This window comes from Artibeus jamaicensis, unplaced genomic scaffold, assembly GCF_021234435.1.
Source record: "Artibeus jamaicensis isolate MK-2021 breed Jamaican fruit bat unplaced genomic scaffold, CSHL_Jam_final contig_585, whole genome shotgun sequence".
Lineage (NCBI taxonomy): Eukaryota > Metazoa > Chordata > Mammalia > Chiroptera > Phyllostomidae > Artibeus > Artibeus jamaicensis.
The window spans coordinates 5,462,567-5,534,655 of record NW_026521894.1 but is presented as its reverse complement, the minus strand read 5'-3'; the positions used below and the strand labels follow the sequence as shown (position 1 = coordinate 5,534,655).

The 72,089-nt window shown below is 38.5% G+C and overlaps 1 pseudogene; it reads left to right on the top strand.

Annotated features, from left to right (window-relative positions):
• The first annotated feature begins 40,269 nt into the window (after positions 1 to 40,269).
• Positions 40,270 to 41,428, top strand: LOC119054634 (obg-like ATPase 1; annotated as a pseudogene).
• Positions 41,429 to 72,089: the final 30,661 nt, after the last annotated feature.

Here is a 72,089-nt window from a genome sequence, read left to right as displayed (position 1 = left end):
TGGGCAAAGAGTTTTGGTCTTGGGGTGGGTGGGACAGCTCTTTCTTAAGGGTACAAAATCTCAAAGGATTTTATTTATGATTGTTAGAATTTAAAGATAGGCCCTGTCCAGTGTGGCTCAACTGACTGGAGCATTGTTCTGTAGACCAAAAGGTCATGAGTTTGATTCCCGGTCAGGGCATGTACTCAGGTTGTGGGTTCAATTCCAGGTCAGGGTGTGTATGAGAAGGTAACTTATTGATGTTTCTCTCTCACACTGATGTTTCTCCCTCTCTTCCTCTCTTTCTAACAGCAATAAAAATGCCCTTGGGTGAGGATAAAAAAATTTAAGGCCGGTATTAAATTTCATTTCTCATCTCAAATCCCAGATCTTACTCTGCTACATACCAGCTGTGAGACCTTAAGAAAGTTATTTCATCTTGTAAGCATAATGCTCTACCTACATGCTTTTGTGAGAATTAAATGAGGTGACAAATGTAAAGTGCTTAACTCAGTTCCTGGCACATAGCAAATATTCAATATATTTTAGCTATTTTTAATTGCTATTGCTTGATTATTTAATTAATTCTTCAAAAATGCTGCTTAATTAATTTATATTGAGAGCTTACTCTATAAGAGATGTTTCTCTAGAGTATTTAAGGCATCTAAAATTATTTAAAATTTCTAAAAATAAAGTGATTTAAAAGTTTTAACAACCATCTGACTTATGTGCTGATTTTTTTTTTTTTTGAGCAAAGTCTTTTCCCACAAATGTAGAGCCGTATAACATCAGTGAGTTTTGGCATTGCTCTAAGCTACAGACTTGAAAAAAATTTTTAAAGCTTGTAATACTGAATCTATGTAATTGAAATTGAACTTTACCTAAAAATGAATTTCTAAATAATGGTAAAAGTTCTTAGTATTTAAATAGGCTGGTAAATTATGTCAAAGGAGACATTGTCAAGCTTCACAAAGCATATACTGGTTAAAGTTTTGAATCTGTATAAATTTTATGTGACATTTCTTCTTAAAACAAACTTTTTTTCTTGAGTGAAAAATTCTGTGCTAACTCATATCCTCTCCAAACACTTCTTGCCCTGTAATAACTTATCAGTGTGTGCACAGAATAGAAAAGGGGTAAAAAAAGGCTAAGGAAGTACTTTTCAGTTTCAAGTTTCCAAAGGATTGTTACAAATAACAACCAGTATGCTTAAATAAAGGTGTTTTCTAGTTACTTTAATTTTTTGTGTACTGGGAATTAACATGGATACCCTTTTCATTTTGATCCATGTTAAAATTAAGTGTGGCATGATGAACATTAAATGAATTTTTCTTGGATCATTTGGGGTGCTGGGTCATTAGCAAAAATGTCAATTCTCATATAGGCATTCAAAAAAGATCTGTTGACTGTACTAAACTATAAATGTAAAGGGTACAGAGGAAAGAGCAAAAGATATGTTAACTCCAGGGTAGACTTTTGGGGCTTTGAAACACTTTTACAGTAACCTACAGTAAAAAATACACTTTACATTACAACATACTTATTACCAATAAATACACATACATCTACATAAATAATTGAAAGAAAAATTTTGTAAAACTACTATACCTACCAGCTGCAACAAATTTTTATTTTCATCTTATTCTTTTTATAGAAACAATGCTATTTGTGACCTACTCAATTGACTTTATGACCTGTCAGTGGACTATAATGTATAGCTTGAAATCTGTTGTAAAAAACAAATCTCTTATATCAGCAGTTTTGTTTTCATTTTCATAATGACTGTAAGTATAGAACTCAAGGGGGAAAGTTTTTCTAGTTACATTCTTTTTTAATGAATTTTTCAAGTACAGTTGACATACAATATTACATTAGTTTCAGGTATACAACCCAGTGATTAGACATTATATAACTCACTAAGTGACTATCCTGATAAATCTAGTACTCATCTGACATCATGCACAGCTGTTATAATATTATTGATTATATTCCCTGTGCTGTACTCTACACCCGCATAACTGTTCTGTAACTATCGATTTGTATTTCTTATTCCCTTTACCTTTTTCACCCATACGTCTAACCGCCTCTCCCATCTGGCAACCATCAAAATATTATCTGTATTTATGAAGCTGTTTCTGTTCTGCTTGTTCATTTTGTTTTTCATACTCAATTGTTGATAGATGTGTTTATTGTCATTTTATTGTTCATATTTTTTATTATTTTTTCATTTTCTTCTTAAAGAAGATCCTATAACATTTTATGTAGTACTGGTTTGGTGGTGATGAACACCTTTAGCTTTTTCTTATCCGGAAAGCCCTTTGTATGTCCTTCAATTCTAATGATAGTTACGGTGTATAAACTTGGTTGTATGTCTTTTTTTCCATCACTCTGAATATTTCATGGAAAGCCTTTCTGGCCTGCAATGTTTCTGTTGAGAAACCAGCTGATACACTTATGAGAATTCCCTTGTGGGTAACTAACTGCTTTTAAGATTTTCTCTTTGTCTTTAAGCTTTGGCATTTAAAAAATGATGTGTCGTGGTGTGGGTGTCTTTGGTTACATCTCGTTTAGGACTCTGTGCTTCCTGAACTTGTATGTATATTTCTTTCACCAGGTTAAGGAAGTTTTCTGTCATTATATTTTCAGATACATTTTCAATTTCTTGCTCTCTTCTGTTTGACACCCCCATGATGCAAATGTTGATATGCCTGAAGTTGTCCTAGAAGCATATTTTTGGATTCTTTTTTCTTCGTGCTGTCTGATTTGGTAATTTCTGCTTCCTTATCTTCCATATCTATGTTTTGCTCCTCTGCTTCATCTACTCCACTGTTAATTCCTAACGTATTCTTCATTTCTTTTTTTATTAGTAAGATGGTTGTTTTTATTAATTTTTTAAAGTATGTTTTATTGTTTATGCTATTAAAGTTGTCCCAATTTATTTTTCCCTTTTATCCCCCCTTCTCTGTGCACCCCCTGGCCTCCAGCATTCCCCCTCTACCTCCTTAGTTCATGTCCATGGGGTGTACATATAACTTCTTTGGCTTCTCAATTTTTGAACTATTCTTAACCTCCCCCTGTCTATTTTGTGCCTACCTATTATGTTTCTTATTCCCTCTACCTTTTCCTCCAATCTTACTGACCCCATGGATAACCCTCCATGTGATCTCCATTTCTATAAATCTGTTCCTGTTCTAGTTGCTTGCTTAGTTTTTTTTAGATTCAGTTTTTAATAGTTGTGAGTTTGTTGTCATTTACTGTTCATAGTTTTTGATCTTCTATTTCTTAGAAAATTCCCTTTAACATTTCATATAATAAGGAGGTGGTGATGATAAACTCCTTTAATTTGACCTTATCTGGGAAGCACTTTATCTGCCCTCCCATTCTAAATAATAGCTTTGCTGGATAGAGTAATGTTGGATGTAGGTTTTTGCCTTTCATGACTTTAAATACTTCTTTCCAGCTCCTTCTTGCCTTTAAGGCATTTTTTCAGAAATTAACTGATAGTCTGATGGGAACTCCTTTGTAGGTGACTGTCTCCTTTAATCTTTCTGCTTTTAAGATTCTGTCTTGATCTTTTTTTTTTTTTTTTTTTTTTTTTTTTTGAGGGGGGGAGGGAATGTTCGACCAACGTCCGTGCCCTGAACACTTTGTGCCTTGTCTTATCTTTAATCTTGGGTAATATAGTTATGATATACCTTGGTGTGTGCTTCCTTGAGTCCAACTTTTTGGGGACTCTCTGAGCTTCTTGAACTTCTTAGAAGTCTATTTCCTTTGCCAGATTAGGAAGTTCTCCTTCATTACTTTTCCAAATAAGCTTTCAATTTCTTGCTCTTCCTCTTCTCCTTCTGGCACTCCTGTAATTTGGATGTCGTAATGTTTAAAGTTGTCCTGGAGGTTCCTAAGCCTCTCCTCATTTTTTTTGAATTCTTGTTTCTTCATTCCTTTCCAGTTATATGTTTATTTCTTCAATTTGTTCCAAATTATTGATTTGAGTCCTGGTTTCCTTCCCTTCACTTTTGGTTCCCTGTATATATTTTTTACTTTGTTTTGTATAGCCTTCACTTCTTCCTTCATTTTGTGACTGAACTCAATCATTTCTAGGAGCGTTCTGATTACCAGTGTTTTGAACTCTGCATCTCATAGGTTGGCTAGTTCCTCGTTGCTTACTTCTTTTTCTGGAGTTTTGATCTCTTCTTTCATTTGGGCCATATTTCTTTGTCTGGAGGTACCTGTTGTGTAGTAAGGGGTGGAGCTTTAGGTATTCATCAGGGTGGGGCAACCCACGTGGCTGTGTTGTGGTGCTGTCTCTGGGGGAGGGGTCAGAGAAGGAACAATGCTGCTTGCTTGGCCTTCATCCCAATTTCTGTCAGTTCCCTTGCTTCCTATAAGTGGATTGTGCCCTTTCAGGTGCTGATTCAGGTGCTGGGTGGGTTTGTGTACATTTTAGCACTGTGTGGGCCTCTCCAATAGATTCTCATGTGAGACTGGCAGTTTCCTTCATCACTGCAACATTCATAGATTTTTTTACAGCCAGGGGTTTTGATTCTTCAGTTTACTGTGCTGAAACCCTGTGTTTCAAGATCTGCCTCACTCCCCTACTGTTCCTCCCAGCTTATTTGCACATGATTATGGACTCACCCACTTGGTCTGCTGCCTTGCCTTGTCCCATGCCCTCTCCACCCCTGCTGCCTGTGTCCATCCCTCCTACTGGTCTGGATGAATGTTTCTTTAACTCCTTGGTTGTTGGACTTCCATGCAATAATTTTCTGGCAGTTCCAACTGTTCTTTGTTTTTAAATTGGTTGTTGTCCTTCTTTTGGCTGTGCGAAGAAGTAAAGCATTTCTGACTACAGGTCCATCTTGGCCAGAACCCTGTATTCTTTATTTCTGACTGGTTCCCTTTTATGTTTTATAGTTTCATTTTTATGTTTCATATCTCTTTGTTGAGGTTCCCACTAAGGTCATTTATTCCACCCCAAGGTTCATTGAGTATCCTTTCAATCAGTGTTTTGAACTCTGCATCTAGTAGATTGCTTCTCTTCATTTTGTTTAGTTCTTTTTGTGGAGTCTTGTTTTGTTCTTTCATTTGGGGTATGTTCCTTTGTTTCTTCATCTTGGAAGCCTCTCTGTGCTTGTTTTTATGTATTAGGAATAACTTCTACATCTCCTGGGCTTGGCAGAGTGGTTTTATGCAGTAGGCGTGCTGTAGGGTTCACTGACACAGCCTCCCTTACTACCCAGCATGGCCGAAAGCTGTCCACCAGGTGAACTTGTTCTGGGACCTCACGGGAGGTGCAGGCCAAGGCAGCCATTACCTGTGTTCTTCCCAGGGCAGCCCAGCATGAGCTACAAAGTAATCTGTTGATAGCTTCTACTTGCGTTGGGCTTGGACATTACCAGGCTAGGCCAAGCTGCAAATCAAGGCTGGATTGTGCTAGTGCTTGGCCTGGGGCCCCTTAGCAAAAGGTATGGGGCATGCAGAGGACAGATGCTGCTTGTTTGAGAGATTTTAGGGAAGTCTGAAGCATGAGCCAAGATGGGCCATTTGTATGAAAAAGCCCCTGAAAACAGCTTGTGTGGGTCCAAAAGCTGGGTGGGGAGAGGTCTCAGGGAATCACCAGTGTGGGGCAAAAAGTATCAGCCAGGTTGACAAAGACTCTTACTATGGCACCTGCCTGCTGGCTCTGTGAGGGGAGGGCTAAGAAAAGTAACAACTGTCTCTGCTAGCACTTCTGTCTGGGAGAAAGCTGCCTCTCCACCTCTTGCCATATATCCCTGCAGCCGCCCCAGTGCTGCAGCTCAGAGTGAGTGAGTCCAAGTAAGTTTGTGCATGGGCTCTATAAGAGGACTGTCTGGAACTCCAGCTCTCCATCTCACTCAGACACAATCCCCACTGATTTTCAAAGCCAGAAGTTATGGAGACTTCTCCTCCCAGTACACGAATTCTGGGCTGGGGCAGGGGCTAAGTGTGGGGCTAGACCCTTAGCTCCTCTGAGGGGACCTGCACAGCCAAGATATCCCTCCTGATTTTTATCTGCTATGTATGGGTGTGGAACCAGCCTGTCTCCATCTCTGCTCCTTCTACCAGTCTTGATTTGGCTTCTTCTTTATATCCTTAGTTGTAGGGCTTCTGTTTAGATAGATTTCAGGTGGTTCTGAATGATGATCATTCTGTAGTTTATCTGCAATTTTGCTGTGGTTTTGGGAGGAGCCAAGTACCTATGCTGCCATCTTGACTGGGAAACCTAGTTATTTTCTTTAACTTTAGAAAATAGAACCAAATTTCTTGGTTAACATTACTTTTTCAATTTTAATTGAATTAAATTTTTGTAGTTTTTTGTTCCTGTTGCCTAAACCACAGCCTATTCCTGAAGATTTGAGCTAATAGAAATTGCTAAATTTGATTCACTGAAGTATCCATACATGATGGAATTACATGATTAATGAAAACATTTGAAAAATAAGAAATTGTAGCCAGCTTCATACTTCTAAAGATATTAAACATTAAGCTGTTTTGGTATCAGTTGCAAAACCTCAAATTTGGTTTCCTGTGTCTGACACATGACTCTCTGTATAGTCCTACTGGTGGTGGTGTGCAACCAATCCAGACACTCCAGACACAGCGTGTTTCTGCTGCCAGAGGAAGTTGTAGGGCAGATCTGAGGACTCATAGAAAGCAAATACTCAGTTGATATCTATTCCAAGGCCTTACTCAATGGGCTGTGTGATTTGAGGAATTACCCCAGTTGTGCTTCCCCATTCCCAGGGAATAAAACCACAGAGCAGTTTAGGCTGATGGGTTTGTTCCTGTGTAGTGTCTCAGCATTGTTACTGTCATCCTGATGAATGACTACTATGTGGCCTGTAGTAGTGTATGGAGGGGTGAGTTGCTCTGGAGCTAGTGTGGGTTTATCAAGGTTTAGATTTCAGAGTTAGCTCCAAGGTTTAGATTTCGGGCTAGCTCCATGATATTCGGCATGCTCCTTGAGTCCTTCAAGCACTAGTCTCCATATCAATTAAATGAGGACAATAAAACATACCGAGTAAGGAAAATAAAAATAAGAGCTAACATGTATCAAATTCTTATTATGGACGAGGCACCATTCTGAGTACTTTTTATGTCACTCATGTGAACTCAATTGTCATGACAATCCTATTGGGTAGAATGTTACCATCATTTCCATTTTCTAGGAGTGACTGAGACTGATTTGTACAAGATGACACAAGTAGGAAGTGGCAGAGCTGAGATTTGAACCCAAACAATCTGACTGCAGGACCTATACTCTTAACATAATGTATTCATGAATTAATTTAAGAACACAGAACTGTTTAAAATAGTTCTGTTGCATCCAAAGTTCACTCAATAAATAACCAACAAATTTCCTCTGGGTCCATTGGCTGTGAAGCCCTATGCGAGGTGCTAGGGGAAGGCAAATAAATATAAGACATTGTTGTCATATAATAGGGAAAATATTCACTGGCTTCCCTATAATGGGGATACATATGGTGATTGTGACAGGAATTTGAGGAATGGGCAGGGACTGGGGGGTTTTGGTATTGGCTGTTGATTGGCTGAGGGTGAGATAGAATGAGGGATGAGGTCAAAATATTGCTGAAGTGTCAAGGTCAGGGAGACCAAGAGAATGGTTACCCTATCAATAACATGGGGGATCCAGAAGAGCTGGTGTTGGGAGGAAGGTGGTGCTTGTCACAGTGAACTTCCCTTTAGATACCCCAAATTGTATCCTATGGGCAGTGTTAGTTGTCAAAGAGAACATGCAGTAAACATGTTTGCTCCTCATTAATTCATTCTACAGACATTTAATGAGTGTCTATTTTATGCCATGGGCTCTTAGGCAGGCTCTGAGGTCCTTTCTTTCTGAGCTCTGTGAACTCAGGAAGAAAAGGCTTTCAATATGGTAGTATTTTGGGTGTTTTCTTCTTCTATCCCAATTTTATTTATTGACTTCCGTCTTTACTAACTCCTAACATTAGTAGTACCTGGGGTGAGTATAAATGGAGGTCTAGTTACTAGATATCTTAATTATTAAGTTATAAGTCAGGATAACAAACTATTAAATAAAAGATGTTTTATCTGTCTACTTCGACAGAAATATCCCACAAGCATCCCACTTAGAAGGTGATGTTAGAGTTTACAATTATTAGTTGCCTTGGAGTTCTTCATTGGAAATCCAGAAGTTTAAAGAGATGGCACTGGTCTGTGGGACATCTTTCTCTGCCTCAGGCCACTGAGTAAGGGGCCATGGGTACATATTTGGGGACATCCTGCCTCCATGTTTAAGCTTTGTTCACCTCCTGTACCCCACTAGTAGCCACTTGGCCATTTTTGGGCCTAGTCCAGTTTGCACTCAGAAGGACTGGCCCAAGAAAGAGGCTGCATTTGGTTCCAGAAATAGGATTGAGGCCATTTATGTAGAAAATTATAGAATTCCAAAAACCTCAGGCACAGTCTGGAAGTGGGGACCAGGCTCTAGGTAGGCATCCTCTTGCTCAGTGGACTTTCTGTCCATAGGGGAGGAACATATTGTGGAGGCCAGAATGTAGCCTCTAAAGTGTGGAGCCAAAGGCAGGACCTTGCCTTGTGTCAAGGAGTACTGCTGGCTGCCTGAAATTTTGCTACTGATGCTTTTTGTATTTCTAAGTTGTATAGCACATATATGTTACTACAAGATCAGCATGGTCCCTTACCTACCTTTCAATTCTTGTCATATATTGAAGTTTTTTAATATTTACTTTTGTATACCTTGCCAAAAAGGGAAAGAGGAAGAGAAAGGAAGGGAAGGGAAGGGAAGGGAAGGGAGGAGGGGAGGGGAGGGGAGGGGAGGGGAGGGAGGGGAGGGGGGGGAGGGGAGGGGAGGGGAGGGAGGGAGGGGAGGGGAGGGGAGGGAAGAAGTCATTCATGACTCTGGTCTTATTAAAGGCAGCTGTTAAGAAGAGTTCTCAGATATAATCAAACTAAGGCAAGGCAGATGCTGCTGGCTTTGCTGTAGATTCTTCAAACATTATCTTTCTACATAAATCCAGGGAAACCCCTAGTTGTATTGCCATTTTAAGTGTACTGAATTCATTTTTCTCATGATTCCTCCTAATAATTAATTTCTTGTATTTGTAATTTATTTTCAGTTCTTAGAGCTGCTTCACAGGACCCCAACATTTGCTGTGGATCTCAGTCTGAAAACCAGAAAATACCAGGATTTTGTTTTCTGTAAAATGTTTCTAAGACTTTGCTAATTCAATTGAAAACCCATGCACTGTACCTATTGTGCCAGGCATTGTGTTTGTCTCTGGAAAGATCCAAATGAATAAGACCTGGTTACTACCCTTTAAGAGCTCATAGACTGGTGGGTGAGACACACATCCAAGCATATCAATTATAATAAAACAATAAATGTTACTGTTTATTGGCCATGTGAGGAGAGAGGACTGCAAAGTTGGTACTCAGACATGAAGGGGTCTGAGAAGATTTCACTGAGAAGATAGCATTTTGGTTGGGTTTGAAAGATGAGTAGAAGTTTACCACACAAGTGAGATAATCACTGTTGTCCATTTTCCTTTTGAATTATTTATTTTTTCCTGCTTATATACAATTAATGAGATGCCTGGATTGTTATTGTTCATAAAAATCTAGTTTTCTCTGTTTCCTTATTGTTCAGTCCGGTGTCTCACATATAGGACATGGTTTTGTATATAAGCTTCAATGTCGTTATCTATAAAATGGGAACTAATACTACATACTCAATAGAGTTGTTTTGAGGATTCAAAGTAATAATGTGTCTAAATGCTTAACACTGTTCCTGTGTGTGAGTTAGAATTGTGTTTGGCTGCACATCGTAGAACTCTGACTGATGGCCTAATCAAGTTGGGGGGTGTTTTCCTAGCATATCAGAAAGCAGTACAGGGTTGGTATAGAGATTCTGGGATGGTGCGGTGTCCCGGTTCCTGTGGACTTTCTCCTTTGCCTTTCTTAGCATATGGTTTTTGTTTCTTGTGTTCATTGAGTCATGATCACAAGATGTCCTCTTTACCTCCAGCCTCATATTCAATTCAGGAAGAAGGAACAAGAAAAAGGATAATGCCTTTATCAGGAAAGCAAACATTTACCTTGAAATCTCTATCAGACATCTGTTTATGTGTCAGAGGGCAGAGCTTTTCATGTGGCCTCCCCTGACTAAGGGAATCTGAGAGGGCAAATTTTAGTTGGGCATTTTGGCATCATAAACTAGGCTGGAGTTCTCATAGGAAAGAGAAGGAGTATGGATATTATGTAAACAACCAGTAGCCTCTGCTACAGCTGGCAGACAGTAAACATTCAACAGTTGGTGTTACTATGGAGAAGGCACTCAATAAATGTTTTCAGTTGGATAGAACCATCTCCACACTGCTATCCTGACCCAAGTGACCATCATCTTTTGCTATAGTAAGAGCCTCCTAACTAATCTCCCTACCTCTATTTTTGCCTCTCTACAATACGTTTCTCACCTGGAGTCAACCTGATCTTTTAATAATGTCAGTTGACCTAAATGTAAGAGCTAAAACTATAAAACTCCTAGAATAGGGTAAAAGCTTCATGACATTGGATTCAACACTGATTTCTTGGATATGACAGCAAAAGCATAGGAAACAAAAGAAAAACAAACAAATCAGACTATATAAAAATGAAAAACTTCTATGCATAAAACATCAATATCAATGAAATGAAATGGAAATTACAGAATAGGAGAAAATATTTGCAAGCCATATATGTCTGATAAAGGGTGTGTGTGCAGAATATATAAACAATTCCTGCAATTCAACAACAAAAACCCAAATAACCCAATTAAAAGTAGGCAAAAAATTTGAATAGACATTTCTTCAAAGATTATATGCAAATGGCCAAAAAGCATATTAAATATGATCAATATTAATAATCATTAAGGAAATACAAATGAAAAGCACAGTGACATACTACTTTACATTCATTACGATAGGTGTGAGAAAAAAACAGAATATAGCAAGTGTTGGTGAGGATGTAGAGAAATGAAAACCCTTATTCACTTTTGGAAGGAATGTAAAATGGTAAAGGCATTGCAGTTCTCTACATGCAAAACATTAAGAATAGAACCACCTGTGATCAAGCAATTCCACATCTGAATAGGTCTCCAAACAATTGAAAGCAGGGTCTTTTATTTTTTATTATTTTTTAAATTTTTGTACCAAATTTTTTCTACTTTATTTTTTTATTGTTTTTCAAGTACAGTTTTCTGCCTTTCCCCCACCCCTCCTCACCACCCCATCTGTTCCTGCCTCCCTTCCCCATTTCCAACCCCCCTTGTTGTCCATATGTCCTTTATCATTGTTCCTGTAAATCCTTCACCCTTTTCCCCCTTTATCCTTTCCCCTGTCCCTTCTGACCACTGTCAGCCTGCTCTGAATTTCAGTGTCTTTGGCTATACTTTGCTTGCTTGTTCATTTTGTTGATTAGGTTCCAGTTAATGGTGAGATCATATGGTATTTATCTTTCTTTGCCTGGCTTATTTCACTTAGCATAATGCTCTCCAGTTCCATCCATGCTGTTCCAAAGGGTAGGAGCTCCTTCTTTCTTTCTGCTGCATAGAATTCAATTGTGTAAATGTACCATAGTTTTTGATCCACTCATTTACTGATGGGCACTTGGGTTGGAAAGCAGGGTCTTGAAGAGATAGATATTGGTACATTATTCACAATCGCTAAAACATGGAAGCAACTTTGTCATCCAAATGACCTCTCATGACTGATAGGCCTCAGTGATTTAGCACCTGCTGACCTCCCTGACCTCATGTTAGAGCACTCTTCTTGTTCACTATGTTCTAATGTCATCAGTCTTCTCATATATTAAACCTGCTAATCTCATTCCTGCCACAGGGCTTTTGCTCTGCTTTTCCCTTTGTGTAGAACATTTTTTTCTATTTTCACAAAGTTGGCTCTTTCCTATTATTTTTTATTAATTAATTTTATTTAGTTATTTTTCAAGTACAGTTTTTTGTCTATTTCTCCCATCCCAGCCTCCCCTGCCCCTTGCTCCCCACCTCCCTCCCATTCCCACCCCCTTAGTTCTCGTCCCTGTGTCCTTCCTATTTGTTCCTCCAAATCCCTCCCCTTTTTTCCCCTCAACTTCCCTTCCTTCTCCCCTCTGGTCACTGTCCCCTTGTTCTCTATTTCAGTGTCTTTGTTTTTTTTTTCTGCTTGCTTGTTTGTTTTGTTGTTTAGCTTCCTGTTAAAGGTGAGATCATATGGTATTTGTCTTTCAGCACCTGGCCTATTTCACTCAGCATAATGCTTTCCAGTTCCATCCATGTTGTTGCAGAGGGTAGTAGCTCCTTCTTTCTCTCTGCAGCATAGAATTCCATTGTGTATATGTACCACAATTTTTTGATCCATTTATTTACTGATGGGCACCTAGGTTGCTTCCAGCTCTTGGCTATTGTAAATTGTGCTGCTATGAACATTGTGGTGCATAGGTTCTTTGATATTGATGTTTTAGGATTCTTAGGATATAATCCTAGCAGTGGAATTGCTGGGTCAAAAGGCAGGTCGATTTTTATTTTTCTGAGAAAATTCCATACTGTTTTCCATAGTGGTTGTGCCAGTCTGCAGTCCCACCAACAGTGGACTAAGGTCCCCTTTTCCCCACAACCTCTCCAACATTTGTTGTTTGTTGCTTTGTTTATGATAGCCATCCTGACTGGTGTAAAGTAGTGTCTCATTGTGGTTTTAATTTGCATCTGTCTGATAGCTAATGATATTGTGGCTCTTTCCTATTATTCAGATCTACACTAAAATATTTTCTCTTCAAAGAGATCTTTCTCTAACTCTGTCTAAGGGTACCTTCTGCTACACCTTAGTCACCACCTGTTCTGTTGCCTTATTTAATTTATTCACAGTGCTTTTCACTATGTGAAATTATCTAATATGTTTATTATCTATCTTTATTCAGCAGGATCTATGCTGAATGAGAGCAGATTTTGTGCAGTTTACTACTGTAATCACATGGCTGACATATAAATATCAAGGCACTCAATAAATATCAGCTAAACAAACTATTGAATTTGGCAAATATTTATTGGATCTCCATTATGTGCCAGGCAATGTACAAGGCACCAAGCATAAACAAACATTATGTGATCAACTTCCAAGACTGGAATCTTAAGGTCTATTGCAGACCTTCCTTAGAAAGGGAGCAGAGACAAGTAATGTAGAGAGGCCCTGATGATTCTATCAAGCCCCTGTATCAAACTTTACCTGAGATTAGTATACTCTTAGACTTTAAAATTTCATGAGCCCATAGGTTCCCTTGTTCACTTAAGCCACTTTGAGTGGGTTTCTGCCCCTTCCTAACCAGATCCCTAACCCATATACAGAGTCACCGTGTGCTGTAGACTCCCCATGCATTGTTAATGGACCATATGCACACATGTAAGAGGATGGAGACCATGTTTCCCACAGTGCTCCTCTTAGGAAGGAGACAGCATTTATTTGAGAGGGAGAGAACTGAGACTGCCAGGTGTAAGTGGAATTTCTCTTCATGTGAAAGGGAAAAATGTCCACATTAATGTAGTGGTAGAGAAAGAAGAAAAAAAGGAGGAAAGAGGTGATTTTGGACACATGAGTTGCCAAATTAATTCAACCTTATTATCCACAAATCATTAGTAAATAAACTTAACTTTTTAAAGTTAATAAACTTTCAAAAATGCTTGAGTTTAAGTGTTTGTGTGTGTGTGTGTGTGTGTGTATCAGTTGTGGTGCAGGGCAGGATACGGTACAGGGGCTGGGCTTTGTGCCTGGATTGACATGGTATGGAGATGAGGCAGTATGAATAGAGAAGAAGAGAAAGGCCTGATGGAAAATGTCCCAGAGGGCATAGAAAGTGTGTGTGTGTGTGTGTGTGTGTGTGTGTGTGTGTAGTGTGCTGGACTTTCCCCAGGCTGTGGATTTGCGCCCAAGTCATGTTGATTCAGATCTCCCAGGGACAACAGGCCCAAGGTGCTATCTTGTCTATATACATATATTTCTTGCAATCAAAATAAATATATTTTCAGTATACTATATTTCATTTGTGTGTTACTATGAATAAATAATTATGTATATACATGTTATAGCCTCTTGGCTTTATATGTGATTTTTTATTATACACAAAACTGTTCTTCCAAAGCTTTTTGGTTACTTTACAAGTTTCAGTGTACTTGATAAACTTCACCCATTTTAGAAGTGCCATTCCTATGTACCATAATTATCATGGGGTTGCTATGATCATACCCACATCAAATGCTTCACAGGAAATTGTTTTCCTTCCAAAAACATGGCCCAATGCCGAACCCGATATAGCTATCCGAGTCAATGGTCAGTGTCAACTCCACACAGAAATGTTATGGATTTCCAACATGTTGTATAATCCAACCTTTCTGAAATGACTGATGCTATTTTAAAAGTAAGAAGTAATCACAGTGCATGGTGTGCTCCTCGGCTTGTCACCACGGAGGACCAGATGAGAGACACTGGCCAGATCTCAGACATTGGACCAAGTCAAACAAGACCCGAGTGCAGATTTGCTGTCCTCCGCAAGGAGGGGCTCATGGACCTCAGGCCAGAGTACAACACTTTTGGGTGCTGGTTGTATCCATCTCACATCCTCATTATTCAGTTAATTGGACTTACTGTGCACTATAGAGCATAAAAAATGGAGAAAATATGATATGGCGGAGGTGATAGCAAGCAGCTGAAGACACAGGTTTTAGTTCAGTCTGTTTCCTCCACCTAAAACCTCTTTCCTCTTTGAGCCTCAGTTTCTTCTTCTGTAAAATGGTGATAATTAATATCTACTCTGTACAGCTGATGTAAGGATTAAATATAGATAATGTATACAAAGCATTTTGCACGGTCTCAGTGCTTAGAAGTCTCTTAACAAGGGAATCTTTTATGTGTTATTACTATTCCCATCAGCATACCAGTGAACTTATTCACTGGTGTGAAAAGGCAAGTGTATAGAATAATAATGAGAGGTTACAGTGAAAACAAGCAAGAAGTAGCAGAAACATCTACAGAAAAACTACATGTATCATATAGATGATTCTATTGCAAATATGTTGATTTTGATCTTACTGCAATATCTATAGTGCAACTGTCTAGCAGGTACAATGAAAACTATTTGAAAAATCAAATCTCTACAATTAATTAAGCTCTAAGAAAGTATACTATAGATATATTAAAGATAACAAATTATGATTTTATATACCATCTCCTCCACTTCTTTTCTGCTCTCTCCCCTGAATCTATCTTCTCCACCTCATGGAGGCAGTATGAATGTTGTGATTGATAGTGTGGACTTTCCAGTTTGAATAACCTAAGTTGGAACACAGGCAATTGCTAATTCTGGATGTTTTTCCCCATTAAAAATGAAATACTCTAATTTACAGTGTTGTAAGAATTTAGTCAGAAAATGCCTCCTTAGTGAAGTGTCTACTGTGTACAAAGTAATTAACAAATGTATTTTACTATTGAAAATTTCTGCTGCAATGCTAATGAATGACAGTATTTTAGCCTTTCAGTTGGCCTATTAATGTACTCAAGCATTTTAAAAGTGACGCAATTATCAAGATGCAGTTTATAAACAATTTAGGTATTCCCAAATTGGGCATTGGTCAGATCAACATTTCATAAAATGTACTTCAGGGATCCCTGGGGGATGCTAGACTCTTTAAGGAGGGTCCCCAAGACACTTTCATGGAATCTGAAAAGTAAAATTCTCTTCTTGAGAATACTATGACAATATTTGTCCTTCTCCCTCTTCTAGAGGCCACTTGATGTGTTACATTACAAGAGACTGAATGAAGAAGCAGAGATGGGAAATCAGCTGTCTTCTTTTAAGCCAGACTTCAGAGACATTTGCAAGAACATAAACAATGTTACTTTTCTCAGTACCTTCTTTTGTTTTGGAAATATAGTTATTTTTCATAATGTTATATTAACATGTACTTGGTTTATTATTGACATTTTAAAATCATAAAATATTTTTAAATTTCTGTTTTAATTTATGATATGGTAAATGCTGACAGGTACAATTCATAAAATCAAAAGATCTTTGGAGTCTTCAGTAATTTTTAAGAATGTAAGGAGTCCTAAGTCCAAAAATGTGAAAAAAAAATCACTGAATTTGATACATTATGGTCTATGAATATGAAATATTATACAGTCATTAAAATGTCACAAAAATTTATTTGTTGATAAAGAAAAATACTCATGGTATATTTCAATAACAGGTTACAAAATGGTATGCTCTTTTACCTTGTTTTTGTTTAAAAATGTATATACAGATGAGTAAAAGATGCTTTTACATGTTTATGCTTTGTTGCTTGTCTACTTTTTTGGTCTTTTCTGCATAATCAGCATGGATTGCTTTAGTAATAAGAAAAAACTTTGATTTAAAAAAAGTTTATTTTTCTCAAGTATACATGTTGCCTTACGACAAACAGACTCATGACTCTAAAGATGTATATTTTTCCTATATCTGATTACAGGAGAAAAAATGATTTTAAAATAATACATGTAAAATTCTAGTAAACTCTGCTACATATTTTTGGAATGGAAATATTTTGAGATAGATAAGCATGTTCACCTGAAATAACCTTGAAACTTCACACAGCATTTAAAAATGGACTGTATCAAATTTTAATGTTCTGGAAATACATGGTGCTATGAAGGTAGAACAAGCCTCATGTCCTGTTCTGGGGAGTTATTTATTTATCTTATAGTTAATACTACAAAACGACAACATGTATTAATCTCTAACAGTATCATTCCTTATCAGCAGGATGAGACTGTGCGGTCCTTCAGAGCAGAAACAAAGTCTTAAATTTTTTTTGCAACAATTAGAGTATCTGACAGAGAATTCAATATGCAGAAGGCACTAAACACTTGAAAGATTTAAATGTTGCATCTTTCTTTCAGAAGTATTATATCATTCATTCGCTTTCATTCCATGTTAAAAGGTCTTGAGATAAGTCTAGAAGGAGCTGGAAAATTCTTAATATAAAAATGTTTGGTTATTTTTGAAGTTAAAAAAACAAAAATAAGCTTCTATTCTGCAATCACATATAGATGTTTATTAAAAACAAAGCAAAACTTCCTCACTGATTGAGTAGTTGACAGATTTTATACTCTATGGTGCTAATTGCTGTATTTAAGATGGTTAGTCAGTTAGCAAGCTTCTGGAATACCTCCTACCTGCCCTGCTCCAGTAGGGCAGTGTAGAGAGATGGAAAGTGAGGCCATTTTCCAAATGTGGATTTACTTTTTTGTACCAACAGAATTTTGGAGATAACTGCGTATGAGGAAAAAGGAGAAGATGGGAGAAGCAAAGATTTCTAGCTCTGAGGACAGGAGATTGAAAGGCCATCAACAGAGTCAATGGCAGAAGGAACAGATTAAAGTGTGGCGAGGAAGTAGACATAATGTACTCAAGTAAGAGCCTACTGAGAATGAGTTCAGTGTAAGACTTTTGTGGTTTGTGAGTACCTAACTTCTCAGAGTTTTCTCTCCATTAGTGGATATTGTTCTCCTTCAGTCTTTCTTTCCTGTTTCTCCCTGAGGGTCAAAGCTATTTCTGACCTCAACTTCCCTTGATTTTACTTGCATATGTCTAGAGGGTCTACTTTCTCCATATTCCAAGGCCTATTAGAAAGGTTCCAAATTATCTCCAGCTTCATCCTATGACAATTGTCTGGAAATCATATTAGATCATCTGTTGCCCAATTTAGTATGTGGTCTGGGTGACCTATATTTCCCTCTATATTCAAAAGTTTTACCTTGTGGTTAGATTATGAGCACCCCAAAGGCAGGAAAACTGTGTCTTTTTAAGATTGGTATGAAAGTCTTGAAAGCAAACATTACCATTTCCAAATCAGTGGAGCACTACATTGATAGTCAGAACCTGGAGTTTTGGGAAATAAACTTTGTATTGTAATGGGCAGAATCCCAAAGTGAGACCTGGACTAATCTCATTCATTGCAGTTTTCCTGCTTTTAATTAGCTGTATAAATCACTAATCTTTTTAGGCTTCAATTCACTCAATTATAAAATTAAAGGGCTAGATAATCATCTAAAGCATGATGATCCTAGTAATTATTACAGGTAATATGCACCGATTACTTATTACATGACAGGCACATAAGCATGCACATTATTTCACTTAGAGATCCTTTGAGTTCGGTATGAGGCTTAGAGTGTTTAAGCAACTTGCCCAGGTTGAAAAGCTAATAAGTATTGTATATGAGTTCAATCTGGTTCTATTAAATTCCCAAGTCTTTGCCTTTATCTACTAAATCACTGCTCTTCAAAGTCTCTACTACTTCTTTTTGGAATTTTTGTGTCTAAAACAACCAAAAATTACATTGAACAGAATCATGGTGATTTCTTCCTCTTTTGCCAAAATCAAGCAAGACTGCTGGAAAGCCAAAAATCTTTAAAAACTTGAATGGGCCCAATACTTGATTTTATTGATCTTCCAACATGAAGAGAATGTAGCCCTGTACCTGGATAATGGGCACTGCCTGTGTTCCCAGGGGCACTGAAGGGAAGCCAGGAATGGCAGGAATATTTATCAGGCTTCATATTGTGGTGAGCTGCCATCGTCACTGATTCCAGCTAGAGCTCATGACCCGTACAAAGAAAGTGATACAGACATTCCAAATAGTGCTCTGAAGCTTAGGTGAATGCATCAGTGACTGAGAGCTGTTGCTTTGGGAACATTCCTAAAGTAAGTCTAAGATATTAGCTGTAGTTGGATGTTGGTTAATGATAACTAAATACTACTACAGAAGAGTTTAACCTCTGTGCCAAAGTAGTAAGTTAAAAAAATGAGAGCCCCCAACCCCCAAATTCATTCAAGCCCCTGAGCAACCCCCTAAGGGCTAGTCGCAATGCTAGGTACTGGGAACAGGAAGCTGAACAAGAGTCAGATGTGCCCTCAGGAGCTGCAGGAGAGGAGACAGAGAAAAGTACAGTGTGATGAACTGTCTGCTGAAGGAAGCACAGTATACTGAGAATAGGCTGGATCTAAAAATAATTTCTAAAAGAAGTTAAGTTTATGGATGAAGTTCTCTTACTAGAGAAACTTTTGGTTGCTCATCACTGAACTGGATAGTGATCAAGCACAGCAAATTTTATGCTGCTGTGTCAAAGAGAGTTTGGTAGACAGATGCAGCGAAGTCCATCAAACCAGACTTTCCTGCAGAGGGATCCCCTGGAGTCTTGTGAGTATCTGTGGGAAGTTTTCTTTTAAGGACCATGTATTTTCAGAAATTAGATAACAAACATTTGTGAGATTTCTGACATTAGGAGATGTTAGAAATCAACCACTGCATTAGAGTTGGCTAACTATTATAGCCAATAGAATTAAGTCCAAGGTATTTCCAGGAAGGCCTGAGGGCTGCAAATAAGGTAGGGACCCCAATTAATGGCAGTTTCACCATCTTTTTTACATAAGTTTCAACACTGTCCTGGACATGGACTTCTGGCCAGGATTAGGGAAAACAAGCAGGGAGGATCTTTGGTACCACTTCTTTTTTTTAAATTTTTTTTATTGATTATGCTGTTACAGTTGTTCTATTCCCTCCCTTCATTCCCCTCCACCCTATCCCCCAGTCCCCACCATTACCCCCCCTTTAGTTTATGACCATGTGTCTCAAGTCCTCTAGATTCTATATTTCCCATGCTATTCTTGCCCCCATCTATTTTCTATCTACTGTCTATGCTACTTATTTTCTGTACCTTCTCCCCCCTTCTCCTTCTCCCACTCCCCTGTTGCTAACCCTCCTTGAGATCTTCATTTCTATGTTTCCACTCCTGATCTAGCTGTCCTTTTAGTTTGCTTTTGTTTTAGGTGTGGTTATTAACAACTGTGAGTTTGTTGTCCTTTCACTGTTCATGTTTCTTTAACTTCGAATTATAGGGGTACTAGAAGGGGGAAAGGCACAGCCACCAGTGGAAAACTTATTTCAACAAATAATAAAGGAGAATTTCCCCAATCTGGCAAAGGAAATAGACTTCCAGGAAATCCAGGAAGCTCAGAGAGTACCAAAGAAGTTGGACCCAAGAAGGAACACACCAAGGCACATCATAATTACATTAGCCAAAATTAAAATGAAGGAGAGAATCCTAGAAGCAGCAAGAGCTAAGGGGACAGTCTCCTATAAAGGAGTCCCCATCAGACTGTCAGCAAATTTCTCAAAAAAGACCTTACAGGCAAGAAGGGGTTGGAAAGTGGTATTCCAAGTCATGAAATCCAAAGACCTACAACCAAGATTGCTCTATCCAGCAAAACTTTCATTTAGAATGAAAGGACAGATAAAGTGCTTCTCAGATAAGATCAAATTCAAGGAGTTCATCATCACCAAGCTCTTATTATATGAAATGGTACCACTTCTGAACAAGCCTGACCAGAAGTGGTACAATTCACCTCTGGTCACATTTAGTCACATTTACTTTCTGGGCTGCCACCAAGTGGCTTAAGGCAGCTGGGAAAGGCAATCCAGCTGTGAGCCCAGGAGGAAGAGGAAATGGTTTGGTGAACAGCTAACAGTTTCTGCCACAACCATGGAAGGGAATTAGAGGACTAAGCTAGAGAGGCTTTTTGGACACCCAACTGCAAAGAGGAAAAAGGAAAAAATTGGAGGGAAGGGAACATAACATCTACTGAAGAAGTTTAAGTTTTCTTCTACCTCTTCTATGGAATAAGAATGAGTCACAAAACAGGAAATACCTCCAGATTTTGCAAGTGGATTTTGCAGACTGAAGTCTGCAGGAAATCTGTGTCAATATGCAGTCTATACCTTCAGTGTAAGCTATGAGTGTTATATAGTATACCTGATTGTTATATTTCTTATCATGATGTCATATTCAAATATAATTTTAGATATTTCTATGTGTGTTGAGCACCTGGGTTAAGTCACCAAAATTTACATAGTTGAAAATGCTGCATTGCATTTAATTTTTTTTTATTTTAGAAAATTTTAGATTCACAGAAAAATTGAGAAGATAGCACAGAATTCTCATATACCCAAACCCAGTTAACCCCTATTATTCAAATCTTATATTAGTATAGTGAATTTGTTAAGATTAGTGAATCAATACTGATGCATTATTATTAATTGAGGCCTATATTTTATTTGGATTTCCTTAGTTTTAACTATCGTCTCTCTTTTTTTCATCTCCCAGCCAGGATGCTACAGCACATTTAGTCATCATATCTCCTTAGGGTTTCTCTGGGCTATGACAGTTCCTCAGACTTTCTTGGTTTTTGATGACCTTCATGATTTTGAGGAGTACTAGACAGGCATTTTATAGAATGTGCCTCAATTTGGGTTCATCTTATATTTTTCTCATGATTAGACTGAGGTATTAATTTGGGGGGAGGAAGACCACACTTCCTCCCCCAGGTAAAGGGCTATTGTCAACATATCATAGCAAGGGTACATGCTGTCAACATGATTCATCACTATTGATGTTAATCTTGATCACCTCCCTAAGGTGGTGTTTGAAAGTTTTTTGCATTCTAAAGTTATTCTTTCCCCCTTATTTTCATACTTTTCTCTTTGGAAGGAAGTTATTATGTATAGCTCACATTGAAGATATGAAGACCTATGCTCCACCTCCTGGGAGGAAGGGTATCTATCTAAATTACTTGAAATTCTCCTGCCTGGGAGATTTACATTGCATTTTTAAAAGGAACCAAGTGAAAAAAAGACTAAGTAAATTCTGTGCAATAGTAAAATTTTTAAATGCATGGGGATGTCTTACATTTCTTTATATCTTTTGCTACACCTAATATTTAAAAAATAATAATAGTAATAATAGCTGATTTATATTGAGTTGTTGTCAGCCAAACTGAATCTTCTTAACAAAACTATCAAGTAGCTACTATTATTACAAGAATTTTGTAGATGAAGAAATTGAAGCTTACAGAGAGGTTGGATTATGAGCAGTTGTTATAAATCAAATTTTACAAATAAAAAATTTTGTAGGCTCCTATTGTGATTAGAATAATTCAACCTCCTAAATTTTGTCTTAAGACCCTCTATAATATGACCCTGCTTATTTCTCTTATTTCTTACCCTCCTTCACTATGGTCTAGTATCAAGGGCCTTTTTCGTCATGAACCCCTAGTTAATCTTGCTTGAGAGCCTCTGGACTTTCTGTTCCCTTGGTCGCAGATCCTTGAATGTCCAGATTGTTTTGTGTCAGTCAGCTTGTTGATCAAATCTCATCTGTTAAGTGTTCCCTGACCATCTTACTTAAACTAGTTCTCTCCTTCCCAGAATCATTCTCTATCACTTTTCCCTGTATCATTTTTTCCCCATTGCAGTTGTCAGTCTTTGGAATTATTCTGATAATGTTTCTCATTTGCTGTCTCCCTCTTTAGGTTGTAAACTCCATGAGAATGGTACCCATGTCTGTTTTGTTCAGTGCTCTGTTCCCAGAACCTAGATCACTACAAGAGGACACTTAGTAAGTATTGGTGAATGAATACAAGAGTAACTTGACCCGTTACAAGATTAGCAACTGGTAAAGCTGCTATTCAAACTCAGTTCTTTCTCATATAAAAACTGAAAACCATTTGCTCTAAAGTCTAATAGCCATTTAGTAAACACTGTTGATTGGTCCCAAGCAGCAATGTTCTCAGAGACCAAAGATAAGGGACTCAATAGTTCTCAATTCCCATTACTGACTTCTGATCAGGATGCCCCACTTATGGGCTCTGTCATTTGTGATAAGATACAAAATTCCCCAAATCTGAGTTTTTCTGTTGATAAAAAGGGATAGAAATGCCTCTTGCTTCATTTAACTTTTGTGAGGATTGAATGTGAAAACTGCACTGAAGTCTCTAAAACATGATATGAATGTTTGTTTTTGTCAGAAAGAAAAAGAAAACCATATATTTTTTTCTCAGTGTGTTCTCCGGAGTCTTTTCATGTGGTAGGCAAGGTGGGATGGTGAGATAGAGAGTAGTGGGTAGAAAGAAGACACTGAGTTCTGTTTGGATGGTCTTAGAAGACACCACATCAAGCCCGTGTGCTGAGAATGGAGCCTGACGCAGTCTTGTCACAGTGTTCACTTCAGCAGACATTGGGAGCAAAGTAAACCATGTGCTTACATTTTTATTTTTCTCCCCCAGTTCCTGTGAATATATCTGCCCAAGTGAAAATTAGTTTCCCTAAGAATTGACACTGTTAGTGATTCACTTAGTAGTTGGAAGAAGCCCCATGTCTCATAGTGCAGACAAAATCTCCCCAGTAGGGGTACAAAATGGGGCGTGAAGATAACTGGGTTTTGTGACTGCCAGTTTCCAGCTTATCATCACGCAGCTTAAAATGAATTTGTAATAGCAGCAATAAAGATAAGGATGGGTGTGTTTCTGTCGTACTTCACTTGTGATTTTTTGAGGACTTGTATATACTGAATTGTCTTTGCTACTCTGGTAGAAGTTCAAGAATATACAAGTCAGATGATTACTCGCTGCTTTGTTTTCTTTGTATTTTAAAATTACTTCATTGTTGTTCAATTACTGTTGTCTGCATTTTTCCGCCACCACCGTCCCCCAACCCCAGCCAAACCCACCTCCCTCCTTTGCTTCTACCCTCCCCGTTGGTTTTGTCCATGTGTTCTTTACAGTAGTTCCTGAAAACCCTTCTCTCCACTGTCCCCTCCCTGCTCCCCTCTGGCTATTGTTAGATTGTTCTTAATTTCAATGTATCTGGTTATATTTTGTTTGCTTTTTTCTTTTGTTGATTATGTTCCACTTAAAGGTGAGATCATATGGTATTTGTCTTTCACTGTGTGGCTTATTTCACTTAGCATAATGCTCTCCAGTTCCATTCATGCTGTTGAAAAGGGTAGGAGCTTTTTCTTTCTTTCTGCTGCATAGAATTCCATTCTGTAAATGTATCATAGTTTTTTGATGTACTAATTTACTGATGGGCACTTAGGTTGCTTTCAGCACTTGGCTATTGTAAATTGTGCTGCTATGAACATTGGGGTGCATAGATTCTTCTGGATTGGTGTTTCAGGGTTCTTACAGTGTAATCCCAGCATGGAATTGCTGGATAAAAATGTGGAGAAAAGGGAACCCTATTGCACTGTTGGTTGCAATGCAGACTGGTGCAGCCTGGAAAACAGTATGGTATTTTTACATGTGGAAAACAGTATAGAATTTCCTTAGAAAACTAATCTCTGCTTTGAATAGATACTTACCATGTTTTTTTGTGTGTTGAAGAGGAGTGGCCTAGGTTCTTGGTGATTTCATCCACTTGCTCACTGCACAAAGGATACAGTGGGGTGTTTATCTGAGCTCAAGCATCTTATTTGTGGCAGACAGGGACTAAAATTCAGGTTCTCTGACTCTCAGAGCACTTGAATCCTTGGTTACAACATACATACAAAAAGTCACGTTTTTATTTTTATTTCTTGAGGTTTTGCACTTGGTTCCCTTACTTTTCTCATGTCATGTGTTACTCTCCAGTTCAATACTAACTTTGACTGAAAAGTATCTAGATCTCTCTCTTACAAGCCAATGTATATTCCTCTTGACCAATATTACTGTGAATCTAGAACTTCGCTTGCAGAACTATCCAGGACTCTTGTGTAGCTGCTGAAGTTCTGGTGAACTTGGAATGTTAGTGCATAATATTCTAAATCTATTCCTAAAAGTGTTTCTCAGCTGAAAGAGGTCAGGACATTTTAAAGAATGCCTTCATATCTCACATAGACTTGATTTAATAGACTTGTTAAATTATTTGCTATGTAGACTATTTTCTCCCTCATGAATTAAGAGGCTAGTATATTCTTTTAATTAATTTTTTTAAATTGTGGTAAAATGTACATAATTTAGAATTTACCATCTTAACCATTTTTAAGAAGACAGATCATTTAGGATAAGTATATTCACACTGCTGTGAAGCCAGTCCCTGGAACTTCATCTTGCAACACTGAAAAGTCTATACACCTTTATTCCCCCTCCTCCCAGACCCTGGCAAACACCATGCTCCCTTCCAGGCCCATGAATTTGACTACTCTAGGTACCTTGTGTAAGTGGAGTCACATGGTACATTTTTGTGACTGGCTTATTTCACTCAGTGTAATGTCCTCAAGTACTGCAGTCTTCACAGAATCACAAGTGAAACCTGACAAAAACCTACATACCCTTAGATAACATTGCTGCTATTAGAAATTCATTTTCAGGGGTTTGATGGTAAACTAGAACCTTGGGAGGGGTCACAAAACCCAATTATTTACATACTCTTTTTGTCCATGTTGTACTATATGTCAGAATTTTCCTCCTTTTTAAGGCTGATACTACATTGTATGGCCCTGGCTGATGTAGCTCAGTGGATTGAGCATGGGCCTGTGAAGCAGAAGATCGCCAGTTTGGTTTCCTGTCAGGGCACATGCCTGGGTTGTGGGCCGGGTCCCTGGTAGGGAACACATGACAGGCAACCACACATTGATGTTTCTCTCCCACTCTTTCTCCTTCCCATCCCCTCTCTCTAAAAATAAATAAGATATTTAATAATAATAATAATAATAATAACAACAATAATAAAATATTACATTGTATGTATATACCACATTTTGTTTATTCATTTATCTGTCAATGGACATTCAGGTGTTTAAACCTCTTGGCTATTAGGAATAATGTGGCTATGAATGTGTGTGCAAATATCTTTTAAAACCTTGTTTTCAACTTTTTTAGTATATACCCCAAAGTCGAATTGCTGGATTATGAAGTAATTCTATTTTTAATATTTTGAGGGATCACCATACTGTTTTTCATAGTAGCCGCACCATTTTGCATTTCTACCAACAGTGAACAAGGGTTCCAATTTTCCTATTCTCACCAACTTGAAGTGGGGATGGCTGGGGTGGCAGGGGGTGGTGGGGAAATGGAGATAACTATACTTTAACAACAATAAAAAATGTAAAAAAATGTTAAAAAAGAAAAGAATAAACATTTTGGGTTAAAAATAAAAATCAGTCACATTTTCTCACCCCTTTAAAATTATATTGTCAACTATATTTGTCATATGCAACTGTGTATTGATATTTTATATTGCTGAGCAGGGATTAGACTGTGAGTGTTGTAAACTTTAACTATCAGGAGTATAACATTTGTTGTGATGACACAAAAATTAAAAGTCTAGTAATATGTTTCTAAAACAGGAAGTCAAGAAACCTTCTTAAGTTATTGGTTGTAACTTGTGCTTACTATGCACAGGGAACTTGCCTACCTTTCTCACTACTGGGTCCTTAATGCTTGGCCAAATACTGAGCATATAGAGTGCTCTAAAATATTTATGGATAAAATATGGCTGTATTGAACACCAAGAGTTATTATAAACAGCTAAGTTACACAGTTGAAAGAAAATAATAATTATTAAAAGCATATATCTGTAATATGCAATAACAACAACAACAACAAAAAGTAATCATTGCCCTGGCTGGTGTGGCTTAGTGGATTGAGTGCTGGCCTATGATCAAAAGGGTAGCCTGTTCAATTCCCAGTCAGGGTACCTGTCTGGGTTTCAGGCTAGGTTCCCAGCAGGGGGCATGTTACAGGAAACCACACATTAGTTCTCTCCTCTTTCTCCCTCCGTTCCCCTCTCTAAAAATAAATAAGTAAACACTTTAAAAAAGTAATACTGTTAATGAATATGAGATGATTATCTAATGGTATTGATGGTATTTCCCTAATAATTAGCAATGTTTGACATTTTTCATATGCCCATTGGCCATTTGTATATCATATTTAGAGAAACATATACTCAAGTCCTCTGCACAAGTTTTAATCCAGTCATTTTTTTATCTTGAGCTATAGGAGCTTTTTTGTATTCTGGATATTAATCCATATCAGATACATAAGTTACAAATATTTTATTCCATTCTGAGGATGCTTTTTTACTCTGTTGATTATGTCTTTGATGCACGGAAGTTTTTAATTTTGGTGTAGTCCAGTTTATCTACTTTTTTCTTTTTTCACATGTGCTTTTGGTGTCATATTCAAGAAATCATTGTCAAATCCAATGCCATGAAGATTTCCCCCTATATTTTCTAGTTTCTTTATAGTTTTAGCTCTTAGGTTTTGGTCTTATATCAGCTTTTTATTCATTTTTATATATGGTATAAGGTAAAAGTCCAATTTCACTTTTTTGCATGTAGATGCAAAAAAAAAAGCAAAAAAAAAAGATGGTTTTTAGTTTTCCTAAAACCATTTATTGAAAAGTCTGATCATTTCCCACTGAATGGTCTTGCTATCCTTGAAGAAAATTATTTGGCCATGAATGTTTATTCCTGACTTCCTATTTTATTTCATTGGTTTATATGTCTGCCTGAAGCTAGTTTTGAAATCAGTAAGTGTGAGACCTTTGGCTTTGGTCATCTTTTTTCAAGAGTGCTTTGATTATTCAGAGTTCCTTGAGATTTGGCATGAATTTTAGAGTGGATTTTTCTATTTCTGCAAAAAGTGCTGTTTGGAGTTTGATAGAGACTGAATTAAACCCATAGCTTGCTTTGGGTAACTTTAACATCTTAGTAGTATTAGATCTTCCAATCCATGAACACAGGTTGTCTTTCCATTTACTGGTATCTTTAATTCCTTCCGCATTGTTTTATAATTTTCAGAGTGCAAGTCTTGCTTGTATAATTAAATTTATTCCTGGTTATTTTATTCTTTTTCAGTGCTATTATAAATGGAATTGTTTCCTTTTTGCATTGTTCATTGTTAGTGTATAGAACTAACAAAAATCAATACAACTGATTTTTATATACTGATTTTGTGTCCTGAAAGTTTGCTGGATTTGTTTATTAGTTGTGACAGTTTTCATTTTTTTGAAATCTTTTGAGTTTTCTACATATGAGATCATATAAGATCATGTTGTCTGAAGACAGAGATTATTTTTCTTCTTCCTTTTCAATGTGGATGACATCTTTTATTTTTTCTTTTTTTTTAATCTTTATTTTTTTTAATTTTATTTACTTTTAGAAGGGAAGGGAAGGAGAGAAATACCAATGTATGGTTGCTTCCGGTGCATCCCCTGCTGGGAATTGGCTCCTGCTGGGAATTGACCTGCAACCCAGGCATTTGCCCTGATTGGGAATCTAACAGCGATGTTTTGGTTCGCAGGCTCGCACTGAGCTACACCAGCTAGGGTTTTTTTTTTCTTGCTTAATTTTTCTGGTTAGAAAAAATTTCCTGTACAGCATTGAATAGAAGTTGTGAAAGTGGTCATCCTTGTTACTGGTGAAAAAAATTATTATGTGCCCTGGCTGGTGTGGCTCAGTTGGTAGGAGTGTTATTACGTAAACTGAAAGGTCATGAGTTTAATTCCCTGTCAGGGCACATGCCTAGGTTGTGGAGTTGGTTCCTTGTGGGGGCACAGATAAGAAGCAATTGATTGATATTTCTCCCTCACACTGATATTTTTCACCCTCTCTCCTTTCCTTCCTTTTTCTCTAAAATCAATAATCATGTCTTTGGGTGCAGATAAAAAAAATTACCCTGTGTAAAAGGGAATAGGAATGTATAGCAAACTGACTTTAAAGGAAAACTTTGAGAGTGGTAAAAAGCAGAATTTTTGTAGGGAATTCTCAGGCTCTTGGGTGACTTTTCACTCTCAGTGTGCTCCAGCTACACGTCACATTCTAGGCCACAATCACATGTGATCTATGCCACTATCGCGTTCAACACATATTCATGGATGAATAAATATTAATATGGGCATTGAAGATTTAATGAATAAGATGCAGGGCCCTTGCTTTCATGGAGCCTGAAGTGTAGTTTGGATGTATGTGTATTTGTGTGTGGGAAGGATCCACAACAATATAATTTAATAAACAAGAAGGAAAAATGTGAAAGTGTTAAGTTCTATAGAGAACATACAACATGAAAGTTGGATAGACAGTGACTAGGGATGGCTAGGGACATCATATTTAAAGAGGTAACACTTAAAATGTGATGTAGGGGATACTGGGAAGATGGTGACAGAGTAGGATGGAGTAGATTCTAGCTCCCATACTAGTGGGTGAAAATCCTGGCAGATCTACAGAGAAACAGTGCAATAAACCATTGGTTATCCAGAATTTATGAAATTAAAAGACCAGAGATTGCGACGGATGCTGAAACACCAGACAGTGGCAGGTCAGTGAGGTCTTGGGGACCAGAGTAAAGACAAATCAGCCCCGGTGCTGCCTCTGCAGTCAGGGTCCAGAGGCATCAGTCTGAGACCAGCACTAGAGGTGTCTGCCACAGGAGCCTGGGCACCCAGAGGCCCCAGTGGGCGACCAGAGTGGGCCAGCAGCTTCCCCCGCTCCCCATCTAAGCAAGGCTGGACAACACCGGGCAGAGACCTGTCTGCTTGCCTGCTTGTGTTAATAGGGAGGATTACAAAGACAGAAGGCCGTGTTCAACTGTAGACTCTGTGGTCGCCAGCCCAGGAGAATTGAGAGGCGCATTGTCATCACTGGTCTGGCTGGGGATTGGGCTGGGCTGAGGGGCAGGGTGTCTAGAGAGGTTTTTTCTTTTCTTTTTTGAAAGTGGACTGAGGTGTTCTCCTGCCACTGCAGCTTGGCTTGCTTCCCACCCAGCCTTGCAGCGATCCGGGGGGAAAGGTGGGGCATTTGAGTCCCCGCCACAGGACTGGGAAGAACCTTGCCGGTTTCTTGAGACCCAGGCAGCCTGGTGGGTGCGCACAGGCACAGAAGCGGTTGAGTCCCACCACAGGACTGGGAAGGACCCTGCCAGAACCCTGGGGACCCAAGCAGACTGGCAAGTGTGCGGGTGCCCACACCCCAGTCTAGTGGCCTGGCTGATGCACACGCTTGCGCTGGCATCCCAGCCCACAGAAAGATCCTGCTGCAACCAGAAAAACCAGTCTAGACAGTTTGAAACCAACAAGGGAAGGGGTTTTTTTGTTATTGTTTTTTTCCCCCTTTTTTTAGTAATCTTATATATTTTTAAATTTTATTATTGCTTTGTCTTTCTATATTTGTTCCTCTCCTTTCTTTTTCCCTGTTTTAGTCCTTCTTCCTTTCCTCTTAAACTCATCACTTTCACCTCCCTTCTCCTGCCTTTTTGTTTGATTGTTTGTTCGTTGCTTTGTTTTCTTTTACCCACAAGAGATTTAAACAACTAGGAACTGCGAAAAGACCAGAGTGGGACCCAGAGAGGGGGCATCTCAACAGTAGAGACAGAGAGACAAATTGCATTTTGCTATAGCAGAGAAGCCACGAGTTGCTGCATATTTTTTTATTATTCTCACTTCTTTTATATTTTAATAGTATCTCTGTATTCCTCCTCTTTCTGTATAGGCTTCTTAGTCTTGAGTGGTTATATTGTATTATTAGACACGTCCCCCCTGTTCTTTCCTCCACAGTGTTTTGCTAATCCTCTATACTCCACGCCACTTGTTTTCCTTTAGCACACTACCCAAAGCTCTATACCCCCTCCTCAGAAAGATCACACAGAGTTTGTTATATGATTGCTGCTCTAATATTAGTGTAAATAATAGCTGATCTATACAACTGTAAATACTTCACAACCCATCTCCCAGATTTTAGCCCATTATACAGGTCCCTGAATTCTATTACTGTAGTGATTAACTCTATTTGCTCACACACTACACCTATTTACTGTTCCTTACTCTCACCTTACATCAAAATCTGACCATCTGTAACCTCACTGCTTTCTAGTTCCAACTAACAAGCCTTCCCTCCCCAACAAGAGGCTTATCTTTCGTTCATCCTTTCGTAAAAGTGGCAAGTTGGGTTGAAGAATACGATTAACACTATATATAGCCTAAAGATCACCTATCTCCTCTCTACCAGCTGTGACTGTAAATATCATAAAATATTCTTCTGCTGTCATAAACCATTTTGTCTCCCCCTCCAACTGACTACACACACACGAAAAAAGGAGTAGGTGGAAACAGAGAACATCAACATACCTGAAGGAGTCTGCACCACTGAAATTCACAGGTATTATACCACAGAAGTTCACACCATAAACCCAGGGAGTCAGAACAGATCAATTTTAGAAGCTGAGGCTAACAAGAAGAGTCTCACAAACAATGGGAAGACAAAAAAAACAATCCCGAAATGAAAGAAAAAGGAGAAGCTTCAGAAAGAATGGTAGATGAAATAGAGGCTAATTGCTATCAGATACTGAATTCAAAGCACTGGTTATCAGGAAGTTCAAAGAGCTCACAATGAGCTACCAGAAACTACAGGGGAGCTACAACCATCTCACTGCAAACTATATCAACATGAAAAAGGAAATGGAAACTATCAGCAAGGGACAAGAGGAAATGAAGAATATAATTTCCGAATTGAAGAACACAGTAGAAAGTCTCAAAAGTAGAACTGATGAGGGAGAGGATTGGATTAGCAAGTTGGAGGACAAAGTAGGAAGCATCTCACAGAAAGAGCAGGAAAAGGAAAAGAGGCTCAGAAAAAATGAAGAGGGATTAAGAGAAATGCAAGACAATATGAAACGTAATAATATCTGAATAATAGGAATACCAGAAGGAGAAGAAGAAGAACAAGGAATAGAAGACATATTTGAAAGAGTAATGAAAGAAAATTTCCCTAATTTGATGAGAGAAAAAGTCACACAAATCCAGGGATCAGAGTCCCAATCAAGAGGAACCCAAGGAGGCCCACTTCAAGACACATCATCATCAAAATGGCAAAATTCCAAGACAAAGAGAGAATCTTAAAGGCAGCAAGGGAGAAAAAGGAAGTAACATACAAGGGAGCCCCAATAAGGTTAGCTACTGACTTCTCAATGGAAACACTCCAAGCAAGAAGAGAATAGCAAGAAATATTCCAAGTAATGAGAACCAGAGGTCTACAACCAAGGCTACTGTATCCAGCAAGGCTCTCGATCAAGATAGAAGGCCAAAAAAGAAGCTTCCCAGACAAAAGAAGTCTAAAAGAATATGCTTCCACCAAACCACCCCTACAAGAAATACTAAAAGGACTGCTTTAAGGAAAGAAAGGAAGAGAGAGACAGAGAGGAACACAGGTACAAAAATGGCAATGAATAAGTACCTATCAATAATAACCTTAAACGTAAATGGATTAAATGCTCCAAGCAAAAGACACAGAATAGTTCAATGGATAAGAAAGCATGACCCTTATACATGCTGCCTATAAGAGACCCACTTCAGGACAAAAGACCATCATAAACTAAAAGTGAAAGGCTAGAAACAAATGTTCCAGGCAAACAGACAAGAAAAAAAGCTGGGGTAACAATTCTCATATCAGACAAAATAGACTTCAAAAAAAGGGCCATAAAGAGAGACCCAGAAGGTCACTTCATATTACTCAAGGGAAGAATCCACCAAGAAGACATTAACATCTTAACTATATATGCATTCAACATAGGAGCACCCAAATATATCAAGAAAATCTTAGAGGACTTCAAGAAAGATATTGACAGCAACACAATTATAGTAGGGGATTTTAACACTCCACTATCAAAAATGGACAGATCTTCCAACAAATTTCGACAAGATATTGCAGCATTAAACAATACCCTAGAGGAAATGGACTTAACTGATATATATAGAGCCCTTCATCCCAAAGAAGCTAAATACACATTCTTTTCAAATGCACATGGAATATTTTCAAAGATAGACCACATGATAGGACACAAAACAAGCCTCAACAAATTCAAGAAAATTGAAATCATACCAAGCATCTTTTTTGACCACACGGGACTGAAATTGGAAACCAACCCCAAAGGAAAAAACTCGAAATCATGGAGACTGAATGGTATGCTATTAAACAATGAATGGGTCAAGAATGAAATTAGGGAAGAAATCAAAACATTTCTGGAAGGAAATGAAAACCAGCTCACAACAACCCAAAACTTATGGGACACAGCGAGGGCAGTTCTGAGAGGGAATTTTGTAGCAATACAGGCCTACCTAGAGAAGATAGAAACATTTCAAACAAACAACCTAACCCTACACCTACAAGAACTCAGGAACAACAACAAAGACAGCCCAGAGTAAGTAGAAGGAAGGAATAACCAAGATCAGAGCAGAACTAAATGACAAAGAGACTAAAAGCACAATCCTAAGGATCAACAAATCCAGGAGTTGGTTCTTTGAAAAGATAAATGAAATAGACAAGCCTTTAAGTAGGGTCATCAAGAAAAGAAGAGAGAGGACTCAAGTAAACACAATCAGAAATGAAGGAGGAGAGATTACAACTGATACCAGAGAAATAGAAGGGATTGTAAGAAATTACTATGAAGAACTGTATCCCAAGAAATTTGAAAACCTAGGTGAAATGGACAAATTTCCAGAAAAATATAATCTACCAAAATTAAATGGAAAAGAAGCAGAAAATCTGAACACACCAATAATAGCAAAAGAAATTGAAGCAGTAATCCAAAAACTCCCATCACACAAAAGCCCTGGACCAGATGGTTTCACAGAAGAATTCTACAAAGCATTTAAGGAAGAGCTAACCCCTATTCTTCACAGACTATTCCAAAAAATCCAGAAGGATGGAAAACTCCCAAATTCCTTTGATGAAGCCAGCATCATCCTAATTCCAAAACCAGATAGAGACACAACAAAGAAAGAAAACTTCAGGCCAATATTGCTGCTGAACATAGATGCTACAATCCTCAACTAAATATTGGCAAATTGCATCCAACAATATATCAAAAAGATCATACACCATGACCAAGTGGGATTCATCCCAGGGATGCAAGGATGGTTCAACATTCACAAATCAGTAAATGTAATACATCACATAAACAAAAGCAAAGACAAAAACCACATGATCATATCAATAGATGCGGAAAAAGCTTTCGATAAGATACAACACCCATTTATGATAAAAACACTCAGCAAAGTGGGAATAGAGGGAGCATTCCTCAATATAATAAAGGCCATTTATGAGAGACCTACAGCCAACATCATACTCAATGGGCAAAAACTAAAATCTTTTCCACTAATATCAGGAAGAAGACAAGGATGTCCACTTTCACCACTTCTATTCAATATAGTATTGGAAATTTTAGCCACAGCAATCAGGCAAGAAAAGGAAATAAAAGGCATCCAAATAGGAGAGGAGGAAGCAAAACTGTCAACTGTTTGCAGATGACATGATAGTGTACATGGAAAATCCTATAGACTCTACCAAAAAACTGCTCAAACTAATTAATGAATTTGGAAAAACAGCAGGTTACAAAGTCAATATCCAGAAATCAAAGGCATTTTTGTATACTAACAATGAAACAGCAGAAGCAGAAATCAAGGAAAAAATCCCATTCGATACAGTAAAAAGAAAAGTAAAATATCTGGGAATAAACCTAACCAAGGAGGTAAAAGACCTGTATGCAGAAAACTACACAGCCATGAAGAATGAAATCAAGGAAGATACAAACAAATGGTAACATATACTTTGTTCATGGATTGGAAGAATTAACATCATCAAAATGTCCAAGCATTATGCTGAGTGAAATAGGCCAGGCATTGAAGGACAAATACCATATGATCTCACCTTTGACAGGAAGCTAAAGAATAAAACAAACAAGCAAACAGAATAAAAACAAAGACGCTGAAATAGAGAACAAGTGGGCAGCGACCAGAGGGGAGAGGGAAGGGAACTTAAGGGGAAAAATGGGGAGGGATTTTGAGGAACAAGTATGAAAGACACAGAGATGAGGACTGGGGGGCGGGGGGGGAAATGGGAGGGAGGGGGGAAACCGGGCGGGGGGGGGGGGAAGAGAAAAAAAAATGTACTTGAAAAGTAACTAAATAAAATTTAAAAAAAAAAAAAAGGTCCATACTACCCAAAGCAATTTACAGATTCAATGCAATACCTATTAAAGTACCAATGACATATTTCACAGACATAGAACAAACACTTCAAAAATTTATATGGAACCATAAACGAGCCCAAATAGCAGCTGCTCTTTTGAGAAAGAAGAACAAAGGAGGGATCACAATACCTGATATCAAACTGTATTACAAGGCCACTGTAATCAAAACAGCCTGGTACTGGCATAAAAACAGGCACATAGACCAATGAAACAGAACAGAGAGCCCAGAAATAAACCCAACTCTCTACATTCAATTAATATTTGACAAAGGAGACAGTAACATAAAATGGACTAAAAATAGCCTCTTCAACAAATGGTGTTGGGAGAACTGGACAGCTACGTGCAAAAGAATGAAACTTGAGCACAGACTTACACCATACACTAAAATAAATTCAAGGTGGATAAAAGACTTAAATATAAGCCTTGAAACCATTAAAATCCTAGAGGAGAACATTGGCAGGAAAATAGATCTTTCATGCAGCAACATTTTTACTGATATGTCCTCTAGAGCAAGGAATATAAAGGAAAGAATAAACAAATGGAATCTCATTAAAATAAAAAGCTTCTGCCAAAGAAAGCAGAAGCTAAAGAAAACAGTATTAAATTAAAAAGACAATCAACTGTATGGGAAAACATATTTGCCAATGATACCTCAGACAAAGGTTTAATCTCCAAAATATACAAAGAATTTACAGGACTCCAGTCTAAGAAGACAACTAACCCAATTAAAAAATGGGAAAAGGACTTGAACAGACACTTCTTCAAGGACATACAGAAGATCCAGAGACACAGGAAGAGATGCTCAATATCACTAGCTATCAGAGAGATGCAAATTAAAACCACAATGAGATACCACTTTACACCAGTCAGGATGGCTATCATAAATAAAGCAACCAACAACAAATGTTGGAGAGGTTGTGGGGAAAAGGGGACCTTAGTCCACTGTTGGTGGGATTGCAGACTGGTACAACCATTATGGAAAACAGTATGGGATTTTCTCAGAAAAATAAAAATTGACCTGCCTTTTGACCTAGCAATTCCACTGCTAGGATTATATCCTAAGAATCCTAAAACATCAATATCAAAGAACCTATGCACCACAATGTTCATAGCAGCACAATTTACAATAGCCAAGAGCTGGAAGCAACCTAGGTGCCCGTCGGTAAATGAATGGTCAAAAAATCGTGGTACATATACACAGTGGAATTCTATGCAGCAGAGAGAAAAAAGGAGCTACTTCCTTTTGCAACAACATGGATGGAACTGGAAAGCATTATGCTGAGTGAAATAGGCCAGGTGCTGAAAGACAAATACCATATGATCTCACCTTTAACAGGAAGCTAAATAACAAAACAAACAAGCAAGCAGAATAAAAATAAGGATACTGAAACAGAGAACAAGGGGACAGTGACCAGAGGGGAGTGGGGAGGGAATTTAAGGGGAAAAACAGGGGATGGATTTAGAGGAACAAATATAAAGGACATAGGGACAATAAGTAAGGGGGGTGGAAATGGGAGGGAGGTGGGGAGCACGGGGCGGGGTGGGCTGGGATGGGAGAAATAGAAAACTGTACTTGAAAAATAACTAAATAAAATTTTAAAAAACTTATGAATAAAAAAATGTGATGTAAATGAGGGGAAGGACCCAGCCATGTGCAGACCTGGGAGCAGTGTTCTTGAGAGACAAACCATTAGTGTACAAGAATATGGCAAAAACAAATTAGTCTTGCTCCCTATTTTTTCACTGTTTGTATCTCCAGCATTTAATTTGGTGTCTTACTCTTATAGGCACTCAAGAAATGTTTATTTAATAAGGGGGGATGGGTATATAAAAGCATCCTGAAATGAGATGAAGTGTGCATACTTCGTTACTTCATAGACTCTTAAAAACCTGAGGTAACAGATAAACTTTCTAAATTCTCCTTAATTTTATTTTTCTGAATCCAAACTACAACACTGTGCTGCATATTGGAAATGAGGTGTGTGATGGGGCTATGACATTCACTTAATATTTTTTCTCTATTTATCTGAATTCAGCTTTTATTTAACTAATTAAACAAAAAAGAATTCAGCACCTGATGTCAAGAACTCTGAGATACAATCTTTTTTCTTTTGGAACATGAAGATTATTGGGGATAGAGATATTGTGCTAATTATTATATATTTTATTTTTAATTATAATCATATTAAGTATTATTAAGTGAAAGAACAGTGTGTTGTGGATCATGTAACAAGAGACTTGATGTAGTCCAGAAATATAGAAAACATTCATTTGAAGAAGTGACATTTAAATTGAGACCTATAAATTATAATGATTGAATTAAATATTTTGCAACTACCTTCATGGCTTTGAAATCCTGTGACCACATTCCCACTTTAAACACTGTTTAAATTATTATGGTGATATTGAGGCACAAGGATGGGCTGTAGTTTTATGGATTGAAAACAACTTCTACCACAGATGACTGTTGTTACACAAGAGACACACAAGGTCCCAGCCCAGATCACCCAATACTGTTTCCTATGAGAATGTGGACGAGGTGGCAGTGTTACTATACGTGTTCCACCCTTTTTGTAACTGCCTGTGTACTCATTCATGTCAGCCTGCTTTGCCTCTTTGGTTAACCTGCTAACACAACATCTCCAGTCTGAATACTAAAGGGATGAGTGAGGACAAGTGCACAGTATTGGCGATGGAGACAAACTTGATTTTGAGTTTAAAGGAATAGATTAAGAGAATTCTAATATATAGGCTCTTTCTAGGTATCTGGTGAAGATTCAAACAGCTATAGAATATGCCATTTTTTCTGGGTTATCCTCTTTCCTTGTGGCCTAGTCACACTTAAACTTCTCACCTTCACACTAAAAAGAGACCATTAAATTTTTCATCCACAGAGATGGCTCTTCAACTTCTGTTCTCCTCTAAATCCCAGACAATGCAATTTTGAGGGCCTGTCTAGCAATTGTAGTGGAGTACATATTCATTGGAATTTTATTATAAAATCTTGGAAGAATAAGCTATCTTAATCCAATTATTCACTATTTTTTTTACCTTTCTTTCAATTTACTGACTAACCAGTGATTGAAAAAGCCCAGAGACCTCATTGCCTCCTTAGTGCAGGTGACTCATTTCATTCTTTGAATGTCTCCATTTATGTGGATAGCCAACATCTATCTCTCTATAATGACTCCTCAATTGCTCTTATTTATTTTATGTACTTTGCTCAAACAGATATAGAGCTGGAATTTCAGCCTATTTCATGTATGGCCTTTAAACACTGAAAGCTTTCCTTCCTTGACATAGTGATGCATAAAACAAACATCCCAACTATACAAGCTGTACAAACAGTAACTGACTGGTAAGTTAAAAAAAATGAACGAGAAGAAACAAAACAAAAACACAAAAATACCACAAAACCAAAATACCGAGATAAAGGTATATGGCAGAACAGCTGCAATTGATAAAAGTGACAGAAATGTCAAGAAGAAAGACAACCACCCCCATGGGGTTTATGACTAAAACTCGCAGAGAGCAGCTGATCCAACATGGTGCCCTATTTCACCTAACAGTAACCCTTGGTCTCAATACACACTCGTTGCATACATCAGCATGGTAAACCACACACCTTGAGTCACCATGATCGGAAATGGAAGGCCCATATATGGACACAATGCGGCCCCTGGAGCTCCTCTGAGAGCTCTCCATCCCTTTCCCAGGGAAAATCCTGAACATTCCTCCTCTTAATGAAATCCCTATCCCCTGATTAAATGAACCTCCGTAAAGGAAGGGATGCTCTGTCTAAGGAGTAGCCCATTCTCTGTCTCACGACTTCACTAATAAACTCCCTTTCACTTTAAAGCTGGCTCTTGTTTGAATTCTTTCCTGTGTGAAGCCAAGAACCCACAGAATACCCAGACCCCAGGACCCTCAGAATGCCTACATCAATAACACCTTGAAATCACCACAAAAATATGCTTCTTTCACTGCAAATATTTCACCAAGGACTCTTTTCTACACAAGGAAAATATTGGGGAACCCTGTATTTAATCTCCAGAGCAGACCAAAACCATGCATGGTGAGTGCCAAACACAGTGATTAATGGAGAGAAAGAAAAGTCATATGAGGGTAGTGATTATGCTGAATTTGTTGCTTTTCTTGGACCATTGGTACAAGAAGAAGGTGAGATACACTTCATAGGAGAGACAGCTGGGGCAAGTGTCTTTTTGAAAGCAAAAAGATTCTCTCTCACATCAGTAGGAGTAAAAGCATATGCTTGGAGAGAAATAATGAGCTATGCTAAATATAGAACTTACTATGCAAATGCTTGTAGTTAAAACTGGCTGTTTAACTAGTGAATGTACATGAATTATAACCATTAAAACAAAAAACTATAGAAATACAGACAATGGATGCCTTTATAGTAAAGATATTTCAAAAAGGTTATTTTTTTCTTTCATTTTCTTTAAGCATTGTAGCTTCTTAGAACTAGAGGGGAAATGTTTGCATTAAGTCATCAGTTCTTAAAAGTAAACTTTAACCCATACAGTTGGTCTCAGGATGATGTAATAACTGGGTTTTACTAAATCAGCTTTAGGCTAATAGCTTTGCATCATTCCATTTAACCCTCAGCTCCATGTGGTAATAGAATATTTTCCTCATTTTGTAGATGTAGAAACTAAAGCTTTATGACACAAGTAGCAAACACAGGCCCACAGGCTGAATCCGGCCCTCCACCTTATTTTATCTGGCCCAGCACCTTGTTTCTACCCAGCGGCAGCGCCCAGCTCTCACTTAACTGTTAAGGAGTAGTTAAATTTATACAGTCCTAAAATTACATTAGGCCCTTTGAAGGCAACCTCAAGGCTGATGTGGCCCCCAGTGAAAATGAGTTTGACACCCCTGCTTTACAAGCTTAAACAAATTGCTCAAGTTTGCACAATCAGCATGCTGTGGAACCAGACTTTGAACTAGGTCAAGTGACTCAGAATTCAGGCATGGGATGTTCCTCCCCACACATACAGTTGTTGGATGAATAAGGGGAACCAAGAGGGAGGAAAGCAAGATGAGGTGATGGTTATTGTATTTCCCCTAAAAGTTATATTGGGTCTGAATAAATGGGCATTTAAGATGAGGCTTGAAAGACAGATAGAAGTTAGATTTAAAAATCAGTTAGTGGCAGGGCAGGGCACCTGTGTGCTTGTGCTGCCAGATGCTCCACCCTCCTGTTCTACCACCACTGCTATTGGGTGTTTTGTTCTGTGGAGGTGACTGGCCTGCACTCTCTTTCCTCCTTTCTCCCCGTCTCCTGCTATCAGTAGGACCCATCTGCCACTGCCTCTGGGACCCCATGCCCACATGGCTTTGAGCACAATGTCTCCCAAAAAGGGAGGTGGTGGAATTAAACCACCCCAACCATTGGAAGATTTGGAAACTTCTTTTATGTTGGATTGCCAAATGTTGGGAAATCTACCTTCTTCAATGTGTGAACCCACAGTCAGTCCTCAGCAGAAAACTTCCCATTCTGCACTATTGATCACTGCACTTCTTTCACTGCAGAGTACCTGTGCTAAGTGAAAGGTTTGATTTTCTTTGCCAGTACCACAAACCAGCAGGCAAAACTCCTGCCTTTCTCAATGGAGTGGATATTATTGCTGGTTTTGTAAAAGGGGCTTGTAAAATGGCCAGGGCCTGGGAAATGCCTTTTTACTCACATTAGTGCCTGCGATGGCATCTTTCATCTAATACATGCTTTTGAAGATGTCATACATGTTGAAGGATGCGTAACTCCTATCTGAGACATAGAAATAATATACAAAGAGCTTCAGCTTAAAGATGAGGAAATGATTGGCCTGTTATAGATAAATTAGAAAAAGTGTCTATGAGAGAAAGAGATAAAAAACCTAAAACCTGAATTTGATATAATGTGCAAAGTCAAATCCTGGGTTATAGATCAAAAGAACCTGTTTGCTTCTATCATGATTGGAATGACAAAGAGATTAAAGTGCTGAATAAACACTTCTGACTTTAAAAACAATTGTTTACTTGGTTAATCCTTCTGAAAAAAACTACATTAGAAGGAAAAATAAATGGTTGATAAAATTAATGCATGCGTGGACAGGTATGACCCAAGTGCCTTGGTTATTCCTTTCAGTGTGCTGTTGGAATGCTAGTTGCAAGAATTGAGTGCTGAGGAGAGATAAAAGTATCTGAAAAAGAACACTACACAAAGAACTTTGCCAAAGATCATTAAGGCTGGATGTGCAACACTCCAACCAGAACGCTTTTTCACTGCAGACCCAGATGGAGTGTGTTCAGTACTTAGGACAAGCATGGAGGCTCCTCCAGCTGCAGAAAAGATTCACACAGATCTTGAAAAATGATTCATTATGGCTGAAGCAATGAAATATGAAGATTTTCAAGAGGAAGTTTCTGAAAATGTGGTCAAGGCTGCTTGAAAGTACAGATAAGGCAGAAATAGATATTGCTGAAAATGGAGATATTCTTCAAATTTAATACATCCCAGCAATAGAACAAAAAATAAATTTTAGTTATTACTCAGATAAATGTACAATTTCCAAAAGGCATATGATTTTTTAAAATTAAAACTTCTGAAAACCAAAGGGACAAACTTGGGAGGATAGGAATCTTCTACAAACAAAATTTTTTAAATTTGTTTTCAAATTAAAATACTGTATAACTTCAGTGGAATTCAAAGTCTCTAATGTGAACAGCTTTGCTTTTTTCATGACTAAGACCCTCCTCCAAATTGTAGAAGCATTCAGGAACCATATTACTCTCATGATACTTCCGTAATCTCTGTCACATTTGACAGTGAGGGCAGTGTGGCTTACACCTTTTTGAATCTACGGATAACCCATGTTTTACTGTATTTCAGATGTCTACACTCAATAAAACATTGGAAAGTCAATCAATCAGGTAGTGGTGGGGGCAAGCAGACAGGAAAAGACAGTCTAGTCAGAGAGAATGGTATGTGCACAAGCATGGAGGGAAGGAGTGTATGAAGCACTGTGATACATGATATAGATGGAGCACTGTGAGGATGGGGGTGGAGAGGAGTGATGTGACAAACTGTACTTTCCAAAGACAACTGCAACAATAGCTCTACATGATCTTTTAGAGGCTGGCCACCATCCCCTATCACCAGATAGAATCGAATCCTCTGTCTTTGAATATCGGGGGGCTTGTGCACAAATATAAAGTGATGGAAGTGACACTGAGTGCTTTCTGTGGCTAGGTCATAAAAGGCAACATGGCTTCTGTATTGTTAGCTGGGACGTGCACCTTTGGAGCCCTGAGCTGCCATTTGAGAAGTGTAACGATCCTGAGGTTGCCATTCTATGGGGAATTCTAGGCCCCGTAGAGAAGCCATTGCAGGTGTTCTGGCTGATAGTCCCAGATGAGGTCCCAGCCAACATGCATATAACATATCACAGACATTAACCATTCGACATGTGAATGGAGAAATTTACAGATGATTTTAGTTTCCATTTATTAAATCATTCCAGCTTTTAAGTCGTTTCAGCTGAGGACCCAGACATCATACAGCAGAAACAACTGTCTTTGTTGTGTACTGAGTTTGTGACCCAACCAATGGTTCTTTCATGGCACTAATGTTTGGGATGACTTGCTATGCAGCTGTAGTAATTGGAACAGATGGTTGTATTGTGCAAGCAGTTGACTAAATATGTCTGGAGTTCAGGAGAGAAATGTGGGCTGGAAATTTAGCTCTCAAAGTAAATTTAGCTGAAGTGTTAAGAAGATATGGGGTTATCCAGAGGGGTGTGTAGACTTGAAAGAAGGTTAATAATGTAGCCCTGAAGCATATGAACACTGAAGAGGCAGAAAAAGAACAAGAAACAAGAAAGAGACCAAAAAAGGCACCCGAAAAAGGAGCAAAATGGGGAGAGAGGGTTATTAAGGAAGGCAAAGGATGAGAATGCTTTATGAAATGCAAAGAGATCAACACTTTCAGATGCTGCAGAGAGAGCACTGGAAATGCAACTGTGAATTTAACAATAAACAGGCGGCCTAGTCCAGACCAGTTTCAGGAAGAAGTAAGGATGAAGGCCAGAACGAAGTGTGGTGAAGAGTGCGTGCCTTGAATAGCAGGTGCTTAATAAATATTTGTTGAATAAATGAATCTGAGGTGGTGAAATAGAGATAAATTGGTTAGAAATGGACAAACAGAGGAATAGTTGGCAGAAATAGCCAAGAAGTCTTGGTGAGAATAGAGGGGAGAGGGAGAGAAGATATTTTAGCATTTGCAGGTGAAGCTGCGGTATACTTCTTTCTCCACAGCTGTCCCTTGCTGCCATTGGCCCACACCAGCATCTGGCACGGGACTTCTGCAGAGCCCACTGCACGTACCCCACAGTTGCTTAGCTGCTCTGATGTTCCAGCCCTGGGATTTTTTTCACCACATCACAGCACTGCCTAGATGACAGTGACATGGGTGAGTTGCCAACACTTCCCAGAACATGCAAGTGTTTTGTTTAATAAGAGGGCAGGGATTGGGGGAAGGAGAGAGCAGTCAGCCAACTATAAAACATGGTCACAAACTGTGGACTAATATACAAGTGTCATGGAAAAAGTTAAGAACAACATCTTGTATTCTGACAGCACTTTCCTTCTTCCAAAACCCATAACACCCTATAACTCAAATTTGTTTCCTAAATTTACCCAATCCAGTGCAAACATGCCACTTCCTTTGTGAGTATACTACAGGACCAGGAGGAACGTGGCAAGATACTTTCAGACGATTTAATGTCCTGACTTTTTTTTACTTAAAACTAAATTTAGAGCCAAACACATTGCTATTTTTAATTTTTATAGTTTCTGTTTTACATTATTAACTTAAGCTGGTTTTGAAGTACATTTGCCTGCCACAGAGTCTTGACAGGTGACTTAGGGATGAATTATGCCAAAAACTTGCTGTCTAGTAAGTGGAGATAATCCTTGTCTGAATATACATTATACTACAGTATTAAAAGAATAATATTTTAATTCAGCTCCCATTCAGACTCACTAATTTTCTGTTGGATTGGTGTTTGTCCTAGGCTGGAGAAATTCTAAGTCAATGGAAAACTATGATTGCTTGAAGCAAGTTAGGAAAGTGAGTGAATTATGAATATTTTTCAAATCACATGCCTAAAAGGCTAACTTAGACTAACCAGGACAGCAAAAGTTCTTTTAAGATGATCATTAAAAATCCTGCCTTATATTTTCTTGCCAAATATTTCAAAGGGATAGACTCCTCCAGGCTTTTTATATTCTATAGCAGTTTCATATGAGAAACAGAATCTTTATTAATAGCATAGAATCAATTTATTTTAAAGAAAAATTAGCCTTTGAGTCTTTTCCATGCCCTGGGACCTTATTTCCAGACAAAAGCCTGAAACTGGTGTCCCCTTATTATGCCATCGAAGCTAAGTAAAGAAACTGCCAAGAGCATGCCGTTTCTCCTGCCAAATCATCATGAGACAAAAATGTTTCCACATTTTCTCTCTCCGTCTCCCTGAATTTACTATTAACCAAAAGAACATAAAATTGCTTCAGAACACTTTTTTATCCTTAATGAGTATTAGTGTTCAAAACCCATATTTCTTCCTATATCGATAATGGGTTTTTCGAGAGGAATGCTAAAGTCAAGTCTAGGAGTCATCAGAGTGGCCTCATCCAGAGACGTTTTGGATCCAAGAATGATCTCTGTATGATGGACTTCCAGTGAGATAGATTCCAGTCTGTGTTTGTAGCAATAAACTTTCAGGGTACCTCTGGTGAGGACCTTCTTCTGTCCTCAAGTTGTGTAATGGTTACATGTGTTGTCAACTTGATTGGACCATTGGGTGCCAAAACATCATTTTGGGATGTCTCTGTAACAGTGTTTGTGGATCAGATTAGCATTTGAATCAATGTAAATAAAGTACATTGTCCCCATCATTGTAGATGGGCCTCATCCAATTCATTCGAGGCCCACATGGAACAAAAAGCTGAGCAAGACAGGATTCACTCTCTCTGCCTGATGGTCAAGTTGGGACATTGTTCTTCTTCTGCCTTTGGACTCAGACTAAGACTGGAACTTGAACCATCTGGTTCTCAGGCCTTCGGACTGCAGATCTTGTGAACTGTCGATCTCTGTAATCATTCAATCAATTCCTTTGAATGAATGAATAAAATAAATCAGTAAATATGTATCTCCTATGTGTTTTGTTTTTCTGGAGAACCCTGACTGATACAGGCCTTTTGTCATGCTTTTCCAAGTCCCAGTGTTCAGGCCACAACAAAAGATGGGAATCATGGCAAAGCCAGCATGACCCCATGTCTCACACACAGCACAGAGTGGGGACTTCACTCTAGTCACTCAGATGGTTAAAATGGGGGAGGCTGTTATGTGGTAGCATTACTATTTTTACTCACCACTCCGATCTTCCTTGGGTTTTTGATTTGAAGCTCATTTATAAAGAGTTCCTTGGTTAGAAAAAATAAAAAATATAGAAGAGATGACCAAAAAATTGTTCTTCAGAGCATCATTTAGTTGACCATCTAGGTTCAGTTGCTTAGTTTGCCAATTATTTAGTCTCTTTCTTACTAATATGTACAGCTGCTCCCCTGCTTGCAGGTTATTTTAGTGCTAATTAGCAACTCAACTTGAAGAGGGCCATGGGACATGGAAAGGAATGACATTTGAAGCAGTCGATGCTGCTGTTTTCCTTCTGTCTGGTTTCATGGAAGTGAGCCTGAGGTTTAGAAATTACACTTGGGTTTTCAATGACTTTTACTGAGGGGAAAAAGAACGGGACACGCTACACCTCAAAAGATCAGCTCCAGTTTCTGTGCTCTCACAACTTAGGAGGCATTCATGTCAGCCAGTTTGTTAAATTGGCAATTAGTAATTTTGCATATCCAAGAAGAGCTTGGGAAGGATACATTTTAAACATAGGACTCAGGCATTTAAATGTTTGCTTAAAATTTACTTGGGACAGATGAGATACTTACACAAGAACATTTAAATGAACTTAATAATAATGATTATTATCATTATTACTGACACAGAATGATACAGTAGAAGTAGACAAAGATACACATTTACTGTATGATCTTGGATACATCATTTCACTGCTCTGGGCTGCAATTGCCCCAGTGTCACATGAATAAAATGAGGAAATGCCTGTTTTTAAAACTATGTCATGGTGCCCTGCTATCTGTGGAGATGAGGATAATCTGAGTGGGGGGAGCTTCTAGTCCCTGCTTCAACTGGAGAAGCTCTATTGTAATCTAGTCATATACACATGGAACTTTCATGCAATATTTTATTTAAACAGATATTTTTCAGACAGATTGAAAATGGTGGGAGTTACATTCATCATGTCCCAGGACCAAACTGGAATTGCAGCTAAAATATAGAACAATCAACCTGAATAACCAATAGAAGACCACCTGAACAAAAGCTTTATAACCAAGGATTTACAGAAGCCACACTGAGACTGCTAAGAAAAATGGAGAAAGGAAAGGGTTGGCCCCACACCCACAGGAGGTGGCTGAGATTCCAGAGGGCTATCTCAGCTGCACAGGTCTCCCGTGAGGAGCGTGGAGTCTCAATCTTATACCAGGCTCCCCACCCTACTGCATCAGAACTAGGGAGAGGGGCCCACATGACATTTGGCTCTGAAAGTCAGTGGGGTTTCTGTCCATCAGGGAGAAACAGGAGTCCACTAGAAACCCAGGTGCGCTCTCAAAGAGCCAGTGAACAAAATCTTGTTTGCAGCCACTCATCCTGTGCTTAGAGCAGATTAGAGTCATGTGAGAAGAGACTTGGTTGTGTGAGTCCTGGGAGAAAGCTGAAGGGACAGCTGCCAAGGTCCCTGTGCTGATATCCTCTCTCATACTACTCTCAGATGCCATCTTTCCTGAGTTGGGCATTCCCCTACAAACAGCACCAGCCTGGGGGAACGCAATATCCCAACTATTTCAGGTGTCACCAACTACTGAAGGTGACAGATGACTGCCTGTCACCTTCCCTGCCAACTCATGCCCTGCAGATGAGTCAGCTGCTCAGGCTCATGGTGTAGAGGTCTAGACAGACTCAGGGGGTGTCAGAGACTAAGTTGTGTGGCTCAGGGCCAGTCCCTCTCCCTCCTTCCAGCCTGCCTAGCTCCATCACCCAATAAGAGATTCACTAGCCCCGCCCTCCCAACTCCTGGTGACCACACCCTTTGAAGCCCAGGCACTTGAGGGGTTCCAGGCAAACTATGAGAGAGAGAGTTATGTGGCTCTAGGACAGGAACCATTTTTCCTTCACATGCACACCTGATCTCCACCCCCATTCCTACACTAGCTATCCCTTCACATGGCCAAGTCTTAGTTTGATCCTGATGAACTCTGAAGGCCTCACACTAACAACACCGTGACATCCTACACAAAGGTCTGTGGGTACCCAGGGGGTATACCCTGGGACTATTTCTGAGTGGCCTCAGACCCAGCACTGGCATCAAGTTTAAATCTGTGTCAGTCTAGTGAGTACCACTTAGCCCTACCTGGTAACTCATTGAGAACCTAGCTCATGCAACTTGAGTACCCCTAGAGACTCTTTCAGTGACTAAGACTAATGGGAAGCCAGCAGCCAGAGGCAAGGAGAGCAGAAGCAGATTTAGGAGTGCTTTGGACCTTTTGCTGACCTGCCCCCAGGCTCAGTGCTGGTGGAAGCCAGTATTGATGCACAGGTTGGTCCTTCTCATGCATACCAAAACTCAGAAGAGGCAGCCACAAGCTGAGGATCACTTTGTAGCTCAAAACAGGTAGGATGGAACTAGTCACAGGCCACATCTGACATTGACCTGCACAAGAGTCTGTCTTAAGAGGCTCTAGAACTAACACACCCAGTGGTGGACTTCAGACAATATCAGAGCAGGATCCAATTAGCTCTACAAGCAGAACATCAAAAAAGAGATCTCAGTAGGTATCAGATCCTGCTGAAGCAAATTCTTCTTCATGGGATCAGCACTTGCCCAGCAGCCTATATACTGTGGTTGGGGCTGATCCTCACAATCAGCTGGCCTCAGGGTTGGCCTCATGTAGAGGCAGGCCAAAAGTAATCAAGGCTCAACTACAATAGGAGGGCTCACATAACTTACACAAAATAAAAGACAGAAAAGGACACTACATAATGATAAAGGGATCAGTCCAACAAAGGGATATAACTATTAAACATTTATACATACAACATAGGAGCACTTAAATACAGGTACAATTTTGATGGATTTTAACACTGTCTTGGCATCAATGGATAGATCTTCTAGAAAACCAATAAGGAAATAGTAGTTATAAATGACACACTAGAGAAAATGAATTTAATTGATGTTTTCAGAGCATTTACACTAAAGTAGTGAATATACATTCTTTTCAAGTGCACACTGAACGTTTTCTAGGATAGAACACATGTTAGGACACAAAACAGGTATCAATAAATTTAAGAAGATTGAAATCATATCAAGCATCTTCTCTAACCATAATGGTATGAAACTAGAAATCAATCTCAAGAAATAAACTAAAAATCATACAAACATATGGAGGCTAATAAACACATTACAAAACAATGAATAAGTTAACAAAGAGATCAAGGAAGAAAACAAAAGATACCTTGAAACAATTGAAGATGAGAACACACCAACCTCAAATCTGTGAAACATTGCAAAAGCAGTTTTAAGAGGGAATTCATAGCACTATAGGCCTACCTCAAGAGATAAGGAAAACCTGAAATAAAAAATTTAATCTTACATTTGAAATAACTAGAGAAAAAGAAAAACAAATAAAGCCAAAACTGAGTAGAAGAAAGGAAATTATAAAGATTATGGCAAAGATTAATGAAATAGACTATGAAAAAAGCAGAAAAAATCAAGGAAACCAATAGCTGGTTCTTCAAAAAGATAAACAAGATTGATAACTTTTAACAAACATCAAGAAAAAAGAGAGGACTCAAATAAATAAAATCAGAGATTAAAGAAGAGAAGTAACAACTGACAGCACAGAAATACAAAGGACTATATGAAAATATTATGAAAAAATATATGCCAACAAATTGGGCATTCTCAAAGAAATGGATAAATTCTTAGAAATATACAATCTCTCAATACCAAATCAAGAAGAAACAGAAAATCTGGACTGACTAATTACAGCTAATGAAATCAAAACATTAATAAAAAACTTCCAGCACACAAACAATGTATACTGGCTAGCTTCACAGGTGAATTTTGCTGAACATTAAAGAAGAGTACCTATCCTTCTCAAACTATTTCAAAAGATTTAAGAGGAGGAAAGATGCCCAAGCTCATTTTACGAGGCCAGCATTATCCTAGCTCAAAAACCAGATAAAGACACTGCAGAGAAGGAAAATTATAGACCAGTATTTCTGATGAACATAATGCAAAAATCCTGAACAAAATATTAGACAACTGAATTCAGCAGTATGTTAAAGAAATCACATATCATGATCAAGTGGGATTTATTCCTGGGAAGCAGGATCACAAATCCAATAAATATGATACATCACATAAACAAAATGAAGGATAAAATCATATGATCATATCAACAAATTCAGAAAAAGCAATTGACAAAATCCAGCACCCACTTTTGCTAAAAACTCTTAGCAAAGTGAGAATAGAGGGTACATATCTCCACATAATAAAGGTTATATATGATAAATCCACAGATAACATATACTCAGTGGGAAATATCAGGAACACACAGGGATGTCTACTTTTATCACTCATATTCAATGTAGTACTAGAAGTCTTAGTCACAGCAATCAGATATGAAGAAATTTAAAAATCCAAACTGAAGAGGAAGAAGTAAAACTGTCATTATTTGCAGATGACATGATGCTGTATATAGAGAACCCTAAAGATTTCACCAAAAATTATTAGAACTGATGAATAAGTTTAGTAAAATAGAAAGAAACTAAATAATTATCCAGAAATTGGTTACATTTCTATACACCAATAATGAACTATTAGAAAGGGAAACTAAGAAAACAATCCTATTTACAACTGCATCAGAAAAAAAAATACTTAGGAATAAACCTCAACAAGGATATAAAAGCCCTGTAATAAAAAAAAATTGTAACACTATTCAAATGAATTAAAGCAGACACAAATAAATAAAAACATATACCATGTTGTACTTTATTAAAATATTCATAATACGCAAAGAAATCTATAGGTTTAACACAATTCTTATCAAAGAATTTCACAGTGGCGTATTTCACAGAACTAGAACAAATAATTCAAAAATAGGTATGGAACCACAAAGACCCTGAATAGATACTGGGATAAAAACAGATGTATAGGGAGCAAGATGGCAGCAAGGTAGGTGGGAGCAGAGTCCAGTTCTCCCTGTGCCCAGGTGGAACACCTAGCTGATCTTCTGAGGAACAGAGTGAATAACCAACAAAATCTCAGCTTATATGAAGTTTGGAGGCCAAAAAGGGTAAAGGACATCAAAAAACAGACAGTGAGGAGATTATGCTGGGGCAGTTAGGTCCATGGAATCTGCACAGGTACCTAGGCCACTGTGGCCCCCAGCCTGGTGCCTGCTGCAGGATATGGGGAGGAGAATTATATCACCAGCTTCCTCCCCTACCAGAGCAGGGAGGGCAGCCCAGCACCAGGAGGGATATGGATGCTGGAAGTTGCTGGGGGGAATAGAGACAAAGTGGGAGACACACAGAGATGGTATACATCCCCTGGGATTGTGGATGCCAGCTACGTCATTACCAGAGAAATTGGGGTGCCAGGCAACACCTAGAGAAGAAAGAAGAGTTGGGCCATGTTGGACCCTGACCCAGATACTCTTCAGGCTGGTTAGAAAGTTGGGCTGTGTGAAAAGCTGTGCGATTGTTAAGAACAGCAGGCAGCTGCTTTATAAGGAATCAGAAGAAGCGGCTGGCTCACCCAAAACGTGATTTGAGCTATGCAGCTGTGCTTCACCTGAGCTGTGTGCCCCAGAGACAGTGGCTGATTTGAGCCAGGCAGCTCATAGAGGACCTGGGCTGGAGGCTGGGCAACTGTGAATATTGCTGCCCAGACCTGGTCCCAATCCTTGCAAAATCATATGAAGGGAGAAAAGCAAAGCCCATCCCCCCTCTTCCTGCAATATCCAGGAAGACCAGCAGAACTCACTCAACACATTTAAAGTCAGCAAGAGGCTTATTATTATTTTTTCTTTCCTCTCTCTTTTTTTCTTCCTCCAAGTGAGACAATAAGACATGGAGTTATGAAAGGTCCAGAGACAGATCCAAAAAGGAAGCACAAAGCTAATGCCCAAAATTGAGAAACTGAGACAAATGTCACTTTGCTATCCCACAGAGCTGGCATTTTAGTATTTACATGTATTATTATTATTTTTTATTATTTTTACCGTTAGTATTTTTTATTTTTCTTCCTTATGTTTAGGTTTCTTCATTTTATTTCTCTGATTAACTGCATTGTTTGATGGTTTTCCTTATTCTCTCTTTATTGTATTTTAATTTTCCTTCTTTCACTTCATGTTCCAATAACACACTACTCTTGATCATGTACTTTCTACTCTTATAGTCTAAATCATATATTTCTTGTTATATTATTGCTGTTCCGGTACTATTATAAATAATTGTTGTCCCACACAATTGTACATACTACACAGCCACCCTCTATGATCTTAGCCCAATTCACTTCGGTCCTGAGAATTATTATTGTTGTGGTTAACTTTATTCTCTGGCACACTACGTCTACTTTCTATCCTTTACTCTCAATATAACTCATCACCTAAACTTCCATGAGTGCTCTGTTTTTTGGATTCAGCTCACAATCCTCCTCCCCTCTAACAAGAGTCTTGTCTCTCATTCATCTTTTATAAAAAGTGACTAGTTGGGTGAAATATCATGGTGAACACTATACTTATCCAAGTATAGGATATACTTACTAAGTATATACTACTTGGATATACTTATCCAAGTAGGACGGAGCAGACCAGTTCCTTGTACTCAAGGGAGAGAATCCAGTCTGAACGGTGGAGGAGAAGCCAGGGAGCCAGCAGTTGCTCAGCATATATGAAAATAAGGGACCAGAAATCTTGACGGTTGCAGACGATCCAGATGGTAGGGAGACAGCAGCGGTACAGTAGAGTCTCGGGGACGGAGCAAAAACAGGAGCAGCAGGGAATTCGGGGGTGCACAGTCTGGGGACCAGTGCTCAGCACGTGGTGCTCGGTGGGGGGCAGCACAGCATTCTGGACCAGTTCCCCGTGCATCTCCCTACCTTGGATTCCTCGGGAGGCTGGGGCCTGACGAAGGGACCGAAACAAAGACAGGAGCTGAAGGGTTTTTGGCCGGCCCACAGTTCGGGGGATCAGTGTCCAGTGTGCAGCGTGTCTGGGCGAGCGCCTAGTGCACCTGGGTGAGCGCCTAGCGCACCTGGGTCAACGCCCAGCACTCCGGATCAGTTCCCCTTGCTTGGGTCTGCCAAAGGGACTGAAACAAAGACGGGAGCAGAAGGGTTTTCGGCTGGTGCAAAGTCCAGGGACCAGTGCACACCGAGTATCGCACCTTGACGCGCGCCCAGCGTGTCTAGGTCGGTGCCCAGCCCTCAGATCAGCTCCCGGCTTCTGGTTAATCTTCCTTGGACTCTTTGGGAGCCCTGGGCCTGCCAAGGGGACCTTGGGAGAGAGCTGAGATCCTCAACTCCCTCCCTTTCTGGCCAAGCAAGGTTGGGCACCAAGAGAGACTTGTTTGCTGGAGTTTACAGAGAGGGTGCTGAGGACAAGGGGCCCCAACCTCGGACTTTGTGGTTGCTGGCCGGAGAACTGATAGGCACAGTGTGGGGCTCTGACTCCGATAGACACAACCGCCTGGTCCACTCCTCACCCAGCCTGGCAGCAAACCCAAGGCCGGGCAGAGGGCCTGGAGTTCCCCCACAGAACTGAGGCAGGTCTGTGCTGGATCCTGTGGGAACCAGGCAGCCTGGCTGGCACAGGCACCCGCACGCCCGCAACCCAACCCATGGTGGTAACCCCTGGGAAAAGAGCGCTGTGAGGAAGTCCTAGTTCCCCCTCCTAGGGAGCTGGAGAGAGGTGCTGACAGTCTGGCTCCTGAGAGAGGACTTGCAGAAAAATCACAATAATCGACCCACAGCCAGCTGCAGCCAGAAAAACCGGATTGGCCAGTTTGAAACCAACAAGCGATGTTTCTTTTTTATTTTTTATTTCTTTTTTCCTTTTCTTTTCTTTTTCTTCTTTTTCTTTTTTAAGTAAGCTATTATTTTTAAATCTTATTATTGTTTTATCTTTCAATACCTTTCTCCTTTTTTTTTTCACATTTTCTGTTTCATTCCTTCTTTTTTTCCCAAACTTATCGCTCTTTCTTCCACTCCCCACCTTCTTTTTCTTTTATTTATTTCCTTGTCTTTTCTTTCTTTTACCCACAAGAGACACAAACAACTTGAAAATATGAAAAGACTAGAGTTGGAACCATAGAAGAGGCTTCCCAACAGTAGTCAGAGAGACAAACTTCACTTTGCTGTAGGAGAGAAGCCACAAGTTGCTGCATATTTGAGTAGGTGGAAGCAGGGAACAACAGAATAATCGAAACAGACTGCACCACTGAATTTCACAGGCACTCAACCACAGAAGTCCACACCATAAACCCAGGGAGTCAGAACAGATCAATCTAAGAAGCTGAGGCTAACAAGAATAGTCTCACAAACAATGAGAAGACAAAGAAAAAAAGTCCCCGAATGAAAGGAAAGGAGGAAAGAATATTAGATGAAATAGAGGCAAGTCAACTATCAGATATTGAATTCAAAGCACTGGTTATCAGGAAGTTCAATGAGATCACAATGAGATACCAGAAACTACAGGGGAGCTACAATCATCTCACTGCAAACTATATCAACATGAAAAAGGAAATGGAAACTATTAGCAAGGGACAAGAGGAAATGAAGAATATAATTTCTGAATTGAAGAACACAGTAAAAAGTCTCAAAAGTAGAATTGATGAGGGAGAGGATCGGATTAGCAAGTTGGAGGACAAAGTAGGAAGCATCTCACAGAAAGAGCAGGAAAAGGAAAAGAGGCTCAGAAAGAATGAAGAGGGATTAAGAGAAATGCAAGACAATATGAAACGTAATAATATCTGAATAATAGGAATACCAGAAGGAGAAGAAGAACAAGGAATAGTAGACATATTTGAAAGAGTAATGAAAGAAAATTTCCCTAATTTGATGAGAGAAAAAGTCACACAAATCCAAGAATCAGAGTCCCAATCAAGAGGAACCCTAGGAGGCCCACTTCAAGACACATCATCATCAAAATGGCAAAATTCCAAGACAGAGAATCTTAAAGGCAGCAAGGGAGAAAAAGGAAGTAACATACAAGGGAGCCCCAATAAGGTTAGCTATTGACTTCTCAATGGAAACACTCCAAGCAAGAAGAGAATAGCAAGAAATATTCCAAGTAATGAGAACCAGAGGTCTACAACCAAGGCTACTTTACCCAGCAAGGCTCTCGATCAAGATAGAAGGCCAAAAAAGAAGCTTCCAAGACAAAAGAAGTCTAAAAGAATATGCTTCCACCAAACCACCCCTACAAGAAATACTAAAAGGACTGCTTTAAGGAAAGAAGGGAAGAGAGACACAGAGAGGAACACAGGTACAAAAATGGCAATGAATAAGTACTTATCAATAATAACCTTACACGTGAATGGATTAAATGCTCTAATCAAAAGACACAGAATAGTTCAATGGATAAGAAAGCATGACCCTTATACATGCTGCCTACAAGAGATCCACCTCAGGACAAAAGACCATCACAGACTAAAAGTGAAAGGCTGGAAACAATTTTTCCAAGCAAACGAACAAGAAAAAAAAGCTGGGGTAACAATTCTCATATAAGACAAGATAGACTTCAAAAAGAGGGCCATAAAGAGATACCCAAAGGTCACCTCATAATACTCAAGGGAAGAATCCACCAAGAAGACATTAACATTGTAAATATATATGCACCCAACAAAGGAGCACCCAAATATATCAAGAAAATCTTAGAGGACTTCAAGAAAGATACAGACAGCAACATAATTATAGTAGGGGATTTTAAACCCTACTATCAAAAATGGACAGATCTTCCAAACAAAGTATCAACAAAGATATTGCGGCATTAAACAACACCCTAGATAAAATGGACTTAACTGATATATATAGAGCCCTTCATCCCAAAGAAGCTAAATACACATTCTTTTCAAATGCACATGGAACATTCTCAAAGATAGACCACATGATAGGACACAAAATGAGCCTCAACAAATTCAATAAAATTGAAATCATACCAAGCATTTTCTTTGACCACAAGGGACTGAAATTGGAAACCAACCCCAAAGGAAAAAGCCCAAACCACCCAAAGTCATGGAGACTGAATGTTATGCTATTAAACAACAAATGGGTCAAGAATGAAATTAGGGTAGAAATCAAAACGTTTCTGGAAATAAATGAAAACGAACTCACAACAACCCAAAACTTATGGGACACAGTGAAGACAGTCCTAAGAGGGAAGTTTATAGCAATACAGGCCTACCTAAAGAAGATAGAAACAACTCAAACAAAAAACCTAACCCTATGCCTGCAAGAACTTGAGGAACAACAACAAAAACACCCAGAGCAAGTAGAAGGAAGGAAATAACCAAGATCAGACCAGAACTAAATGACATAGAGAATAAAAGCACAATCGTAACGATTAATGAATCCAGGAGTTGGTTCTTTGAAAAGATAAACAAAATAGACAAGCCTTTAAGTAGGCTCATCAAGAAGAGAAGAGAGTAGACACAAATAAACACAATCAGAAATGAAAGAGGAGAGATTACAACTGATACCACAGAAATAAAAGGGATTGTAAGAAATTACTATGAAGAACTGAATGGTAAGAAATTTGAAAACCTAGGTGAAATGGACAAATTTCCAGAAAAATATAATCTTCCAAAATTCAATGAAAAAGAAGCAAAAAATCTGAACATACCAATAACAGCAAAAGAAATTGAAGCAGTAATCCAAAAACTCCCATCACACAAAAGCCCTGGACCAGATGGTTTCACAGGAGAATTCTACAAAGCATTTAAGGAAGAGCTAACCCCTATTCTTCAGAGACTATTCCAAAAAATCCAAAAGGACGGAAAACTCCCAAACTCTTTTTATGAAGCCAGCATCATCCTAATTCCAAAACCAGATAGAGACACAACAAAGAAAGAAAACTTCAGGCCAATATTGCTGATGAACATAGATGCTACAATCCTCAACAAAATATTGGCAAATCGCATCCAACAATATATCAAAAAGATCATACACCATGACGAAATGGGATTATTTCGTCCCAGGGATGCAAGGATGGTTCAATATTCGCAAATCAGTAAATGTAATACATTTAATACAGAAAAAAGACCTGTATGCAGAAAACTACACAACATTGAAGAAAGAAATCAAGGAAGACACAAACAAATGGAAATATATACCGTGTTCATGAATTGGAAGAAGTAACATCATCAAAATGTCCATACTACCCAAAGCAATGTACAGATTCAATGCAATACCTATTAAAGTACCAATGGCATGTTTCACAGACATAGAGCAAACACTTCAAAAATTTATATGGAACCATAAAGGACCCTGAATAGCAGCTGCAATTTTCAGAAAGAAGAACAAAGTAGGAGGAATCACAATACCTGATATCAAATTGTATTACAAGGCCACTGTAATCTAAACAGCCTGGTACTGGCATAAAAACAGGCACATAGACCAATGGAACAGAACAGAGAGCCCATAAATCAACCTAACTCTCTACTGTCAATTAATATTTGACAAAGGGGACAGTAACATAAAATGGACTAAAAATAGCCTCTTCAACAAATGGTGTTGGGAGAACTGGACAGCTACATGCAAAAAAATGAAACTTGAGCACCGACTTACACCATACACCAAAATAAATTCAAGGCGGATAAAAGACTTAAATATAAGCCATGAAACCATTAAAATTCTAGAGGAGAACATTGGCAAGACAATCTCAGATATTTCACACAGCAATTTTTTTACTGATATGTCACCTAGAGCAGGGACATAAAGGAAAGAGTAAGCAAACGGCATCTCATCAAAATAAAAAGCTTCTGCATGGCTAAATAAAATAGTATTAAAATAAAAGGACAACCAACTGTATGGGAAAACATAATTGCCAATGATACCTCAGACAAGGTTTTAATCTCCAAAATATAAAAAGCACTTACACTACTCCCCTCTAAGAAGACAAATAACCGAATTAAAAAATGGGAAAAGGACTTGAACAGACACCTCTCCAAGGAGGACATACAGAGGATCCAGAGACACATCAAAAGATGCTCAATATCGCTATCAGAGAGATGCAAATTAAAACCACAATGAGATACCACTTCACACTGGTGAGAATGGCTATCATAAACAAAGCAACGAATCACAAATGTTGGAGAGGTTGTGGGCAAAAGGGGACACTAGTTCACTGTTGGTGGGATTGCAGACTGCTACAACCATTATGGAAAACAGTATGGAATTTTCTAAGAAAACTAAAAATTGACCTGCCTTATGACCCAGCAATGGAATTGCTGGGAGTATATCCTATGAACCCTAAAACTCCAATCCAAAAGAACCTATGTACTCCAATGTTCATAGCAGCACAATTTATAATAGTGAAGAGATGGAAGCAACCTAGGTGCTTGTCAGTAAATGAATGGGTCAAAAAATTGTGGTACATATACACAATGGAATTCTATGCAGCAGAAAGAAAGAAGGAGCTCCTATCCTTTGCAACAGCTTGGATGGAACTGGAAAGCATTATGCTGAGTGAAATAAGCTAGGTGTTGAAAGACAAATACCATATGATCTCACCTTTAACAGGAAGCTAAACAACAAAACAAACAAGGAAGCAGAACAAAAACAAAGACACTGAAATAGAGAACAGGGCCACAGCGACCGGAGGGGAGAGGGAAGGGAATTTCAGGGGAAAAAGGGGAAGGATTTACAGGAACTAGTATAAAGGACACATGGACAACAACTAAGGGGGGTGGAAATGGGAGGGAGGTGGGGGGGCATGGGGGAGGTGGGCTGGGATGGGAATAAAAGACAGAATACAGTAGTTGAAAAATAAATAAAAAAAAGAAAAAAATATGGTCATGTGGATCTGACTGGTGTTGTTCAGTGGATTGGGCATCGTCATGCAAACTGAAAGGTCTCTAGTTTGACTCCCAGTCAGGTCACATGCCGGGGTTGTATGCTAGGTTTCCAGTTTGGAACATGGGAGAGGCAACCGATTGTTTTTCTTGCACATCAATATTTCTCTCTCTCCCTTCCCCTCTCTCTAAAAATAAATAAAGTCTTAAAAAATTAAAAAATAAAATGTGGAGGCAAAAAAAAGAACCTGTGATCAAAAGGCATGGAAGACTCCCCACTAAAAGAGCTAAATGAAATGGAGGTAAGCAAACTAACAGACATATAATTCAAAATAATGGTTATAGAGATGCTCAAGGAACTCACAGACAACTACAAGGAATTGAGTGAGAACTACAGTAGTATGAAAAAGGAAATGGAAACTAGAAACAAAAACCAGGAAGAAATGAACAACAAAATCTTGGAAATAAAAAACACACTAGAAGGACTTATAGGCAGGCTGGATGAAGAAGAGGATCAAATATGAGAGCTGGGGAAAAAAGATAGAAAAAAACACCCAGAAAAAGCTAGAAAAGGAAAGAAGACTGAGAAAGAACAAAGAGGTGGCAAGGAAACTGAAAGAAAGCATGAAGCATAATAATATCCATATAATAAGGGAAACACAAGGAGAAGAAGAAGAGCAAGGGATAGAAAAGGTAATGTTTGAAAAAGTAATGATGGAAAACTTCCCTAATTTGATGAGAGAAAAAGTTACACAAATCCAGGAAACACAGAGAGTCCTAATCAAGAGGAATCCAAAGGGGCCCATGTTAGGACAGATCATAATTAAAATGATAAAATTCTAAGACAAAGAAAAAATCTTAAATGCTGCAAGGGAGAAACAAGAAGTAACATACAAGGCAGCCCTAATAAGACTAGCAGCTGACTCCTTGATTGAAATGCTCCAACTCAGAAGACAATGGCAAGAACTATTCCAAGTAATGAAAAGAAAAGGCCTACAAACAAGACTACTCTATCCAGCAAGGCTCAAAATTAACATGGGAGGCCAAATAAGGAGCTTCCCAGACAAAAGAAGCCTCAAAAAATACACTTTCTCCAAACCAGCACTGCAACAGATGCTAAAGAGACTGCTTTAAGAAAAAAAAGAGTGAGAGAGAGACACAGGTAGGAAAAAATGGCAATGAATGAGTACCTGTCAATAATAACCTTAAATGTAAATGGATTAAATGCTCCAATCAAAAGACATGGGGTAGATGAATGGTCAAGAAAACATGACCCACATATATGTGGCCTAGAAGAGACCCACCTTAGAACAAAATACCTACACAGGCTGAAAGTGAAAGGCTGGAAACAAATATTCCAAGCAAATGCACAGGGAAGAAAGGCTGAGGTAGCAATACTCCTATCAGACAAAATAGACTTCACAAAAGGGGCCATGAAAAAAGACCCAGAAGGTCACTTCATAATAATCAAGGGAAGAATTAATCAAGAAGATATAAACATTGTAAATATATATACACCCACCATAGGAGCACCCAAATACATAAGAAAAATTACATGAGGGCTTCAAGAAAGATATAGACAGCAACATACTTATACTAGGGGATTTTAACAACCAACTGTCAAAAATTAATCAATCTTCCAAAAAAAATATCAACAAGGATATTGCAGCATTGAACAATGTACCAAATTATAATGGACTTACTGATATATGCAGAATGGTTCATCTCAAAGAAGCAAAATGAACATTCTTTTCAAGTGTACTTGGAACATTTTCAAAGATGGACCACATAATAGGACACAAAACAAGCCTCAACAAATTCAAGAAAAGTAAAATCATATCAAGCATCTTCTGAGACCACAAGGGCTTGAAAGTAGAAACCAACCCCAAGGAAAAAACTCAAAAATACTCAAATTTAGGCAGATTGAATAGCATGCTATTAAACAATGAATGGGTTAAGAATGAGAGCAAGGAAGAAATAAAAAAAATTTCTGGAAACAAATGAAAATGAACTCACAACAACCAAAAACTTATGGGACACAGTGAAAACAGTCATGAGAAGGAAGTTCATAGCAATACAAGCCTACCTAAAAAAGATAGAAACATTTCAAAGAAACAACCTAACCCTACATCTACAAGAAATGGAGGTACAACAACAAACACAGCTCAGAGGAAGCAGAAGAAAGGAAATAACCAAGATCAGAGCAGAATTGAATAATATAGAGAATAAAAGCAAAATTCTAAGGACCAATGAATCTAGGAGCTGTTTTTTTTAAAAGATAAACACAATCGACAAGCCTTTAAGCAGGCTCATCAAGGAAAAAGAGGACCCAAATAAACACAATCAGAAATGAAAGAAGAGAGATCATGACTGACACCACAGAAATACAAAGGATTCTGAGAAATAACTACGAAGAATTGTATGCCAAGAAATTTAAAAACCTAGTTGAAGAAATGCTCAATATCGTTAGCTATCAGAGAGATGCAAATTAAAACCACAATGAGATACCACTTTACACCAGTCAGGATGGCTATCATAAACAAAGCAACAAACAACAAATGTTGGAGGGGTTGTGGGGAAACGGGGTCCTTAGTTCACTGTTGGTGGGAGTGCAGACTGGTACAACCATTATGGAAAACAGTATGGATTTTTCCCAGAAAAATAAAAATCGACCTGCCTTTTGACCCAGCAATTCCACTGCTAGGATTATATCCTAAGAATCCTAAAACATCAATATCAAAGAACCTATGCACCACAATGTTCATAGCAGCACAATTTACAATAGCCAAGAGTTGGAAGCAACCTAGGTGCCCATCAGTAAATGAATGGATCCAAAAATTGTGGTACATATACACAATGGAATTCTATGCTGCAGAGAGAAAGAAGGAGCTACTACCCTTTGCAACAACATGGATGGAACTGGAAAGCATTATGCTGAGTGAAATAGGCCAGGTGCTGAAAGACAAATACCATATGATCTCACCTTTAACCAGAAGCTAAACAACAAAACAAACAAGTAAGCAGAAAAAAAAAAACCCAAAAAACAAAGACACTGAAATAGAGAACAAGGGGATAGTGACCAGAGGGGAGAAGGAAGGGAAGTTAAGGGGAAAAAGGGGGGAGGGATTTGGAGGAACAAATAGGAAGGACACAGGGACGAGAACTAAGGGGGGAGGAAATGGGAGGGAGGTGGGGGAGCAAGGGGCAGGGGGAGGCTGGGATGGGAAAAATAGACAAAAAACTGTACTTGAAAAATAACTAAATAAAATTTAAAAAAAAAAAAAACCTAGTTGAAATGGACAAATTTCTAGAAAAATATTATCTCTCAAAACACAATGAAGAAGAAGCAGAAAGCCTGAACAGACCAATAACAACTGACAAAATTGAAGCAATAATCAAAAGACTCCCAACACACAAAAGCACTGGACCAGATGGTTTCACAGGAGACTTCTACAAAGCATTTTAGCAAGAGCTAACCCCTATACTTCACAGACTATTCCAAAAAATCCAAAATAATGAAAGACTCCCAAACTTTTTATGAAGCCAGAATCATTCTAATCTCAAAATCAGATAAAGACACAACAAAGGAAGGAAAAGACAGGACAATATCACTGATGAACATAGACACTAAAATCCAGCAATACATTAAAAAGGTCATACAACATATTGGCAAACTGTATCCAGCAATACATGATCAAATGGGATTCATCCCAGAGATTCAAGGATGATACAACATTTGCAAATTGATAAATGTAATACATCACATAAACAAAAGGAAAAACAAAAATCACATGATCATATCAATAGATGCAGAAGAAGCATTTGATAAGGTACAGCATCCATATATGATAAAAATACTCAGCAAATTGGGAATAGAGGAAGCATTCCTCAACATAATAAAGGCCATATATGAGAGACCTATAGCCAACATCATACTCAATGGGCAAAATCTAAAAGCTTTCCCATTAAGATCAAGAACAAGACAGGATTCTCCACTTTTACTGCTTCTATTCAACATAGTATTGGAAGTCCTAGCCGCAGCAATCAGAAAAGAAAAGGAAGTAAAAGGCATCAAATTGGAAAGGAGGAAACAAAACTGTTATTATTTGCAGATGACATAATACTGAACATAGAAAATCCTATGGACTACACACACACAAAAACTCCTCAAGCCAATGAATAAATGAATTTGGCAAAGCAGGGGGATACAAAGTCAATATCCAGAAATCAAAGGCATTTTTGTGTATCAACAATGAAATAACAAAAACAGAAATCAGGGGAAAAATCTCATTTACTATAGCAACAAGAAAAAGAAAACACTTTGGAATAAACCTAGCCCTAGCCAAGGAGATAAAAAACTTGTACTCAGATAACTACATAACACTGAAGAAAGATATTAAGGAAGACACAAATAAATGAAAGCACATATCGTGTTCATGAATCAGAAGAATTAACATCATCAAAATGTCCAACCTACCCAAAGCAATTTGCATATTTAATGCAATACCTATTAAAGAACCAATCGCATATTTCACAGACATAAAACAAACACTTCAAAAATTTATATGGAACCATAAATGACCCTGAATAGCTTCAGCAACTTTGAGAAAGAAGAGCAAAGTACGAGGAATCATAATACCTGATATCAAACTGTATTAAAAGTCCACTGTAATCAAAACAGCCTGGCACTGGCATCAGAACAGATACATGAACCAATGGAACAGAATAGAGAGTCCAGAGATAATCCCACATCTCTATGATCAATTAATATTTAACAAAGGGGGCAGAAGCATAAAATGGAGTAAAGATAACCTCTTCAACAAATGGTGTTGGGAGAGCAGGACAGCAACATGCAAAAATATGAAACTCAACCACCAACTTACACCATACACTAAAATAAATTTAAGGTGTATAAAAGACTTAAATATAAGTCATTACACCATAAAAGTCCTAGAGGAGAACAGAGGCAGGTAAATCTGATATTCCTTGCAGCCATATTTTCACCCCTGTATCCCTTAGAGCAAGGGACATAAAGGAAAGAATAAACAAATAGGATCTCATCAAAATGAAAAGCTTCTGCATGGCTGAAGAAAACAGCATTAAAGTGAAAAGAGAACCAAATGTATGAGAAAACTCACTTGCCAGTAATACCTCAGACAGAGGTTTGATCTCCAAAGTATATAAACAACTCACATTACTCTACTCTAGGAAGACAAAAAAAAAAAAAACAATTAAAAAATGGGCAGAGAACTTGAACAGACACTTCTCCAAGGAGGACATATAGGGGGTGCAGAGACTTATGAAAATATGCTTAGCATTACTTGCCATCAGAGAGATACACATTAAAACCACAATGAGATACCACTTCCCACAGGTCAGAATGGCCATTATAAACAGAGCAACAAACAACATGAGTTGGAGAGGTGGTGGAGAAAAGGAAACCCTTGTGCGCTGTTGTGGGATTGTAGACTGGTATAATCACTAGGGAAAACAGTATGGAATTTCCTCAGAGAACTAAAAATGGAACTGCCTTTTGTCCTGGCAATTCCACTGCTAGGATTATATCCTAAGAACCCTGAAACACCAATCTAAAAGAACCTATGCACTCCCATGTTCACAACAGCACAATTTACAATAGCCCAGTGCTGGAAGCAACCTAAATGCCCATCGGTAAATGAATGGATCAAAAAACTATGGTACATTTACACAATGGAATTCTATGCAGAGAAAGAAAGAAGGAGCTCCTACCCTTTGCAACAGCATTGGATGGAACTGGAGACCATTATGCTAAGTGAAATAAGTCAAGCAGTGAAAGACAAATACCATGTGCTCTTACCTTTAACTGGAACCTAATCAAAAAAACAAACGAGCAAAGAAAATATAATCAGAGACATAGAAATTAAGAACAAATAGACAGTAACCAGAGAGGAGATGGGAGGAGATAATGGGGTCAAGGGAGGGTGAAGTGTTTGTAGGAACACCTATAAAGGACACATGGACAAAACCAAGGGCAGGTGGAATCAGGAGAAGGAGGTGGGGATGCCTGGGTTGGGGAGAGTGGTGCGGGGAGAAAAGCAGAAAACTGTACTTGATAAACAATAAAATTTAAAAGTATTTAAAAAAATAAATACATTCTAGATTTTAAAATAAATATATAAACAACTAAAATGTTCAGTTTAAAAACAAAAACAAAAAAACTCTCAAAAAAGCCCTCAGATGTGTATGTATCGGGATAGCTTCTGGAGAAGATGGAGGCGTAGCTTGATACACTTTGCTTCCCCACCCAACCGAAAAAAAGGATAACAACAAATTTAAAAACAGAAAACAATGAGAACTGCCAGAAAATAGAACTGTATGAAACTATAACAAGAAAGGAGTTGAGGAAGAAATATTCATCCAGATTAGTAGGAGGGGCAGAGATGGGCAGCTGGGGCAGAAAGGGTGCACAGCAAGGCAGCGGCTGTGGACTGGAAGGTCTTATATTTTTGTGTGGATAATTCAGGGTGGCAGAGAACAACTGGAGAGGAAGACAGACCACGCAACCCAGGGTTCCAGCGTTTTCACAATAAAGCATCAAAACTTCTGGTTGTAAAAACCTGTGGGAGTTGTGGTGGCAGGAGAAACAGCCAGTCTCACAGGAGAGTCCATTGGAGAGGTCCCTGAGGTCCTAGAATGCACACAAGCCTACCCACCCAGGAATCGGCACCAGGGAAGTACCTGGGAGGGCACAATTTGCTTGTGGGAAGTGGGGTGACTGAAAGTGGGAGGAGAGTGAAGAAGCATCATTGTTGCCTCTCTGACCCCTACCCACACACAGTACCATAATGCATCAAAGTGGGTTGCCTTGCCTTGGTGAATACCTAAGGCTCCACCCCTCACAATGTAACAGATGTCTCGAGACAAAGAAATATAGCCCAAATGAAAGAACAGATCAGGAGAGAGGAAGTTGGCAGAGGAATGAATAGAAGTTACACTGACCTCCTCCAAGAACCAATCTGGAATTACAATTCAATTGGGGAGAAACCACCCAGAACAAAAAACTGAGCAATAGCCAGAAAGAAGCATATAACTTCAGACATACAGAACCAGCTTCAGCACAACTGGTCTGGTAAGCAGTGAAGTGGAGACTCAAGAGGGCTGGCTGGGCACCCACAGATGGCTACACCAGTGGGATAATTAATTGGCTAGTTGGATCCCCTCAAAGAAGATTGGGGTCTAAACCCTAAGCTAGGATTCCTAGCCTAGAACACCAGAGCCCAAAAAGTACACAGATAACCAACAGTGGAAAAAGCAGCAGGATGGCTTTCTGCAGAGACAGATGGTTGGAGGTTAAAGGGCTGTTTAAAGGGCCAACAGACAAATTTTCATTTGCAGCCACTTACCTGGGGCCCAGGCAAAGTCAGGGGCAGAGTGGGCTGGAGATGCCTGAGGAAAGACTGGTGAAGGAACATTTGGAGAGAGAACTGAGAGACTAGCCACAGGGATCCTGGTGCTGAGTCATCCCCCAGAGAGTAGCAGCCTTTGTGCTCAGGCAGACCACTCCCCTCTAAACAGCAGTAGTCTGACAGGAAACAATAGCCCCAACCCAGGAAGGTCTCTGCCCTGGCCTTTTGGTGCTTAAGCCTGACTGCTGAGTCCTAGTTACCAGATAAACAACCAAACGAGACAGCCAGAGACAGTAGATCACTGGCGAAGGTAGGGCAGAGTAGACTGAAGAGACTTGAAGATGGACTGGGGATGGAGGCTTTGGCGAGAGAACTAAGAAAATAGCCACTGGGATGTGGTACTGAGCCAACCCCCATACACAGCCATCATCCTGCTTGGCCACACCACTCACCTCCAAGCAGCAGCTACCTGAGAGGAAACAATAGCCCCCACTTCAGGAGGGACTCAGCCCCACCCTATGGTTCTTAAATCTGACTGCTGAGTGCAGAGGGGTGATATTAACAATTGAAAGAGATAGCCAGTGACAGCGGATCACTAGAAGTATCCAACAGGCTGCCTAAGGTCAGATGGGGTCAACATCTGACATCACTAGAGGCAGATCCAGAAAGAAAAAAAAAACAGTGGTAAATAAAAGAGGCTACCAATGTGAAAGCCACTGTGGTCTTCTTCATGATTTGCAATATTTTCTTTCCTGTGTACTTTTATAACATTTGTTTCTTGTCCAGAGAATTTGTATATAGTAAGTCACTAGATTTTGTACTACAGTGTATTTCAATTCACATATTTTGCCCCTCCCTTCTCTTAGTCCATCTTACCTTCCTCTTTCCTTGAAATATTCTCATTTCAAATTTGGTTTTCTCTCTAGATACAACTTGTTGCCATTCCACACTTACTATTTCTCCTCTGTCCAGACACTCAAAACAAATGATCTTATCAAGGGTCATTTCACATCCTTTTGCCTAGCTAATAAAATACCCATGTTCTTTTTACACCTGTAACAAGCTTTGCTACCTGGTTGTGAATAGGGTAATTGTTGTTTCATTGTTTTTTTTAAGGTTATCACTAGAGCTTCACAAATTCTGTATTTCAAATAACAAATTTTACTGGACACGTCTCCTACTCTTTTTTTTCTCAAATTTTAATTATGCCATCTTAGCCTGTTTTTTTATTTCTTCTATTTCTCTTTCATTCTACACTTTTATTTTTCTTTACTCTCCTTTTTTCTTTTCCTTTAAATCCAAATTTTAATTTTTCCCTCACTTATTCTAGTTTTTATTCCTCGTTCTTAGTATTCCCCCTCCTTCTATCATTACAAAATTACTTTCCATTCCCCTAAACATCTCTTAGACTTTTCTTTGTTTCTTTTTGCCCTCTTATTCCCACACAACCTATATTAAGTCTAGCAATTTTGAGAAAGAACAAAGTAGGTGGGATCAACATACCTGACATCAAACTATTACAAGGCCACTGCAATCAAAACGGTCTAGTACTTACATAAGAACAGACACATAGATCAATGGAACAAAATAGAGAGCTCAGAAATAAACCTAAGTCACTATGGTCAATTAATATTTGACAAAGGGGGAAGAAGCATAAAATGCAGTAAAAATAGCCTCTTCAATAAATGGCGTTAGAAGATATAGACAGCTACATGCAAAAAAATGAAACTCAACCACCAACACACCACACACAAACATAAACTCAAGGTTGATAAAAGACTTAAATATAAGTCATGATACCATAAAAGTTCTAGGGGAGAACAGAGGTAGGAAAATCTCAGATATTCCACGCAGCAATATTTTCACCCCTATAGCCCCTAGAGCAAGGGACATAAAGGAAAGAATAAAGAAATGGAACTTTATGAAAGAAAATAAAAAGCTTCTGTGGGGCTAAAGAAAACATTAGTAAAATGAGAAGGGAACCAACTATATGGGAAAATATATTTGCTAATAATATCTTGAACAAGAGTTTGATCTCTAAAATATATAAAGAACTTACACAACTCCACACCAGGAAGACAAACAATCCAATTAAAAAATGGGCAAAAAACCTGAACAGACACTTCTTCAAGGAGAACCCAGAGACATATTAAAAAATGCTCAGTGTCACTAGCCATCAGAGTGATGCAAATTAAAACCACAATGAGATATCACTTCACACTAGTCAGAATGGGCATCTTAAGCAAATCAACAAACAATAAGTCCTGGCAGGGTTGTAGAGAATAGGGTACCCTAGTGCACTGTTGTTGGAAATGCAAAGTGGTGTAGCCACTATGGAAAACTAAAATTCCAGTATGGAATTTCCTCAGAAAACTAAAAATGGAACTGCTCTTTGACCTAGCAATTACACTGCTGGGTTTATACCCTAAGAATCCTGAAACACTAATTTAAAAAAACCCTATGTGCCCCAATGTTCATAGCAGCACAATTTATAATAGCCCAGTGCTGAAAGCAGCCTAGGTGCCCATCGGTAAATGAGTAGATCAATAAACTATGGCTAATTTACACAATGGAATACTATACAGTAGAAAGAAAGAAGGATCCCCTACCCTTCGTGACAGCATGGATGGAACTGGAAAGTATTATGCTAAGTGAAGTAAGCCAGGTGGTGAAACACAAATACTATATGATCTCACCTATAAGTGGAACCTAATTAACAAAAGAAACTGGCAAGCAAAATATAGTCAGAAACATTAAAATTGATAACAAACTGATAGTAACCAGAGAGGAGAGGAGAGGGAAATAACATGGTAAAGAAGAGAAAGGCACATACATAAACATGCATGAGGGACCCATGAATGCAGCAAGGAAGAGCAGAATTGAGGGTGGGAGGTTGTTGTATGTATGGTGTGGGAAAGCAGTGATGGGAAAGTGGAGACAACTGTATTCAAACATCAATTTTTAAAAAAGAAAAAATAAAAAGAACAAATCAAAACTCCAGAAAAAGAACTAAATGTTGAGGAGATAGCCAATGTGTAAGACGCAGAGTTCAAAACACTGGTAATCAGAATGCTTAGAGAAATGACCGTGTATGGCTGCAAAATAAAAGAAGAAATGAAAGCTATACAAGGTGAAATAAAGAAAAATATACAGTGAACCAACAGTGATGGGAAGGAAACTGGGACTCAAATCAACAATTTGGAACAAAAGGAAGAAATAAACATTCAACCTGAACAGAATGAAGAAATAAGAATTTTTAAAAAGTGAGGAGAGGCTTAGGAGCCTCTGGGACAACTTTAAACATTCCAATATGTGAATCATAAGGGTGCCATAAGGAGAAGAGGAAGAGTAAGGGCAAGAAATTGAAAACTTATTTGAAAAAAATAATGAAGGAAAACTTCCCCCATTTGGTGAAGGAACTAGACATGCAAGTCAAGGAAGCTCAGAGAGTCCCAAACAAGTTGGATCCAAGGAGGAACACACCAATACACATTCTAGTTACATTATTCAAGATAAAGGAGAAAATCTTAAAAGCAACGAGAGAAAAAGAGAGATACCTACAAAGGAGTTCCCATAAAACTATCAGCTGATTTCTAAAAAGAAACCTTATGGGCAAGAAGGGGCTGAAAAGATGTATTCAAAGTGATGAAAAGGAAGGACCTACACCCCAGATTACTCTATCCATCAAGCTCTCCTTTAGAATGGCAGTCCAGATAAAGTGCTTCCCAGATAAGGTCAAGTTAAAGGAGTTCATCATCACCAAGCCATTATTATACAAAATGTTAAAGGGACTTAACTAAGAAAAAGAAGATAAAAAATGTGCATAGCAAAATGACAACACACTCATAACTATCAACAATCAAACCTAAAAAACAAAAATGAACTAAGCAATCAACTAGAACAGAACAAATTCACAGAAATTGAGATCACATGGAGAGTTAGTGAAGAGGGTGGGGGGAGGCAGGGGGAATAGTACAGGGATTAAGAAGCATAAATGGTAGCTAGAAAATAGGGGAAGGTTAAGAATAGTATGGGAAATGGAGAAGCCAAAGATCTTGTATGTATGACCCATGGACATGAACTAAGGTGGGGAAAGGATGATGGGAGAGGGGTGCAGGGCAGAGAGGAATAAAGGGGAGAAAAAAGGGACAAGTGTAATAGCATGATCAATAAAATATATTCAAAAAAGAAAAATAGAATGGAAGGACAGACAAAGGGCAGATAAGGTCAAATCAAAGGAATTCAACACCATCAAGCCTTTATTATATGAAATGTTAAAGGGACTTACCTACAAAAAAGAAAATCAAGACTGTGAACAGTAAAATCACAACAAACTCAGAACTATCAACAATTGAACCTAAAAAACAAAAAGGAAAACAAAGAAAACAACTAGAACTGGAACAGAATCACAGAAATGGAGACCACATGGAGAGTTATAAGTGGGGAGTGGGAGGGGGATGGTGGGGGGAAAGGTACAGGGAATAAGAAGCATAACTGGCAGGTACTAAATAGACAGGGGGAGGTTAAGAATGGTATAGGAAATTGAGAAGCCAAGCAAGTTATATGTACAATTCATGGACATGAACTAAGGGGTTCAGGGGGTGCTGGAGGGTGGGGGTTGCACAGAGGAGAGGGTTAAAAGGGAGAAATAAATTGGGAAAACTGTAATAGCATAATGAATAAAATGTACTTGAAAAACCAGAGGTATAGATCAGTGGAACAGAGTAGAGAGCCCAGAAATAAATCCACTCCTATATGGTCAATTAATATAGGACAAAAGTTGGACAGGTACATGCAAAAAATGAAATTAGACCACCTTCTTGCATCATGTACATGAATAAACTCAAATTTGATTAAAGACTTAAATGTAAGCCTCAAAACCATAAAAATTTTTGAAGAAAACATAGGCAGCAAAAATCTAGGACATTTTTCTTAGCAATATTTTTTTCTGATACATTTTTTCAAGCATGAGAAACAAAAGAAAAATAGATAAATGGGACTATATCAAAATGAAAGTTTTTGCGCAGCTACAGAAACCATCAACAAAGTGAGAAGAGATGCTGCTGAAAGAGAGAAGATATTTGCCAATGATACATCTGATAAAGGGTTAATATCCAACATTTAAAAAGAACTCATAATACAACTGAACACCAATAAACCAAACATTCCAGTTATAAAATAAGCAAAGGATTTGAGCAGACACTTTTCCAAAGAAGACATATGGTGGCTAATAGACATATGAAAAGATGCTCAAAATCATTAATCAACAGAGAAACACTAATTAAAATCATAATGAGATATCACCTCACAACTGTCAGAATGGCTCTCATCAATAAATCAACAAACAACAAGTTCGTTGGTGAGGAAGTGGAGAATAGGGAACCCTCATGCCCTGTTGGTGGGAATGCAGATTGGTGCAACCATTATAGAAAATTATATGGAGTTTCCTGAAAAAATTAAAGATGAAACTGCCCTACAACCCAGCAATTCCTCTCTGAGTATATATTCAAAGAAACCCAAAAACACTAATGTAAAAGATTTTCATACACTCCTATGTTGTCTATGTTCACTGCAGCATTATTTACAATAGCAAAGATATGGAAGCAACCCAAGTGTCTCTCAGTAGTGGACTGGATAAAGCAGTGGTACACATATACAATGCAAAATTACCAACCATAAAAAGAGTAAATCTCATCATTTGCGAGAGCATGGGCGGATTTAGTGGGTACAATGCTGTGATATAAGGCAAACAGAGGAAGACAAATGCTGTATGTTTTCACTTATGTGTGGAATCTAAAAAACAAAATAAAAATAAACAAAATAGAAACAGACTCATAAATATAGAGGAGACTGATGGTAGCAGGAAGGGAGATGTGAGGTTGGAGGACTGGGTGAAAAAGGTGAAGGGGTTGAGAAGTACATATTGGTAGTTCCAAAATAGTCACAGGGATATAAAATACAGCATAGAAAGTACAGTCAATAATATTTTAATATCTATGTATGCTTCCAGTTGGATATTGAAAGTATCAGGAGAAATACTTTGTGATTCTCTAACCACTATACTGTACTCCTAAAACTAATACAAAATAATGTTGAATGTAAACTATAATTGAAACATAAAAAACTAAACAAATTGTATATTAAACTATTTTAATATTTCAAATAAAAATTGAATAATAAAATAATTTCATAGCTAAACAAACCAATGAACCTTTAATGATCTCTTAGATTCTGCTAGTGATAATATGTTGTGTAATTTTTTTTTTAGTGTTCTTCACCAATAGAATAATCCTTGATTTTTGCATGAAGGAGGAGAGGAGGAAACACACATAACTATTTATAAGTATCTATATTTTGTGCACTCATTCATCATCTTTTTTCACTTATTCACTCTATTCCCAACTTTATTCCCTCTCTAGAAGCCAACATTGCCATTTTTAATAGTTTCTGTAAGAAAAAAATGGTTAAATTTATTATAATTTTTCTTCATGTTTTTTTTCCTTCCATTTTCTTCACTAAATGTTTTTTTATTTTGGAGTAACCCAAATTCCTAGAGTTAGTGCCATTTAGAAAAAAACACCCCA